We start from the raw sequence: 72,089 nt of genomic DNA, 5'->3' as shown, positions 1-72,089 counted from the left end.
GTTGATGCAGTGATATCAGCTGAAATCAAACACATGATACATGGTCCCTGTGGAACTCTTAATCAAAATTCACCGTGTATGATGGATGGTAAATGTTCAAAACGATATCCACGGACATTAATATCGGAAACAATTACTGGTAATGACGGTTATCCATTGTATCGTCGCAGGTCGACAGCAGACAATGGAAAATCAACAATTGTCAAATTAAATCAACAAGATATTGAAATAGATAATCGTTGGATTGTTCCATATTCACCCATTTTATCAAAGACATTCAAAGCACACATCAACGTTGAATCTTGCCATTCAGTGAAATCAATTAAATACATTTGCAAATATGTAACCAAAGGGAGTGATATGGCTGTGATTGGAATTGGTGCAGAGAATTCCAATGATGAAGTTACCCTATACCAAATGGGCCGCTATGTCAGTAGTAATGAAGCAGTTTGGCGAATATTTTCTTTTCCTATTCATGAGAGACACCCTTCTGTTGTTCACTTAGCTGTGCATTTAGAAAATGGACAAAGATTGTATTTTACAACACAGAACGCAGTACAAAGAGCTGCTCAGCCACCATCTACTACATTAACCAGTTTTTTTGAGACATGCCAAAACGATGATTTCGCACAAACATTGCTATATTCTGAAATGCCAAAATATTATACCTGGAATCAATCCTCAAGGAGATTTATACGACGGAAACAAGGAAAACCAGTTCCAGGATATACAGATGTATATTCCACCGATGCGATTGGCCGGATTTATTCAGTACATCCAAGCAATGATGAATGTTTTTATTTACGACTGCTATTAGTCAATGTACGTGGCGCAACATCATTCCAACAGTTACGAACTGTTGATGGTGAATTGTGTGGATCCTACAGAGAAGCCTGTCAACGTTTGCAATTACTTGAAAATGACGCTCATTGGGATCAAACTCTCAATGATGCTGTAATATCATCACACGCTCATCAAATACGAACATTGTTTTCTATAATCATATCTACATGCTTCCCATCAAACCCAATTGATTTGTGGATCAAGTACAAAGATTATATGTGTGATGATATTTTGTATCAAATACGGAATAGAATGGGAAATCCAAATATACAAATCAGTGAAGAAATTTACAATGAAGCATTGATTTCAATTGAGGACATGTGCTTGATAATGTCAAACAAACTATTAATTCAATTAGGCCTGACCGCGCCCAATCGTCCAATGCATGACGCTTTTAACCACGAGTTGCATCGAGAAAGACTGTATGATCTCAACGCTTTGAAAGAATTAATTCAAACAAATCTTCCACTGTTAAATGAACAAATGAACAACAGAAGTATGTATTTGAAACTCTTATGAAAGTAACAAATGATGAAACTGGAGGGATTTACTTTTTAGATGCACCTGGTGGTACAGGAAAAACATTTTTGATTTCATTAATATTAGCAACAATTCGCTCACAAAATAAAATTGCACTTGCACTCGCTTCGTCGGGAATCGCAGCAACTTTGCTTGAAGGTAGTCGAACAGCCCATTCAGCACTAAAATTGCCATTAAATATGCAAAGCAATAAAACTCCAACCTGTAACGTTTCGAAGAACTTTGCAATGGCAAAGGTTTTGCAGCAATGTAAATTGATTGTTTGGGATGAATGCACGATGGCACATAAAAAATCTTTGGAGGCTTCAGACAGAACCTTAAAAGATCTACGGAGCAATAATAACCGATTTGGTGGTGCAATGATTTTATTAGCAGGAGATTTTCGTCAAACATTGCCAGTGATTCCACGATCAACGCCAGCTGATGAACTCAATGCATGTCTAAAGTCCTCCAATTTGTGGAAACATGTCAAAGTACTTCATTTAAGCAAGAATATGCGTGTCGAGTTGCAAAATGACCAATCTGGAAACATATTCTCTAAACAACTCATTGACATTGGTAATGGCAAATTACCTATAGACATGTTGACTGGCTGCATTAACTTTCCTCAAAGTTTTTGTCAGTTAACTCAAGCAAAAGATGAACTTATTCAGAAGGTGTTTCCAGATATTTCTCAAAATTACAGACTCAATTAAAGACAAGTTTTGACGTTTCGACTTTTCTTTAAGTCTTTATCAAAATATGATGCTGACACTGACAATTTGCTCATTTATATTGATCTATAGATCACCTTCATTATGAATATCAAAATAAGGGTAAAATCAACTTAGAACTTTATTATAATAAGAAAAATTAATTTTTCCTTGGTCCCTACATCTCAAATATATAGCAGTAATCGATTAATAGTTAGTAGTTTTATTAGAGTTTACAGAATAGAGCTATCTCTATCTATCTTTTTTATCATTTAAAGCTTTTTCGTTCTTATGAATGTGAACCATATCTAAAAATTCCGTTTCAAGAAGTTTTGAATCTTTATAATTCAATTCATGTTTTTTTGATATTTCATGATTTATTAATGCAGTTCTATTTTTTTATCGTATTGATGACCTCTTAGTCTATTTTCTAAATATTGAGATGTTTGCCCTATGTAGATGGCGTCACAATTAGAACAAAGCACTTGATATATAATTTTACTTCTTTTGTTTTTTGGTATTTTAGATTTTAATTTAGTGAAATTTTTGGATAATGTATTATGTCCTTTATGACTTATATTAATATCATATTTATTGAAATAATTCGATAATTGTTGGGAAAGTCCTTGTACATATGGCAAGGAGAAATGTTTTATGTTTTGATATTTCGTTTTTGTTTTGTTTCTAACTTGATTTTAGTATCTGTTTATCCTTTTCTTGAATATGTTATTTATCATTTTTTCCAGATAATCATTTTCTTGCAGTTTTTGCTTTTTGAATAGCAAAGCACCTAAATTCAGGATCTGATAGTTTGATAGATCTATCAGCCAAACTTATTATCACATGTTTTTTGTGTCATAGGATGACACGAATTGAAGTTTAAATATCTTGAGGACCAAGTTGGTTTCGTATACCATTGCTATATTATGAGTAGTTTTTTTATTGGGAACGTGGCAAGGAAACACCAAAGTGGATTTTGAATTCTATGAATTTAAAAATTTTTAATATCAAAAATCACCGGCAATATTTCATATAGTTCACGACAATTTGGACATGAGAAAAATTGCTGTAAAATGGATCTCCAAATGTTTGAATGTTGACCAAAAGCGTGCAAGAGTAGAAGCATCGCGTTCGATCTGTGCTCGATTTGTATACTTATTAAACCGAATTGTTCATATGGATGAGACTTGGGTACACTTCTACGATCTAGAAATAAAGCAACAATCGTAGTATGGCGACATTATGGTTCTCCAAGACCTAAGAAGTTCCGTGTCCAAAAATCTGCTGGAAAAGTTCTTGCTTCAGTTTTTTGGGATTGCCATGGAGTAATCATGATTGATTTTTTTGGTTAGGGTAGAACAATAACTGAAGATCACTATTCGACATTACTGACCACTCTACGGGAAAAATTTAAAGAGAAAAGACGCGGAAAGCTATCCAAAGTTGTGTCGATTTTGCAGGACAACGCCCCTACACACAAATCTCATGTTGTCATGCAAAAAATTCATGATTTAGGGTTTGAACTACTAGAACACCCCCCTTATTCACCAGATTTGGGCCGTTCGACTATCATCTCTTTCCTCAACTGAAAAAAGTATAAAAGGTCGTAAATATTCTTCCAACGAGGAGGTAATAAAAGCTGTGGAGGTCTGGTTTGCTGAGCAGGAAGAAACATTTTTTTTAAAGGTCTAGTGACGTTGCAGGTTGGTTGTAATAAATGTATCCAATTAAGAGGAGAATATGCTGATAATAAAGTATTTTGACATTGAAATTTTGTTTGTTTATATAGTAGACTAAGAATTTTTCAATATATCCGCGTAAAATAAAATTTTTGAATAAAATCCAGCGTGTGCAAAAATAATTAATTTTGTCGTCATCGTTGCCGTTCGAAGTGTACGGGTAAAGTCTGTATCAGCTGAATAAGGGCCGATCACTATAATGCTGTTCACAGATTGTTCTTGGTCCAATTTCGGTCTGGTAAAGTCGTATCATGTTCACATTACACAATCTGATTCAGTTCACGATTCAGTCTTGAATAATCAGAGTTTGATGTATTTGAATCGTAGATGATTAAAAATATTAGAAAATTATTGTAATATTTGCAGAAAAAATATCAAACTTTTCGATTGAAGAATTAGCGATTATAGCTCTTGATGAAGATGATAATATTATCAAGACAAGAAGAAAATATAAACGAATGAGAAGAATGTGGGTGCATCCAAGCTTATTGCAACGAAAAAAAAAGAAGAATATTACACTCTCTATCCCCATTTAATTAATGATGAGGAAAAATTCTTACAGTACTCTCGAATGCATTGGACTATGTTTGAAAGGATTTCGAAGGAAATCACAGTAAAAAATCTCAAAATTTCAAGAGGCGATTTCTCCACGAGAAAAACTTATTGCATGTTTGATGTAAGTGTCATTTATTAAAATTAGAGTGAAATAAATAATACTTAAGAACTATTAATTATTTATTCATTGTTATATGTTATATTATCAACACAATAATCTGTTACATTTGTAAAGGTAAATTCTCAATATCGATTTCACTTATCGTTTTTTTAATTATTTTTTGTTTGATACGATTCTCCAACCCTCTGATATTGTCGTACTGTCGATGAATATTGTGCTTGCAAGTTATTTTCAGGACTTCATTGACTTACGTCTAAATAATGAGTTGTAGACGATGAATCTAATGATGGGCTAGGTAATTTGGCTGTGACGAATAGATGCTGGTGGTAAGAATATTTTTCCTCTATTTTATTTATAAGTGAGAATACTTGAGTTTTTGTGAGATGCTGGTCAAAAGGAGAGAAATTTTTTACAGTACTAGCCATTTATGTGAAAAACTGGAAGTTCTGATTTTTTATTTTCTAAAAGATAGTTGATCAAGATTAATGTTGCACTATCGGAATTTACATTATTACATTGAATTTTCTGTGTTTGAGCTGTGGATGAATTACTGGTAGGTTTACTTGATGATTGATGAACTAAATGGCTACTATCATGGACTGATACAGCTTCCTCATTATCATTGCTCTGTCTTAATGAAGTCGCCTGTACAATTACCTCCTCACTATTTTTGGAACCAATATTTTCCTTGTCAATTTCTTTATCCATAATAGAAGTCATTCGTGGTCTATTAACGGTAAGATAATCATTGAAAATTGCATTTGATCACAGTATCGCAATTTACAAATTTTTGTGGCAGCTTGGCCACTTTTTGTTTTCAATTTTGCAAGATACTTCTTGTATTGGGCTCGTAGAGATTCCCATCGTATCTTTGCTCCTGTAATGGAATATATTAAATTAATTAAAAAATTTGAAACATATGAAACATATGAAATATCTACATGATGAAAATGTCTGAATTTTACTATACTATACAACAATTATTATTATTTTTTTTTTCTTTCCAGATTTTTGGCTACAGGTGACTCTTATAAAACAATTGTTTTAGCTACCGTCTTGGACATTCGACAGTACAAAATATTGTTATCGAAGTATATACAACAATAAATAAAATTTTAATGACTTTCCTAATTGCTTAGGAGCTATCGACGGAAAATATGTCTTAATATAAGCTCCATCCCATAGCGATTCTTTATATTTTAATTATAAGAAAACATTCTCTATAGTACTGTAAGCATTGATAGACCCTAATTACAACTTTATTGCCGTGGATTTTGGGTCTTATGGGAAAAATAGCAATGGAGGTATTTTGGCCAATTCAGCTCTTGGAATAGGATTGGAAAATGGAACACTGAATATATCTGGAAGCTCTCCACTTCCAGGAACAAACATCTTGGCTCCATATGTAATTTTGTGAGATGAAGCTTTTCCTCTAAAAATATATATAATGCAGCCTCACCCAAGATCAAATATTGAAGACAATGAAACAAAAATATTCAATTATCGGTTATGTCGAGTACGACGAGTGGTTGAATATGCATATAGAATTTCATCACCAACTTTCAGAATATATTGTAGAAGACTCAAAGCTGATCCTAAAAATTCAACTTGTATAATATTAACAACATGTATTTCACATAATATTATCAGAAATACTATCAACATAGGAAGTAATCCAGACTGTGCCAATAATAGCAATAACAATATGCAGAATCTGAGAAGACAAGGCGGAAATGCGCATATAGAGGCATTTTTTAATTCTGTGGAAGACTCAGTCCCATGACAGAGAAATATTATACGCTAATACAGATGGGAAAAAATTTTCAAAATTATCATTTTTAAGTAAACTTACCGTTTAGCTCTAATATTTGTTTTCAGCCCACATTGTCTTTTTATAATTATTATCACTATAATAAGGCGATTCCAAATCGTATAAACCCGGTTTGCTCTTAACTAGTTCAGTAAGTGAATCATCTGAAAAAATATATATGTTCTCGATAAAAAGAACAATAATTTATTTAATTTACGTCATTCCCAATTGTACTAGAGATTCAATTAATTAATATTCTGTTATTTCTTCCATAAAGTTGTAATAAGATACATAAATATGATTATTAGGAAATTTATATATAATTACCTTTTTTGAAAGTATATATTCATTTAGTCATTTTTATCTCTCAGAAATTATTATTATTATTAAATTTTTATCTCTCAGAGATTACTTTAACTATATATAAATCAAATACAATTAAAATTTAATTAAAGGTAAATTATACTTGAATTATTGTTTCAGCGGGAATTATATTTTCGTTGCCAAAAATATGTTTTTTAAAAATTTTTATTATTATAATAATATTATATATATATATATATATATATATATATATATATATATATATATATATATATATATATATATTATACATATAATATTATAATTATACAATATTTTATTTTTTTAAAAATGATTATAATTGATCTCTAAAGCGAACTAACTATAAAACATTACCAAGGTGTTTACAATCTTTCGTTTATATAATAAAATTATTGCTGACAATGTGTTTACAATATATGATACTATTAAGTTGTAATAAAATGACCTAGAATTTTCTCTCCATAACTCCTCCATCGCTGAGAATGAAAAATGACGGAGGTATTTTTCATATCTTCTTTTGATCTTTCTTCTAATTGGATTTCTTCTTTATTCTTTTCTTCAATGTCTTGGAACTTCTTATAAATTTTCTTTCATATTAACGAATTAACCATAATATTATTAAAATTGTACAAAAGATCACAATTATTGTAAACAGTCCTATTGATACATGATTTTGTGAATTGTAAATTTCATGGAATGGCTTTATATTTCTGGCGATTCTATTTATTTCGTATAATTTCTCAAAGTCTATTTTAGTTAAGTTTGGTAATTTATAAATTTGATTGTTTAAAAATTTGAAGTTTAATTTCGGTAGTATTATTGACTCTCCTTTTCTAATTTATATGTTAAAGGAAAAGATTTTATTTTCTATTTGGATGCTACAGTTCTTTGGAAAAGGATAACTTATTTGTAAATAACGGTCCGTAACACATTTTGAAATCACTTCAATATCTGACTTTGGAATTACTAAAAGTTCATTATTTGTTACTTGTTCTAGTATAGTTTCTTGGAGGTTAATTTCACTAACAACACAATTTTCAGCAGAGCGTCCGTTTAACAGTTCAATAGTACAATTGTCTTTGAATTTAAATGTTTCTTTGCAATAATACTTTTCTTATAACACTGGTCATTCTTCTTTGGTGAAAATAACTTCTTGATTTCTGGCCAAGTAAGGTTGAGGAGGGATAAATAGTGTGTGGTTTTGGATAATAGGGTATAGGTGGAAAAATTCATAGGTTTTAGGATTGGAACATGGGTAGCAAAAATTATTTTGGATTTGGAAAATGTTACTTGTGAGCCCAGAAAGAGATAATACGTTAAAATGTTATTACATTTTGGAATTTGTTAGTTTCTATAAATAGTTGTTAAATATTAAATCATTTCTAAAATTTCTTGACTGGATATTACAGAACTATGATTCGTATTCAATTTAAAAAATGTTATTGCGTCTTCAATATTTCAAAATATGAGATTTTTCCAAATTATCTGAGAGTTTCCGCTGATTATTCCATAGAGTCGTAATTGATTTATTATAATGGTCAATTAATTTTTTATGTAACGATATTTCCAAATTTACTTCATGAATTGTTTGTTTTCAGTTTTGTTGTAAAACATTTATAGAATTATCATATCTTTCTACATCATCTGAGTCTAGAGTTTCGAAAAGCCATTTATCAATTTTATCTACTGCATTTATTAATCCTCTTTTTAATCTTAAATGCGGATAAATATTCTCTGATTTTTTATCTAAAGTATTAATTAAAATTTCTGTTCTGCTTAGGGATTGTTCAGCTAGGTTATGATATGAAATAGGATTTGTAGCATTCGCTTGAGATAAATTATTTTTGAAATTATAATAATATTGTTCCAAATTATTAATTTGTTTATGAATAAATTCTAAATCTATATAATATTTAAAAGTATGTTTGGTATATATAAGATTACTGGTTCCTAAATTAATAGGTAATAGTAAGTTATTTACTTTTGTAATTTCTATATCTTCTGTCTTAGTCGTCTTGTAAGTGAGTAGTATTATTAATACTGTCATCAGCTTCATTATTCTGTAACAATTTTTCTGTTTTAGTTTTAGTTTTAGTTTTTGGTTTTCTGGTTATGTTATTATGATAGATTCCTCTATCAGTCTCTAACAATATTCCAGAATCTTTTATAATTCCTGCTTTTTTGAATTTTGGTAGTTTTTTGTCTCTAAATTTTGTTTTTATATAAGCTATGTTTTGATTTTCATAGGAAGGGGGATCATTTCTATGTTCGTTTCGCTTATTTATTATTTTTTCTTTAATATTAGCATTTCTATCCTTAATTTTTTTATATAATAATTTGGAGGTTTGTTTGTGATTTTGTATATAATTGGATATTATTAGATGATCATCTAAATCAAATGGATCGGGATTATTTATATGACCTTTAATAATTTCAAAGGGTGTGAATTGTGTTACACAGTGAATTGAATTGTTATAAGCTAATATCGAATTTTTTATTAATTGGTTAGGTGTTAAATCTTTATTATTTTCTTTTAACATCTGAAATGTTCAATTAGACTAGAATGAAAATGTTCTACAGGTGAATTGGAGATACTGTTTTTTGATGTTGTATAATGTAATTCAATTCTATGTAGTTCGCAAAAAACTTGCAGTTCGTTATTCTTGAACTCTGAACCACAATCAGCTGTTATTATATAGGGCAAACCATGATGAGTAACGTAATTCAATATATTGTCAACAACTGAAGTTCCATTCACACTTGACCGTAGCGAGAAAATGCATGTATTATAGTTAATTTGACTGATTTGCTATTTTAAAAGTATCTATATGTATGTGTTCGAATGGTTTACTAGCTGTTGGGGTTAAATTAAATTTAATTACTGGAGGGTTTCTATCATATTTATTCTTTTGACAAGTTTCACAATTATTAATAAAATTTTCTATATCCTGTAGGCCAATAGTATTTTTCAGTTAATGATTTCTTTAATTCATTAATTCCTCTATGTCCTTTTTTATATACATGATAGTATTCTAATGTTTCTTTTTTTCTTCTTCAGTAAAAATATCTTTAACTACATTTGTACAATGGATAAATTTAAATGCTGCATTTTTAAAATATTTCTGTCCAGTAGCTATAAATCGTTCTGGTTTTAAAGGTTCTCTAAAATATTATGCATATAGCTATTTAGGGTCAATATATTCTTTAACAAATTGAATTATATTATTTTATAAATTTCTATTGTATGGCCGCTCATTACAGGGAGTAATCACGTGCATAGTGCGTGAGAGAGAAATTGTAAGCCTGAATCACACCATATACAACACTAAAAGGTATTTAGTGGCAAATTTGAATTGAATTTTAAATGCTTTTTTCAAACTAACATTTTTATTTGAATTTTAAATACTTTATTTTAATATCATATCATATAAATAATTTATCAATTGCATAGCATTCATACATTAAAATCTTTTTTCACTTAGTTAACTACTAAATGTTATACCTACATATTTCACACGTTGCCTTGATTTTTTTAAAAGTATCTATAAATATATATAATTATTATTTTAATGGTAATTTTGTTTTCTCTAACCTTAAATAGCTAGACGGTTTTTCAAATTTATGATATATTAAATAAAAATGTAAACTAATACTGTAAAGTAATATCTAAGAAAGAAATGTCGTGCTATATGTTTTATTCAAATACGTATCAAAGGTTATAAAGTAAATTCATACAAAACGATATAAATAATAATAATAATAATATAATAATTATAATAATAATAATAATAATAATAATAATAATAATAATAATAATAATAATAATAATAATAATAATAATAATCTTTATAAACAACACAAGGTCCTTTCCTGAATAAATTCTTTGTTTTCAAAAAAGGTGGTTGAGAGGGATATAAGGGCGGATGAATTTTTATTTTAATCTAAATCGGAATCTGATTCCGACGAGTCACCCGTTTTCTTGGATTGAAACATATCTAGACCATTCTCTACAAAAAGCTATTTTCGGAGCCAATATGTAAGATTATTAATCTTTGTCCTTTGCCCGTCGGGTTTTTTAAGCCCGTTGAAAAGCCACGGATAAATGCATCTCTTGCACTTAAGACTGTAGTATCAGTCCACACTTTGTTCACCATGTGAAGATTTGAAACTACCAAAATGTTTTGCAAAATAAGAACTAGTTCTTGCAGCTGTTATATGAACGACCTTGATAAATCAGAAGAATAATTTTCCCCGAAGGTAGTGCAAGATCGTGATGTGAAGGAACTTATCGGTATTTTTAGGGATGGAAATGACCTAACCGTAATTGTTGACCACCGGATGATCACATTCTATTGTCATTGTGACTCTTGTCGTCTTAGCGTTTTATTGGTGGAATTTAAAAACAGTGCCACTTTTATCCAATATGTAAACATTATAGTCTTGGAATATTTTTTTACTCACACTAACCAAAAGATTGCAAATTTTTATAAATAATAAATATTTATTATGCCTTGTATCCTCAGATGCATTTTGTCAAAATTCTAAAAGTATTAAAGCAATGACGCGTTTAGAAATGATTGTTCTTCAGATTGAATAACGTAAATAGACAGTTTAAATTTAGTTCCATGAATATCACAGCCACTTTTAACAATAAAATTTATTTTAAAATAGAGGATAGTCAATGTATAACATAACTATAAAACCACATATTAAAGAATAATAAAAATTAAAGTGCATGTTTAACATGCGCTATTATATATACAGTCACATAATTCTTACTGTAAAAGCGCATGTTAGAAATGTAGTTTAATTTTTATCAAAGTAAATAAATAACATAATAAAACAAAAGCTTAAAATAAATATTAATATAAAATTTTTAGAATATAATAAATTAATGTAACGTGCAGCTGTGTGAACTTGACTTTCTCAGACATTGCTTCAGCCAATACGAATCGTTATAAAAGGTACCACTAGCATCCCATGAGCCGATCACGCTCTCACGTGATTGCTCTCACTACCGACCGGCCAGATTATAGTTAAATAAACAAAGTTATGAATTATATTATTAAGTTTCTTATATATATTCCAATTAATAATAACTTTTTATTATTCTAGTTTCTAAAAGTTCACTAATTTTTTATATTTTACTTATTTTGATTTCTATTAATTCTAAATCTTATCTATTCTTATAACAAAATAATAAAATAGAAATAAAGGTCTTTGTATAAAAATCCATTTTATAATTTCTTGAATTGCATACCATTTTAATGAATGATAATATTTATTTTTCAAAAATAGTTCTTCTATTAACTTTTCATTTAGTATAGCCTTTTATTTCCTATTCAAATATTTTAGACTCAGTTCATTATTATTTTTATCAAATTATTTGTTAATTATTTAATAATTAATAACCATTTTCTCATTTTCATTATTCATGTCTCTGTTATTAATCATATTATTTTGATTTGGATATCCAATATATTTTATAACATAACATTCTTTCTGTAATATATCATTATCTATTTTTATAACATCATTTATATCTTTTACTTCCATTGTCATATCATTATTTATTTCATTTATTTTTCTATTTAATTCTATTACATTTTCTTTTACTTACAGTCTAAATCACGTCTGTCTGTAAAGCATTGTATCAAAGCTTCTTTTAGTTTGAACCAGGTATTGAATTCAATCCTATTTCCTACCATCATCTCAGCTTTGTCAATTAATTTTTCTTGGATACATTCCAAGACATGATTATTGATATCTTAATCGTTATAAATGGAGTACGTCTCTATTAATTTTTCACATCTATTGCCCAAGCAGCACAGTGTCGTTATAATGACGTCAATTATTGGACATTATTAGTCGGCGACGTCGTAGACCAATAAGCGACGTCCATATGACGTGACATTTCAGATGTCATTTTGACGTCGTCTAGAGACGTCTTTCGTACGTTTGTTTTCGGTCGTTTTAAGTGCTTTTTAATCAACTATAAAAAAAATTAGAACGAAAGTTTATTACAAAAACTAAGCCCTATACGTGCTTTATAAAAAATTGTACATTTTAAATTGTTGTTTACATAAAATTTGGATATAAATATAAATTCATTAATTAGCAAACACTCAAGATGATGTAATCACTTTATTGAAGACCATTAGAGAACAGAACAATCAAATTTTGCAGTGGATCCGAAAACAAGATCGCAGTGGCAATCACGCCAGTAATACAGATTTACCAGATGATATAGGCGTACAGTTTCCTTTGAATTCTCAAGAGGATATTACCAAATTGGAAACATACCTGAGTGAAAAAAATAATTGCCTGGCTTTGGTGGGTGTTCTGTACCACTTAATATGTATTTTACAATTTAAATTATGTGATTCCAGTCGGCATATCTATCGACTTTTGGAGGGAGAGATTTTACTGGACATACAAACCGCATTTTAAATTTTTTGTTCACTTATTCTCTTGCAACTAATTGGAATTTTTGTGGCAAACGAGGTGAGAAAAAGGCTTTTAAAAACTTAAACGTAAAGGATGTGATTATTGGTAAGTGTTTTCACTTGTAGGTGCATACTTATTATTAATCTGAAACAACATTTTTAGGTGCTGTAAGAAAAAGCTCCCCTCTAGTCAGTCAGAAAGAAATAGAAGATACCATCAAGGTGTGGTTGAAACATGCACCAGAGAAATTGAAAAAGCAGCAGCATGGCAACCCGTAAGAAAAAAAGTGTTGTTAGTCAAAGACAACTCTACAGAAGGGTGGCAGAAGCAAATTTAGCACCTGTGAGTCAGAATTGTTATAATACATCTTTAATAGTTAATAATGATTCCAATGAATCATCAAATTCCGTTTTTTTTTGCTGATTCAATGTGTGAAAGTGAAAATGACACCTGTTCCTCAAGAGATTTAGATTTTAATGTAAACTCGCCTAATGAAAATTTGCTCTTCAATGATGCGACGTTATACAACCATTTGACTTCCTATTCCAGTAACGTGCCCCCTAACGATTTATTTTCTAATGAACCGCCGCCTAGCGATTTGCATTCGAAATTGTCAAACTGGGCAGCTTCAAGGTACGTTCGACGTACAGTAGTTACTCATCTCTTGCATATCTTGCATCCATACCATAATGAGTTACCGTTAGACAGTCGAACGCTGCTGAAAACGCCCAGAGAAACGAAAACAAAATCGTTGTTAAATGGCGAATATTGTCATTTTGGACTTGTTAACGCTTTAAAATTAAAGTTATTGTCAGTGCCTAATATTTCTCAGTACAGCATTATCAACATTTCATTTAATGTAGATGGACTGCCCATTTATAGAAATGGTCAGAAACATGATCTCTGGCCCATTTTAGCACTTGTAAAAAATTTTAAGAGTGAGCCGTTTGTTGTTGGTTCTTTTTTAGGAAGTGGCAAACCAAATTTATTGTCAGCGTTTTTAGAAGATTTTTTAATTGAGTTATCGAACTTACTTACCACGGGCATTGAAATTAATAATAATATCCATGAAGTAAAGTTCACAGCTTTGTTTGCGATGCTCCTGCGCGCGCATATCTGAAATGTGTGAAGACCCATTCAGGGTATAGTTCCTGTGAAAGGTGCGACAACTCTGGAGAACACCTGGGACGTGTCATTTTCAAAAATTTACCTTTTAACAAGAGAGACAACGAATCTTTTCGGACTAAAATTGATGTATCTCATCATCATGGAGAATCTCCTCTAATAGCTCTTCCTATAGATTTGATCTATGTCTTTTCTTTAGACTATATGCACCTAGTTTGTCTAGGTGTAATGAAAAAACTTTTGCGTATTTGGACAGGACGTGCAAGCCGAGCCAAAATGAGCTCTACTGCATTTCAAAATGTATCTGAAAAAATTGTTTTTCTCAGTAAATGTATTCCAGTAGAATTCAATCGGAAAGGGCGCAGTTTGTCTCAGTTGGCAGATTGGAAAGCAACGGAATTTCGAACATTTTTACTGTATATTGGGCCAGTTGCTTTGTATGGGAATGTCGATTTGGCAATATATGAGCATTTTTTGCTATTTCATTGTTCAATTATGATACTTATTTCTAAACGCCATATTGAAAAATTCGGAGTTCCATTTGCGCGCCAACTTTTGCATTTATTCGTAACGCACAGTGAAAAGATCTACGGATTAGAGTTCTTAGTTTACAATGTACATTCCTTATTACATTTGGCAGATGACGTTGAAAATTTCGGGCCACTAGACAATTCGTCAGCATTTCCATTTGAAAATTATCTCCACCATTTAAAATCGTTAGTTCAGTCTCCGAATAAACCGTTACAACAGATTAATAGACGCTTAAAAGAAATTGAAATGACAGTGTACGAAAAACATGACTCTACTTCACCTGATGATGAACACTTCTGTAAATGTGAATTGTCCCATTTCTTAGGACCAACGCCAAATTTCTCTTGCAAGCAGTATAAAAAGCTTCATTATAAAGATTTTATTTTTTCTATTGCATCATATTCAGAAGCAAATTGTTTTTGTCTTACCTTAGAAGGACTGGTTTTCAAAATAGAAAATATAGTAGTGGATAATAATGGAGCAGTTTTTATATTAGGTAGGAGGTTTCAGGATTACCGTTCATTTTACAAATACCCTGTCGACTCAAAAGAATTCTATGTTTATCGCATCCAAAATTTATCAGAGTATATCGAGTTATTGCACTGCCACAAAGTTTTTTCGAAATGTATTGTTTTTCCTTTCAAGCAGGAATGGTTGTCATTTTCATTATTGCATCATTAGTAATTCCTTATTTCAACTTTTATGTTCTATAAGTGTAATAGTATGTAGTTTTTTAAGATTTTGTAATAAACTGGTATTAATTTGAACGCATTTTTTTATATTTTTGATCCTACTTATACGTCATTTGTCAAAAGTAAGTACGTCATTTTGACGTCTCACCAGCCGGACTAGGTACGTCATTAGTTGACGTCTGTAGGATGTGACATTAACCCGTCATAATCACGTCATTTTAGACGTCCCCATTGGTCGCCAATGGCCTATAATTGACGTCATAGTAACGACACTGTGCTGCTTGGGTGATAAATTTGTTTAAAGTATTTCTGTTACCGTCGTATGGTTTTCCAGTTTTAGTTTAAATAATTCCCAATTAAGGGTTTTTGAGTTAGCCGTTGCCATTTTTTCGTAATCTGAACTATTTATCAAGTTTAAATCATCAAATGTATCTAACAACATATCAAAATGGTTCATATGATTGATTAAAAAAAATTAATAAATTATCTCTTCCTTAATCAGAAGTTGATGAGGGTAGATAAAAAAAAGGAATAAAAATAAGGAAACTTGGCACTTACAATTATTCGAAGTCTCGAAGTTTCTCGTTGAGCTCGTGGATTTAGTGCTGAGGTACTGAAGTAAATAGTCCGAACTTTTATCGCACTTTGCGTAAAACTTGCGACCGCACTATCCTACTGACTGCACCAATTATATTTTCGTTGCCGAAAATATATTTTTTAAAAATTTTATTCGATATAAATTACAATTGATGAATGATTATAATTAATCTCTTAAGCGAACTAACTATAAAACATTACCAAGGTGTTTACAATCTTTTGTTTATATAATAAAATTATTGCTGAAAATGTGTTTACAATATTTGATATTATTACGTTTTAATAAAATGACCTCCTAGTATTTTCTCTCCATAACTCGGGTGATAGCTGACTGAACCCCAAACACACTATCGGTATATGTCGTAACAAGTTCGATCTCGCACAAATAAAATTTCTTCGAACCTGATCTTGATTGGACTGGGATTCGAGTGAAACTTGACTGTTACGGATAGTATGAATGCACACATACACACATGATTGGTAAAAGGATCTAAGGACTAATGTATTTCTCAATCTACGACTTTTCAGAAATTATAATCGAGTTAACTAGATCATTATCTGTAAGTTCTATAACTAACCTGGATCAAGTTCATTGTTTTTCTTAGTTGCATGGTGAAGTGTAGAAGTGATTTTTTTATTTCATTATTACTTATGAATGTTTTTAAATTCTTTGGATCAGCAGTCTTCAAGTATTTTAGTAGTAGGCTTATGGACTTATATGATGAGACTTCATTTGGATTTTTGCCCTCTTTAGGGATTACTATTATTTTTGCTGTTTTGAAGAGCTTTGGCCAGTAGTTTAAGCGAAGGATAGCATTGAAGATAAGAGTGATGAGCATAATGCCTTTCTCGGTTAGGTTTATTATCATTATAGGAGTTATTTTGTCTAGCCCAGGAGCTTTTCTAGTGTTTAAATATTGGATTTCTTGTTGAACTTCATTTTTGGTGAGCGGCTTAATTCCTGGTATATTCTCTGGAATGTTATTCGAATCTGTTTCTATTTCGATATCTGGATCGTTGTCATTGGGGGTAAATACTTGAGCTAGGTTTTCGTCAATTTTTCCCCGTTCGTTTCTGATAGGAGGTACCTGAGTCTTGAGTTTTTAATTAGTTTCCATATTGAATTTCATATCCATTTATATTCGTTATATAGTGTGTGACAAAGTTTCTTGTGCCTCTTTGAATTTAGATTTTAATTAATTGCTTAATCTGTTTAGAGTAATCTTGTCTGATGGGGCCTGAGTTCTGTGCCATTTTGCTCTAGCTTTTCTTTTTCGGATTACTAACTTTTCAATTTCAACTGGGATGTTGTAAGCTTTGTTACCTGGATTTGCTACTGGCGTCGGTTTTTGACAATGTATAGTTTAAAGCTGTTACTGTCTTTCTAGTTGATTTGAGACTTACTTGGAAGCTGATGTCCTCTTCTATTTTGGTGCGGTATTTATCCCATTTGGTTCTCTTGTTGTGTAGCCTCAGTTTTGTAGACTATGAAGCTATACTGATGGTTGCTATTTTTGGTGAGTGGATGTATGAGAAGTCATAACTTGGCGTGATATCTATGTAAGCAGGAGAGATAGCTCTAGTGATAAATAGGTTCAGCGGGTCAAGTATTTTGTTTCTATTATTATTATACTAGTTTATTATTATATTAGTATTACTAGTTATCTGCCTTTTGTAGTTGTAAGACCAGATCCAAATAAATTATGTTTGCTGTTGAGGTCTCCCCCTACGATAAATGTGTGTCTGTTGTTCACTACCATTTCTTACTACATTGGAATAGCTATTTTGTGGTTGGTTTGGATAATGGATTTGAAGCATTGGTTTTGTTGTATGCTTAATGGGTCTAGTTGTTTTATTGTTTTCTGTTGTTATTACGTGAAAATCAAACTATTCTTGTCTTGATGATATATTTATATTATATATTTTACATCGTAGCTCATACAATACATTCTACTACATACACGTGCATTTTTCTTCAACTTAACCTCTTACAATCTTCTTCTTCTTTTTCTTAAGTATAAGGGAAGCATTACATTTAAGTATCACAACACCCTCTCTTAATGCTGACCTTATTCTTAAACATTTATAAATATGTATTAAATGGTTGGAAATCGGCAAACTATCAGAAATGAATACTAAATCAATACCCTCTCTTTTCTAAAAGATTATACAAATAAAAATTTTATCCCACATTTACCAACAAAATAATCATCCTAAATCTACATACAAAACTTTGCAATTCCTATCTTAATTAACCAATCCTAATCTTAATTTATTCAAACAAAATTGGTCCTTGTTTTGGGCCTTTGTTAAAATATCTGCCAATTGGTTTTTGCTATTAATATACTCCAATGTCATATGCCTTTTATTAACAACATCACATACAAAATTGTATTTGAGATCTATATGTTTCAATCGCTTGTTGTTCTCAGGATTTTTTATTAATGATATACAACCCAAGTTGTCCTCGTATACCTTGAAACTGTCAGTAACTACATTAAAATCTATTAATAGTCTTTTAAAATATAAGCAATCCCGAACTGCATCACATAAAGCAATTAATTCTGCCTCAGAGCTGGAAAGTGAAACGCAGTTCTGTTTTCTAGTTACCCATGCAACTATATTCCCGAATACTTTAATAACAAACCCTGTGATTGACTTCCTATCCAAAATATCTCCTCCCCAATCTGAATCTACAAAACAAACCAATGGTGTTTGACTACATGTTCGTTCATATTTTAAATAAACACTCACAGTACCCTTTAGGTATCTCAACAATCTCTTCAGTCCAATCCAAGTTTCATTAATATTTTTATCTTGATATCTGCTAAAATAGTTGATTGAGAAACATATATCAGGGCGTGTGCCCAACATTAAGTACATTAGACATCCAATTAAAGGTTTTACAGGTTTAGTATCTAATTCATCATTTTCACATGTGCTAATTTTAAATTTTGCTTCCATTGGAGTTCCGCATGGTTTACAATTGTCAAAATTAAAACGCTTCAGAATTCCCTTCACATATTTTTCTTGACTCAACTTTAAAATGCCCTTTTCCATGTTGTAGTCAATTTCAAGCCCTAAAAAATATTTCAAGTCTCCTTTGTCTTTCATGTCAAATTCTTTCATAGACATATTTTTATATATTTCCAAGGTCTGCAAGTCCGGTCCTGCGAACATAATATCATCTACATATATTAATAGATATAATAAATTGTTACCATCCTCTTTTGTATAAAGGCAATAGTCAACTTCTGATCTTTTGAATCCCAAATTTATTAAATAATTATTGATTTTTTGATTCCAGCACTTGCTTGCCTGCCTTAAACCATAAAGTGCCTTGTTCAACTTGAAAACATTATTCTTCTCGCATTTTACGCCCTCGGGTGGTGTAATATAAATGTCTTCTTTTAACTCACCATTCAGAAATGCTGTTTTAACATCAAATTGCTTAATAAAGTAATGGTTTTGATTAGCAATGGATAATAGGGTCCTAATAGTAAACATCTTAGCAACTGGTGAATATATTTCATCATAAATAAATGTGTTCTTTTGTGCAAACCCACGCACAACTAACCTTGCCTTATATTTGTCTTGCATTTTCTCTTCTAGTGGCTTTTTTGTAAATACCCATTTTGTGTTCAATATTTCTTCATCTACTGGTGCTTTGACCATTTTCCATGTTTCATTCTTATTTATTGAGTCCAGTTCTCTCTGCATTGCCTCTATCCACATTTGTTTGTCATGTCTTTCGTTTATTTCTTCATCACTCTGCGGAGCGTTTTCTATGTACGATATAGCATCAAATGCCATGAACATTTCAAAGTCTGAATACTTCTCTGGCAATTTTATTCTCCTTTTTTCCTTTACATTACTATTATTTCCATCTACATCCAGATCTAGTTCTGCTTCTTCATTTTTCTTCATATTATATTCCTCATCGAAGTCTTCAACATCTTTTCTATTTTCTTCATCATCAATGCAGATACTTATATGTTTGGTTTTAAAATAGAACTCATTTTCATTAAACTCTACATTTCTTGATACAATGATTTTCTCTTTTTCTATGTTTCACAAACGATATCCAGTGTTGGTATATCCCATCATTATACACTTTTCTGCTTTGCCATCAAATTTATCTCTAAACTGTTCCGGAATATGGGAGAATGCTGTGCATCCAAATACTCTCATATTTTTAATGTTCGGTTTTATACCGTTCCAAACCTCAGCTGGAGTTTTATTGTTTAAATTACTGTGTGGACTCCGATTTAATACATAGGCTGCCACTCTAACTGCCTCATTCCAAAATCGTTTTGATAAACCAGCTTCTTCTAATAAAGCTCTAGCTTTTTCTACTAGACTTCTATTATATCTTTCACTTTTCCCGTTCTGTTGAGGAGAATATGGCATAGAATAATCTATCACTGTTCCATTTTCACGACAAAAATCATTAAATTCAACTGAAATATACTCACGACCATTATCGCATCTTAACACTGACAATTTTAAGTTAAACTTAGCCTGTACAGCATTAACAAATTCCTTAAAACATTTAAAAACTTCATGTTTACCTTTAATCATAAAAACTTGAACAAAATTAGAATAGTCATCTATAAATGTTACAAAATACTTTTCTCCCTCATGACTAATGGGTGTTATTGGACCTACCACATCTGAATGTACTATGCCTAATATCCTAGTTGCTCTGATCCTGATGTTATAAGTTAACCTCGTCATCTTACCCTGTATACAAGATTCACAAAAATTGATTTTATTGATTTTCAAATGTTCTAAGCCATTGACCATATTTCCTTTAATTAGTTTTTCCAAATTTCCATTACAGATATGTGCTAATCTCTTGTGCCATAGTTTTAATTCATTATTTTCTATTTCAGTGTTTAAGCATTCATTAAAATTTACCTCAAAACTAATTTCATATAATTTGTTTCGTTTTCCAATCCCTACTAATTCTTCATTACTATATAAAAATACTTTGCCCCTTTCAAAAACTACTTTGATATTGCCAAGTTCCAACTGTTTTACGGACATCAAATTTTGTCTAAGATTTGGTACATAAAATACATTTTTAATAGTACATTCAATTCTTTTATCATATACATTACTAAATACTTTAATATTTCCTACACCTATTACTTCAATAAAATTATTACTTTTGGCAACCGCTATCTTAATAGGGTTATTCAAAATCATATAATCAGAAAAATAGTCCTTGCTGTTCACTAAGTGATTTGTACAACCGCTATCGATATAAAATAAAATGTTTCTGTTACTTACAGATTTGTCTTCAGTATTATTTTGAGTCATGAAACATATACCTGTGTCAGTGTGTTTTTCATGTTCAGCTAAATTACCTCTAGGCTCTTCTGTTTCTCTTATATTGCCATATCCTGTTCTGTTACCTCTAGTACTTCTTGATCCATTTCCATAGTTGTTAAAATTTCCTCTTTGGTTATTAAAGCTTCCTCTATAATGTCCCCTTTTATTGATCGAAAACCCTCTGTATCTACCTCTTCCTCTGTATACATTACTTCCATTATTATTTCTTCCACAATCTCTTTTATAATGCCCTTTTTCTCCGCAGGTGTAACATACTCCTGTGTTTGCCATAAATGCTGCTGGCTTTACATATTCTTTTCCATTTTTGTTCAATTCTGTATCACTACTTGCTTTTCTTCTTTCTATTTCAGCACGTAATTTTGTTTTTACTAAATCTAATGTTAAGTCTTCAGGTGGTATATTTTCTAAAATGGTGATTACTGTTTCCAATGTATGGGGCATTGCCATTAATAGGGTACAAACTAAATCTTCTTCCTTCAAATCTGCTCCTGTAACTTTCAACTGACGCACTGTTTCATCAAATTCCGTTAGAAATATTTCTAGATTACTTGGTTCTTTTAATTTCATACCCATGAGTTTCCTTCTTAATACCATTTGGCCTGGTATACCTTTTTTCTCATATCTCATCTCTAAAGTGGCCCACATCTTATAAGCAGTATTCTGTTCTCGAATCAATTCAATTTGTGCATCGTTCATGCATTGTACAATATAAGATTTACATCTATTGTCTCGTTTTCTGGTTTCTTCCTTTTGTTGAACATCTGTGTAATTATTAGGGTTATATTCTGTAGTTATGCAATCTAAAACTTCTTTTTCCATAAATAATGTCTGCATCCTAAATTTCCACGTGTGAAAGTTATTGCTGTTCAGTGGTTCAATATTAAAACTATTCTTGAATGTTCCATTGTTTGCCATTTTTTACCCTTCTCCTTTTTTTTTTCTTACAAAATTTAGTATTAACTTACTGGATGCCTGGGCCCATAACCTGTTGTTATTACGTGAAAATCAAACTATTCTTGTCTTGATGATATATTTATATTATATATTTTACATCGTAGCTCATACAATACATTCTACTACATACACGTGCATTTTTCTTCAACTTAACCTCTTACAATCTTCTTCTTCTTTTTCTTAAGTATAAGGGAAGCATTACATTTAAGTATCACAACATTTTCTTATTATTTATTAACTTTCATTGTTCTAGGCGGTTCTACTTGTATAGCTGTTTTGTAGGTTTGTCAGCTTGTATTTAAGTTTTTATATCATATTCCCGTGGTTAATTACACCGTAGACATATATAGGAGGTGGTTTTGGAGTTTGGAGGAGTAAATTTGTTATCTGTAACTGTATGTTGGTTTATTGTTTGTATTAATTTTTCTTTTTTTGTGTGTTTGTCTTTATTACTTGCCAAGGATTTTCACTAAAACTTTAATTTTGCTCGTTTTCATCAAATCCTAGGAATTCTCCACTATTTGATGACATTCTATGGAGGTATTGGCTATTATTATTGTTTGATACATACTGTATGGTATTTGGCTAATCACAAATACTGAGGATGTGTGGTCTGCTGTCCGTTATCAAATATTGGTTGAGTGGAATATTGAAATTGTTGATGTGGTGTATTTGTGTTGTAAGAAGGGACACCCTGTATAGGATAACCATTTCTAGTAATAATCATTGGTTGGTTATAATTAATTTCTGGCCCGTTAGAAGCTGCTGATGGGTCTTAATTATTAATGTTGTATTGACCACTACACTGATAAGATAATGTTTTGTTTTTGTTTTTAATGATTCACTTTTTATCGTAGTGCTATTGATAGCAGGAGCAATATCCGTTTGTACACTACGAAGTTCAAATGAATACTATGGCGGGGTATTTCAGAACAGTTTTATAATATTTAAATCGTTAGTGACATCTTGGAGTATTTGCTTTTGTTTGAACTAAGGGGGAGCTTTGATATTCTGAGTGCTATGGAAACATCTTTTATGATAATTTAGGCTTGGTTGGAGGGAAGATGAGAGGTGAACGACTTGAAGGTACACGCAGGATCTAGATGGTAGATACCGCGAAAAACAGAGAAGATAGAAATTTGATGGGAGAGACATATGTCCAAAAATGAAATATAGAGGCTAATTATCTATATTCTCCTTGGAATCTGAAATTATAATTAAGAGCTGAATACATTGCATTCTCTTTTTCTAGATTTTGAAATGACGAACTATTTACGTTTATTTGAGTATTTAATGATTTAAAATAGTTTTATTTTTGTAAGAAGCAACCATAGTAATTAGCTACATATAATTCAAACATATTTGGATTAATATATCCAAATAAACAAATTCAAAAGTTTTCAAATAACGACGTGAATTCCTGCTTCATATTAATTTTAAATAGTTACAAGGAAGTTAGCGATTTCAAAATAATTTTAGTATTATTTTCAAGTGATAACTGTAACTGTAAATTGTTAGGAAGATATCAATTTTCAATTTTGTTTCATAGAAATAGAAAAAAATCTAATAAAGCTTCATACTTTTTAATAGTTTATAGTAAATATTTTTTGTATTAGGAGACTTGATAACTAGATCCTAGTAACGGTTTCACTTTTGAATAAGCTTCATCTAGAACATCTTCTACTGATAAACTAGCGTTTAGGAACGTCACTGCTGGTCTGTCCATGTTTTTATAAGCCAAAATTATGCTAAAACATTCAAAATTACATTGGCTAATTATAAAAAAGGAATCAGAAAACATTCAAAATTTGCATTCATTGCATTACAACTTTAGATATGTACGACGAAGTGCTTATTGAACTTCATTATCTAATTGTGTTAATCAAGTTCAGATCAAAACAATAGTACATCATGTTGCTAGGACTAGAAGGCTTTCATTATAGTTGAGCCCAGATTTTTGTACTGTCGATGAGTTATACGAGGCTGTACAAACTACTCTGACATATACTATGTTTCCTTCAAGTAGTAGAAACAATACATTGAAATTCGTCTTTTTGAGACATTTTTACAATACACTTTTCAAAACTGACAAAAATCAAATCAAATGAAAATTAAATGGGGGTTCTTGCCTACTTGGTTACAACGCCCATAATAAGACGTTTCTACCGTTTCTCATTATTTTGTTACTAGTACAATAATAAGCGTTTCTTTTATTTATTTTACTAGTAAAAGAATAGGTTACTTCTACGATCTGTAGTGCCGAAAATAATATAGACATTATTATACGCTTGAAGAAAAAGTAGTTTTAACGGAATAGCTGCTTATATGAGGGTCAGTGTAATTGGCAAATTGGCGAATATTACATTCATCATTTTTTTATTTCTTCTGTTCGACCACTCGGAAGAAGTTAACAATTCACATGCAATTAAACTTGGTCGAATAGTATGAATAATAATAATATAGTATAACATTCAAAAGAAATATTAATATTATAGGGTAAATAAATATAATAGTCTAATAATTCCATGACTGCACGAAAAACTATCTTTTTACATGTAGGGTAGTGCTGTGAAAATATTCACAGAATTCTCTATCTAACAGTAATATTATTTAATAAGATAAAAATATGAAAACTTTAGAAGATTCGTTTTGACAAGTATAAAAAGAGAATAAAAAATGGAACCGAGTGGCAACACGAGAAATATATATTGTGGTAGTTTTTAGAAGATGGGAACAATGTATACTGGTACCTTGCCAATTGTACCACCCGTCAATCTTCAGAAGTATTCAAAAATATTGAAAGAAAATAATATTATAATAACAAATTTTTATTGAATAATTTTGAAAGTACCACACTACACATTGTGATATTCATTTGAGGGAGAAAACATAATCTTTTTCTTTTGTAGGATTTATTTGAAAAACTTCATTTCATCAGGATCAACACGTACATGTTTCAAGTGTTCACCTTTTTCCCCATTTCTCAATGCTTGCACCATTTTTTGTAATAGAAAAAGGTAAAAGCAACTAGTTCATCTAATATATACCGCAAATCTCTCTGGAACTTTGCCATAGCACACAAAGAAATGTCTTTATTCACTTGCCGAACTCCGGATTCTTCAAACTGACCTGTGAGTAAGCAAATCTTGGGCGAGTATTTGGCTTTCGGCCGACCTAGCTGAACTCTTCTTTCTGGTACTCTTAGGAAAATGGTGACAAGCTCTAACAGTTCGTTGTTATGGTCCTTGGGTTCGGAATCAATAAGTTGTCTTTAAAAAACTTTATGGCTTCAGACGTATTGTCTACTTGAAACTTCAATTCAAAACATAACTTTGAGAATGTAATGACATCAAACCAACCAAAGCATTTATTTATTCACCTTTTGTTTTATAGAAGCACAAGCTCTTAATTCCGATCCGATATTAACAGTGTTTGTCCCGGTAAATTAACTCATAACAAAAATGCGAAAAATATTTGGAAACTATGGAAATTTGAGACCGGTTTGTTATAGAATGAAAATAAAAGAATGAACTATTTGTAAAAATTCATAGTACATAACGTTCGTTTATCTAGGTCCTATTAATATGACTGTCGTTTTAATTCAGGTGTCTACTGTGTCGGAATCATCAATTTGTTGTTGATTCTCTTCTATGTTTTAGGAAACTCAGCAACCGTTTATTAATATGCTCTAGTAAAAAGTGTTAACCCCACCGCATAATCTACCATCACGATTTTCGGAAGTTTTCTATGTTTTTTTGAATTACCTTATGATTAAGCATTATCGATGTTTGTATGGTTTCGTTTGAATTTCGCATACCACTCAATGATGGTTGATTTTTTTGAGAAAGAGTTACCCTGATATTTTTCAAACAAGTCATTGCCTCAATAGTTTATTTTCCGAACGTACTGATTACTTCTCACCATTCTAAGAAACAGTGTGTTCGAATTAAAATTTTAACAAACTATTGTAGGGAATGAGCTGAAAATTTGACAACTGTCACTTAAAAGAAAATGAAAGTAAAAAATAGACATAGCGACCTTCATTTATCAAACCAGCGACCAGTGTATAATAATCAGAAGAAAGACTGATAAAAAATATATATCATCAGAAATATTATTACACTCAAAGATACACAGTAGAGTTGTTCGTAATTAATTTGAGTAAGCGGATTATCCCATCCAATCATTTATGTACCTTGTAATTAACAATTCGATAATCACTCACTTATTTCTGTAGTCTGGACAAATTTGCAACAACAATTCATTTTTTCCCAAGATTAATTCCTCTTTCTCACTTCCTTTCTTCAGATTGTCTTGAAGTCTAAGATTAATTCTTTGTACTCGGCTAGTTTCATCCACGTCAAGAAAAAGCACCGCGTCAGGTTTGAGAAGATCATCTGGCCAGTTGTAGATTTTATCACCTCTTGGGGGTAAAGTGTATGTTGCTTGAGTATTATAAGCTGCTCGTGCGATAGAATAAGTAGAAGATGAATGCCAAAATCTAAAATCGAGACCAAAAAATTCATAGATTATTGAAAATAACACTTTGATACTAAGCACATTTGCTTTTTTATGTCAAAGTAAATTGGAATTTTAGGTGTAATATAATATTTTATTTTTTTCAAATTTTCATCGACAGATTAGCTAGTTTTCTAATAAAATGGTGTTCATAAAAATTCGTGTTGGAAATACCTTGAGTCGAATGGTCTATCATCTTCAATAAAGTAAAAGAAGGCTTTATAAAGCAATAATATTTTCGTTTTAAAGAAGCCAATTTTGACATTTTCATTCGTTTTCCATGCATTGATGTTATTGTTAACTGCAAGTTATAGAAATAATATACACGTGGTAAAGAACAAATGCTTCTCAAACACTGACATTGTTGATAAGTCAAGATATACCGTTCGAAATATTATCAAATGACATAAAACGACGGTTTCATGTATTCTAAAATAAACTTGAAAACGATAGTGAAATTCTCTTCAACAAGACTGAAAACGAGATAACCAGTAATGCCACAAAAACTCTGATGGTGTCCAAAAACTTCGCAGAAAAAAATTGGGGTTATAACCCAAAAATCCTGATGTGGATGTACACGGCGATAGTTAGACTAATCATCACGCATGAAGCAGTAGTCTAGGGTACTAGAACTGGTCTGAACACTACAAGAATTAATATCTCGAAGTTGAAGAGACTAACCTGTGTATGTACACTCGGGACCATGAGAACATGGCCAATGGCTATTCTAGAAGTGGTCCCATATATTTTACCTCTTCATGTATTTATGGAAAGTGAAATGTGGTCAGTTTAATTTAAAAAGGAATTATCGCAGTCAGGAGATTATTATCTTATTAGAAAATACTTTGTCAAATTAAATAGATGATCTAATAAACACACAAATGATAAATTTGACGAATTTGACCATTTTGTTACTTTTAACATAACTGGAAAAAATCGCATTATCCATGACAATTAATTTTAACTGTACCCAATAGCACATTTTTGTAACTACAGGGTGCGGCAGCATAACTTCCTTTTTTCAAAAGTTAATCAAACTTATTGTATGAATCAGAAAATTTTTATTCGTTTTTTATAATACAGGCACATACATAAAGTTTTGTTTTACTGAGTTTTGAAGATCAAATCAGTTAGGTGACGTCCCCCATTCTCCATACACTGAGTAAACCGATTTCTGGCGTTTGTCATGACTCTTGCCAGCATAGCAGGCGTTATGTTGGCAATTTCTTCCTGGATGTTCGTCTTTAAATCTTGTAGGGTCCTTGGACGGTTCACATACACACGGGATTTCAAAAAACCCCATAGGAAATAATCACAAGGGGTCAAATCGGGAGAGCGGGCTGGCCACTCCAAATCGCCCCTAATTGAGATAAGGCGCTCTGGGAAGTGTTCCCTCAAAACAGCCATCGATGTTCTTGAAGTGTGTGCCGTTGCTCCGTCTTGTTGGAACCAAGTGTCCCCTAATTCCAACTCATCTAGCCGTGGGAAAAAAAATTCCTGTAACATGTTTACATACCGGTGCGAATTCACTGTCACTGTGACTTCATTTTCCTCAAAGAACCAGGGACCAATAATTCCACGTGAGTAAATTGCACACCACACTGTGACTTTAGGTGAATGCAAAGGCCGTTGATGCAATTGTCGAGGATTGGTATCAGCCCAGTAGCGCATGTTTTGTTTGTTTACGGATCCACACAAATGAAAATGGGCTTCATCACTAAAAAAAACAATAGCGTCCTCAGGAACGACTTCCAGAAAAACCTCACACGCGTTCCTCCGAGAATTGAAGTCACGTTCAGAAAGTTCCTGCACAATTGCCATCTTGTATGGATGAAAATGAAGATCATCATGAAGTATTCTCCTCACAGAACGATCGGAAAGTCCAAGGGCAGACGCATGTTTGCGCGCAGAACGCCGTGGTGATCGCAACACTGAAGTTCTAACTAACTCAATGTTCTCCGGTGATCTAATGGGCCGAGGGACTCCAGTTCTTCGTCTTGTCACACTTGCAGTTTGTCTGAACGTAGTGACCCACGTAACAATTGATTTCCGGTCCGGGACAGGGGCCAAGGGGGCTAAATTAAAGCGATTCCGAAAGGCGCGCTGGGTTGCGATCACAGAACATCCGCTCGAAAAGTAAACCTCAACGGCAAACGCACGCTCCTCACTGTTCCAACGCATGATGGCGACTGAACTGTGCCGGGACAAAACTTTATAGTCCCTCCTCTCGAACGAGACCACTAGCACTCCGTTACGACATCTACCGACTAAATGGCGAACTTTTTAAAAAAGGAAGTTATGCTGCCGCACCCTGTATATGTTTGCAATATTCTTTCTCATCGTTGTCATTATCAGTATCTATTTAAAATCATTTCTGAGTACCATTGTTTTAAGATTTCCGTGATTTGCTGTTTATTTGTTTGTGCAAATTGAAGTGTAGTTTGAAAAGGTGTTCATATTTCTTATATAAGATTAATCAATTTTTTTTAATGACGTCCCTAATGGGATTAGATTTACTAACTATAGCCGCGTTCCCGACCCATTATATAACCTATTTTACATTTGGAACCTCATTTCACTAAAGGGTCACATGAATGTTTTTTTTACAAAAAAAATTATGTTCAATTGAAGGAGAATGCTATTATAGAATGACAAAAATGCAAAATTGCGAGTAATACTTGAGCCCACTCGACCACTCGACTGAAAAACGACTATCTAACCTCGCGACAAAATTCATATATTATATCATAGTTAAAGTAATTAATAATATTAAACAGCCAAATAGAATTCAAATCAGTCATTGCTATTAATAGAAATAATTTTTCTCCTCGGTTTTGTTTTCTAGATAAATATCCAGTAGTAAAGTAAGTTAAATAAAGTATGACAATGGAAAGTAAATTCTAAATAACTATAGAGAGATGGATAACAATATAATGCCTTTTTAAAATTTACCTGTCGAGTATTACTGGGGAATCTTTTAACCATAAGCTGACTTCTAGACCTGTTATATAATGAGAAAAGTAATGATATAAATTGTCCATTACAGTGTCATTCAAGAATAATCTCCTCAATTTTTGAGCTGAAGACGACGGAGAATGACTTTGAAGTCCATTGATTTTTTTTGCTAGGCCTCTCACCAGCGTAGATTTACCTACAAAAAAAAAACGAATACAAAAATTTTCTTATAATATATTATATGAATTACCCGTGAACTAATTTTATGTTGAACTTATTGGTTGCCAATAGAATGAATTTTCCTACCCAACTTTTCATTTCAATTACCTAGGGTTGTCTTGTTTATGTTTATTGAAAAGTGTTTAGAAGAATCTCTCTATAGCATAGAGACGGTACAGGAACTAGAAGAAGGCTTCCATGAAATAACGAAACATATCCAAAGACTCTAGAAAGGTGAAAAAAGTATCATACCAAAAACGGTCCATCAGAAGATGAACCAAATTCTCACCACCAGATCAGCATCACCTCCTTTTTCATTAAATGTATAAAAATAATCTGTAGAACAATACACCAGAAGCACGGCTATCTCAAAAAGGCCAATTATAACAAAACAGTTTGCTTATCAATAAGACAAGCCAACTACAAGTGCATTACATAGTCAAAGAGAGAGAGAGAGAAAGAGAGACAGAGAGATGCTGTATTGTCGAAATATTGTTACAATTTGTAGACATAAGCTTGTAAAAACTAAGAAACAATTATAAAAATAATTAAATAAAGATAAAACAAATAAAATAGTATTTCAATATACAGAAGAAAACCACAATGAGTAACAAAATAATTGTAGGTAATTGTAATAGTACTGAGCCTTGAGGCACTCCACATTCTATTGGCTTGCAAGAAGACATCGTTGTATCAACCCTTACAAGCTGATTTCTGTAAGTAAGCTATGACTTAAGCCATGCGAGGGGTGTTTGCCTTGCATTTTGTAATTAAAATATTATGATTAACACAATCAAAGGGAAGGAGTGTATCTGGGCGATAATTCGATGTTTGATTTTTATCTTCTTCTTTATGCAGGAGCTCATTTATAGTCGTCTTAAGGCAATTGAGAAAAAGTGCTATTTTGAAATGAAACGTTAATTAAAATGGTAAGGTGATTTAAAAGGTTAATGTTGTTCTAATAGGCTTCAATGAAATAGAAGGCGCTATTGACAACACTTCACATTAATCCAGAAAAAAGGCGTTAGAAGAGCGAGAGGTGGCAATCCTTGTTCTAAAATGGACAGCGCATAAATAAACGGTAGTTCTCTCCTCTAATCTTCAATTATTCGCTATTTCGACTCTATATCTAGATAGGTTATTAGTTCATCGCTTTAATAAAATCATTAGATTTATGGTATTCACAGTATCAACATTGATTTTGGCACCATTGCTATCGCTTCAAATACCCAAAACGCCAGGAAATCCGCTTATTCTATTTAAGATCACTTTTTCAGCATTTTGTAATAGTAGTTTGTAATAGTGCCGGCAATGAAGTGATAAAAACTACCATAATCTAGTAAAAACGCGCACTGTTGCGATATTTGTGAAGAAACTGTTCAAGTTTTTGAGTCGCGAATTGTCAAATATCACCTTCAGCCGATTGACATCACAGATGGCGACAATTGCAGATTCTGCAAACAAGCCATAGAGACAGTTGAGTATCTGCTTTGTAACTGCCTCACCTATTTCAACAGAAGGCTTAAATATTTCGAAGGAGTATTGCTACGCATTGGAAAGTCTTCTTTGGAAGGGTACATATTTTGGATGCAGAATAACAAGATGCATAGTAATGCACAAAATATCTTTTCATGAGTAAATGTAAAGCGGCTGGAAAGCCAAAACGACTCCATAAAAATCTATAACTTACAATATATATTTATCTATTGGATTTACACTTTGGAGGATTGCATATAATTCTCCTGTGTAGACAAATATGGTAGACGACGTTTATTATTATTATAATAAGTGGAATCAATAATATTTAGAAATAATTTTTATAATACGAGTATATCGCTTTATATTTCACTTAAGGGGACTATATTTATAGAGACTGGTATCAAACTCTCCTCTTAGGAGGACAGGATGAGAAATGGGGTCTGTCTGTCTGCCAGAATTACTGGTGTCTGATGGACGATGTGGACGATTTATTAGATTTATTAGAGGATAAACTGAATTATCAGGTTCTGAGACATTTGCATTGTATGACATGAGAAGTAATTGTCGATCTAGTCAGTTCACTATATATACTTCCAGCAGGAATGGATCTGAAATACCCAGGTAAATTCTTGGAGCTCTATTATAGACAAAATTGAGGATTTTTAAATTAGATTTGCTTGTCTACACGTATTTATATCAACCAAACTCTTAATTAGTGATCTTTTTGTGACATGAAAGTTTAAATATCTTCAGGACCAAGTTGGTTTATATATTATTCTATTCTTATGTTACAGTTAATTTTATATTATATGACATCAAGGAAATTGAGTTTTTATTATTTTGATTGTGTATTGTTTTTTATTATGAGAATTGAAATCGATTTATATTTTCAATTTCCATAACGGAAAAATCACGGGAAATTTATATTAATTTTGCTTAAGACAGTTTTGTGAAGATCTTCCATTACTTATTGTGCTATAACACTAAATAGAGATGCTCCCATGTCTCCCATATCACAACCATCAATTTGTTCAGTTTTCATTCTAAAGTGTATTGTAAATGTCGTTCTGTAGCTTGTGTTTGGAGGTATGTCCGTGTGATTTTATCCCATTTTGTATTCTCTTTTAATTTTTATTATTTATTCTTCCTTGATATTTATTTTGTTATATAGTAGACTCTAGATGTTCAATTATTGTTATCAATCAGTTATCAATTTACTCCCTCACAAGGAGTTTGTACTAAAGTACAATACTTATAAGCTATTTTTATGCAGTAGTAGCTATCAATGAAGCTGTCCATGAGAATTAATAGTAGAGAGCCATTTAAGAGGAATATATAAATTTTAAAATTCAAAAAACCAAAGACAAATGAAATAATCCGTCAACTGATCTTATTCATACACTGGTCTACCCGAGAAGTCTACTAAGATAGAAACGATCATTTCATATGATTATGGCCCAACTACTTCGATCAGATTCCTAACAACAATGAACGTGATCCAAGTAAGTTTACGAATATTCAGATCATGATAGAGTGATCGAAAACTAACTGATCGAGTTAATCGTGTCGTATCCATATAATAGGATCCTTTCTACCCTGATAGGGGAGGAAATAAATGCTATCAGCAGTCAGGTTGTGCCATTTGGCTATGGTTTTTTGAACATTATTTTTGGAAATTATTTATTCCTCTTAAATGGTTGTTTGCTGTTAATTCTCATAAGCAGCGTCTAAATAGATATCATGGAAGAATTAACGCACAAAAAAAAATAATACAAATCGAAAGTTCTTGTAGATCATGTTTTAAATTTGAAATATCCATCGAAAATTGAAAGCGACGTCCGAAACTGTGATCTGTATCTCGTTCTGGGTTAGGATTCGAAATCAGCTGATAGGTGACCTACCTGAACCCCGAGTTATATTTTCCAAAAAGTCTATGAGAAGTCAAATTTTCAACAATTTAAATTGGTAAATCATACATACCTGAACCCGCCAAACCTTCCAATACTATCAACGGATAATTCTTCTTTCCACCTGCTGCTTCAAATTCCCTTTTTTTCTCTTTTGCTATTTGAAAAACCTTCAAGATTTCCTTAGCTCCCACGTGTGTAATATACTAAAAAATTCAATTAAATTTCAAATAACTACAGAAAATGTACTAATAAAACATTGTAAACAAAAAATTTAGCACAAAAAACAGGAAAATAATTATTAGTTTTCAGTTCCAAATATGGTAGGAGTCAAGAAAATTTAATTCCTTTTTCCTCTAAGCAAAATAAGAAGACCTATTTTCACTCAAAGGAAACTCTTTTCTGGAAACGGTCCAATTTCTCCTTATTTTAAAATAAATACACACGTTCACATAATGTAGATTCCGAACGGCAGTATTTATGGGATGTCGCAATTGCGACTACTTATTGGGCAGCGCGTGGCTCGGACTGAAATCATATCGAGCATTTCTGAGATGAACTTAAAACAAAAGTTCGAACTAGAAATCTAGCACCAGCCACGAAATCGGATCTTAAAACGGCACTTACTGAAGAATGGAATAGTATCGAACAAGATCTAGTAAAGAAACTTATTCGATCCATGAGAAAGCGGTTATAAGCTGTTATTCGGGCCGGGGAAGGAAACACTAAAAATTGATAAGTAAATTTCAAATAATTTTTTTTGACGAATGTAAGCTTGTATTTTCTTCAACGTCAATTATAACCCTTCCTCAATGTTTAAGATTCTTTTTCGTTTGACATTTTTTCTTTAGCAAAAAAAAATAATCCAATAACAACATAGACCACTTATTATTAAGTTAAGACCAATGGCTTCAAGATGCTAAAATGAGAAAAAAATAGAAGCTACAGATGTTGTTGCTAGACACTTTTGACCGCTATCGTGAATCTTGAGTCGATATTTTTGCTCACGAGTGTAGTAGTTTGACGAAGCATGGTTCGTACTAATTGTTGGATGTAGGTGTTCTATACTACTGTTTTTTTTTTTATTTTTTTTATTTCAAATAAAATTCATCAACCGTATACTGGTTATTAGCGATTCAGTAAAAATTAAGTGTTTTATCTATAAATATTTGTTAAATCTAGTTGGTCTTCCTTCATTTAAGATGGAGAGATATGCGTCATCAAAGAATCTCCTAATAAGCGACCTCTGTGGTTTATTGATATGGATCCCCACATGAAGTTATGGGCATTGAAGTCCGCGACTATTATCCCAGGTTGTGGATTTTTTTCCAATTATTCAGTTAATTCTTCAACATCTACTTGATATGCTGGAGGAATATATACATTCAAGCTATTTACTTTTGCATTAGTGTGTAGTTAGATAGCTACGTCTTCTAGGTTTGCTTTTTGAAGCGTAGAGAGATTTTTCCACAAATATTACTACTCCGTTAGCTATTTCAGTATTTATTCGGTTCTTGCCGAAGCTGTTGAATGACCTAAGCGGTTCGTTGTTACTTTATTTGGTCTCTTGAAGACAAATAACTTCGTACTTCTGTTTGGATAGGATGGTTTGCAACATTGATATTCCACTGTAGAATAGATGTAATGTCCATGAGGATGCAGAGAGAAATAGAGAAAGAAAAAAATATCAAAGTAAATTATTAATTCAGTTGGTGAATGTTTGTTTGAGAAGATTCACTCTTTGTTTCTGAGAGGTCTGTTTCTGATATGTTTAATTGCAGATATGCTTGGGGAGTATTGGCTTCGGTATTTTGGGGTTTCCCGGAATGTTGGGTGGGGTTTTGTGGTAGTTCAATTAGTTGAGGTTCGCCATAAGTTTGTAATTAAGAGTTTGATGTAGTATGACCTGGTTTTTTGCTGCTTCTTCTTCTTCTTCTTACGTTAGGACTAGGTCCTGTATTTTCATTAAGGGTTTGCCAGGAGTAGTTGGGATGCTGAGGACCAGCTTTCATACCACCTTATAGGTGGTCGTCCAGGATGTCGAGTTGTGTCTGGTTTCTTTTCCTTTGCAATTTTTGCTAACCGTTCATTTGGCATTCTGTCAACATGGTCTCTCCATTCTCTTCTGCGGCTCCTTGCCCATCTTACTACATCCTGAATATCGCACATGTCCCTTATTTCTTCATTTCTCTTCCGATCGAGTAACGTAAGTCCTGTTATTCAGATCTCAGAGTTCGCATTTCTGTTGTTCTTAGGAGCCGTTTAGTGGTTGTGTTCTCCGTTCTAGTTTCTATTGCATATGTCATGACCGGCCTTACGCAAGTTTTATATATTTATTTTTGGTTTTTTGCATGTTAAACATAGTAGACGGTCTTGGGATAAATTCTGTAGCTGGTGTTCCCGTGTGTGATCATTAGACAATCTGCTATTTGGATTGTGGGTGGTGAAATGAAGATTTGTCTTCTGAAGCTGTAGATGTGATTATATTCCGGAATTGAGGAGCTAATAATTAGGAATTACATTGGTGAAAGTGTATTGAGACCTATTTTGTTAAATTCATCAATTAGAGCTGAGTATGGTATGGTGTGGCATACAATTGAGAGTATTAATCTTTCGGAAGGTGTTATAAGCTTTCGGGCTTGGATAGAAGTGTTAATAATTATCAGCCCTTTATGATAGGTCATGAAGCGTTCTACAATATCTTCTTTGCGAGGTAGATGCACATTCTATTGTTTGACAGCCTTGATGTGATTAGAATATTTTTTGGATCGATTAACTCTCCAAGTGATAACAGTTAATCTTGAATTTTCAGGTTATTAACAGCTGTATAAACGATTGCTTGATGTTTTGTAGGAGAGCTTCTGTAGTTAGAAGTCCCAACATTTAGCACAGGCTAAAACAAATTGATAAGAGCTGTTTTTTTTACGTTTTCTTCATCCAAACCGGTGTAAAAATTATAGCTCTGTGTATAACAAATTCACTGTTTAGGTAAGAATGTATGAGATTATACTTACAGCAATATGTCTCTGAGTTTAGAATTTCTAGAACTTTGATAACTATCGAAAGAGTTGTTTTTATAGGAGCTAACCAATTTTAACGTTACAGTTCCTAAAGCCGGATTCCCTACCACTAAGTTCTTCAATCTCATTTCCCGTAACTTTTGCATCTCGATTCATTCGTGTGGCACTATTTAAAAACTTATACATTCCTAAGGCCGTCAAAGGGAGTGAGATAATCGACGAGTGGTGTCACTATGTTGGTTTTCTACTATTTTCCTCAGTAATCTCAATATCCCATGTAGGTGGACAACCTGAGCACAAACGATCTTGAAGCGTCAAATCTCCACTATTAAAAAAATTAAACCAACGCTGTGCCATTCGCTCATTTACTGTGTCTTTCTTTCCAATTTCACATACTTTCCTTCTCTACACGACTGCCTCAAACTTTTGTTTCCAATAATATCTCAGGATACACGAATTTCATATTTATCGCACTCCATACCTGTTGTATTGAATGATGTGGACTGTATAATTTTATTTTATAATTAAATTTTCTATTTATTTTAAATGAAACAAAGTCCCATTTATTTTCTGGAAGCAAAGCTTCTTTTATTAGAACCACAAACGTTCTTACTTCGGTCTATATAATACACATACTCGTTCTCGTGTCGCTACATAAAAACGACAAGTAACGAAGAAAGAGAGACTGCCAGAGGCGTAGAGTAGAATGAATTTCTAAATAAAAATTAAACTAAAATTAAAACAAAAATCAAACAATACCGCTTATTATACAAACGTACTGGATCGTTAGAAACACCGAGAATGATTAAATGAGATAGAAGGAATTGTACTCATCATAGAATTATGACTAATTTTAAGTAATGACATGTATAATTTGAAAAGTAGGAATTTTCACATATGAAATATGGAATTGTGTAAATACAGAGACTTGATGTGTTTGATGCCATTTTTTACTAGGGAAGTATATTTCAAATCATTAAAATATGATCGAAAATGAAATATAGCTGAGCTTGGACATTCCTTGTTTGTCTTTGTTGCTTATAACATTCTTTATTATTGACTCACTTTAAATATTATTTGGTTTTCTTAATCTCAAAATTTTCGACTAATTGATAAGTTTTATGTAAACAACAAAATTATACTAAATATTGAACTTTTATCTGCATACTTTGAACCCAATAAAAATAAATAACTTCTAACTGCATTTTGTTTTGATTAAATTCATTGGAACACTTCCTTTTCTTTGCCTATACATATATATCTTTGGTTCTGTTTGCCGCTGACAGCGCACACTATACAAATGAAGTGCTGCAGTTGTTGACGGAAATTTGTTTAATTTCAAAGATTAGTTTGCAAACAAGACCTCATGTGAAAATATCAACAAATCAATTAAAAGTCATTTTACTCATTCCCTTGCGGCTGTGCTTTGATGTGGTAAAAAAGTTCACTCAATTTCAACGGCTCCAATATTTTTTGTCTTGGCCTGCAAACTCTGATGTACATCTAAGACAGAAAAAATATGCTATTAGCTAAAAGAGTTCGATGATATTTAGACCGAAACTCTTTGAAGGGTACAGGTACGTGATTTCTTATAAGACATTTTGGTTTCCATTGTTGTCATTTTTAATGCTGCATGAATAGTGATTCGGCATCTATTTCCGCTAGCTATCTTTTAAATGAAAAAGTTAGTTTCAATAATCTTATCAACAAGTTTTTTTAATAATGCTACCGTTTGACCAATATTCTTCACAAAAAAAAACTTATCAATTCCAACGCGGAACAACTTTCATATATTCATACACTTATTTATTATACTTTAAATATACCGGGTTTCTCAGATAACAATAGACTCAGAGTAGAGGAGTATAAGGGAGAACAGAATCTGACAATTGTGGGTAAAGCAAATAACCAAAGAACGATGCCGACAAAAAAATTAAGTTGTCCACGAGTTTACTATAGTTCTTTTGGTAATTGAATTACATATTATAATTTTGTAAAATTCACAATTAACGAACAATTGGATATTTTATTGGTCTTGGATTTTGTGGAGAAATTATAGAAGAAACATGGAAGCATATCGGAGGAGGTTTACTGATTGCGTAGTTCTTCACAGAGAAACATTTTCTAATTATGACACACGAAATCGAGAAACGGGAAAGTTTTATAGTATTGATCGGTAACTTCCTGTACAAGTGAGTGTTCGAGATGAAGAAAATATTTTGTATACCACTGACGATAAACCACATATTAGCACTACAATTTTATCTAGCTAGTGGCATATCAAGATCATCTGTACATCGAACTATAAGATGTAATTTACTCCATCCTTACCATGCCTGACAAGTGCAGGAATTTTGGGTCCTACTTTGAGGCCGGATAACTCCTCAGGGATGCAACTTAGGATAGAGGTGAATTGCCCCCAATCATTAGAACTTGCTTTTAAAAGAATTGACCGCAAAGCAAATTCACAGAGATTGTCGAACACAGACAAACGAACATGTGGAGGACTCCTAATCATTACCACAACTTAAAATGTCGTGGCTTAAGCTCGACGTGTGACTATGATACAAATAGTTGAAGATTTTGGAGTCTCACACCATCTGGTACATAATAGCTGCCGAACTTGAATTTGAAAAAAAAAATATCTGCAGTATGAGTAGAACGTTTGTGAGCACAACCAAACTCGAAAAGACATTTCCAGTCGTGTTTTAATTTTTTAATTAATTTAATCTACAATTCAAAATAACTCACCTGAGGTGACTGTAATATTCTCAACATAGGTGCTATGTTGTTGAACACCGAAGGAAAAGGTACTTCAATTGAGACTGAAAATGAAAAAAAAATAACTGACATCTCGTTTCAAATATATTATTAATCATTTTTTCAAAATAGCTATTCTCTCTTAATACTGTTCTAATTTTGTCACTGGCTAAGTTACTAAATTCAGAATCTAATATTTAATCATAGTACGAAAAAGTAAGGTTGAAAAAGCAATCTCACAAAATAAACACAATTTTTTCAGACACATAGATAATATTATGTACCTGATCAAAAGTATATCGACCCCTAATCATTTTCCTGAATTCTTTAGTAAATTCCACTGAAACTTGCAACGCAGCTTATAGTACTCAAAATTGCCTTTTAGACTGATTTCCCTTGCATGTTTGCTCGTACACAGAAATTGTTGGGAATTTTATGTCACATGACATGATAAAGTTGGTATTGTGAAAAAAAATCAATCGAATTTATATTAGAAAATATTAAGGAATCATAATTGATGAAATTGATTAATCATGAAAAATTCAGAACCGTTGGTTCGTCTATAGCATTTAAGTTATTGAAGACTTTATGTACGGTGCAATTACCATTCTGGTAATTTAGATATGAAAAGTTTTATATTGCATGACGAGGTCACAGTGAAAGTGATTCTACAAATTTCGTAAAAATTACTTGACACAAGAAGATTTAGAAGTCTCTATTTTTTTGATAAATCCTCTTCATTTTAGAATTTTTGATAGAAAATCAATTCAAAACAACACGTGAAAATCTACGTTTCGATCTATTTCGGTCTTTATCAAAATATGACTTACATTAACAAGTTGTATGATAATATTAATCAATAGATCACGTAAAACATGAATATTTCACTGAATTATAATCTAAAACACTAAAAAACATAAGAAATGTATCAAGTACCTTGTAACGACTGTGACGCTGTTTATATAGAACAGACAACTCAGTATTTAGAAAATATATTAAAAGGTCATCTATGCGATGAAAAACGAAATTGCATTAAGAAACTATAAAATATCGAAAAACATACATGTAGGATTGAAATTATTGCTCTACTCCATCCTACATCCACACACGAAATGCGAGTTCTCTTCAGCAGCCTAATGCCGACACAAACAGTCGAGTCAGCCGGGATTAAGTCGTAGACGGTAAAGGTAACGCAACTAAGATGACTGACTATCTATCGCTCATTTAACGTATAAACCACATCCACGAATATTTTTACTATCAACCTAAGTTCTCTTATTTACATTGTACATAAATAAAGTGTTTCCATTGCTTAAATTCTATAATAAAAGTGTTTTCTTTTTTTTTTCTTTTTTCTTTTCGGCGTTTTAAGAAGAAAAACCCTAGACAACCAAGAAATTCCTACAGACATTCAATTATAAAAATTCGAAACTTGAAACGGAATCAAGTACAAAAAAAATTCATTGGAATCCATTTGAATTCCCCATTAGAATATTATAAAGTTCTGATATATATCGAGCATTCAAATAATAGTAAAGTTTCTGGCAAAAAATTTCGTTGACATTCTTTCGCCAATTGAAATCAAATCAATATCATCTTTTCTCGTATTCCGCAATAATTTGAGGACATATTTACAGGAAAGTGCCTTCTACTCTATAAACGACTTCAATACTAATAATGATATTTAATTCAGAGCATGGACTTATATATTAATTATTATAGGAAATGAGAATTGATGAAATTTAATCATTACCTATAATTTTGTTACTCATTGTGGTTTCCTTCTGTATATTAAAATTTTATTTTATTTATTTATCTTTATTTAGTTATCTGTATGTTTGTTTTTTGTTTTTACAAGCTTTTGTCTACAAATTGTGACAATTTTTTAACAATAAAGCATTTCTCTCTATATATATAATTAATGGACTAAGAAGACCAAGTGGATTATATATTTGGGATATAATGGAAAGAATTACTCTCTTAGTAATAGAGATTCGAGAGCAAGAAAGGTTTATATTGTATTTTAAAATATCTTGTTTACTGTCCAATTGAACACCTAGGGTTTTAAAACTTTCAGATTCGTCTAAATTCAAAATATTTTTAGGAATATCTTCAAGATAAATATTTTGTATAATGTCAGGATAATTTGAAACCCATTTTCTTAGAATGAAATTTGCTGATGATAAAATAGATGAAATATCGATACATCTAGTTTGCAATTTATTGATCTTATTGGAACCTGTTAGTAAGACATCAACATAAGAGTCTGATAAAATCGTATTTGATGCAATAGGAAATCAGTTTTGGTTTTCGATAAATAATTGATCGATACATCTGATTGCTAGGTAAGACGCTGACGTGGTGCCATATGTCACTGTATTGAGTTAGTATGTTGAAAAGTCTTCATTCGAGTTACCATTCCAAATTACTATTGTTGTTGTTTATGATTAAAATTTGCCTATACATTTTTGACATTAGTTGAAACGACATATTTATAGAGTCTAGTTATCAAAGATGTTATTCTGGATTTTAGGGCCTACTAACTGTAAGTCATTGAGAGACCATCCTGATTTGGCCAAAATTTTTTCTCCAACGCCTTGATTCTTATAATAGCTGTTTTTTCAGAATTACCCAATATTTCAGGTAGTTTTTTAAATGGAGGTTTAACAATAAATTGACCGTTAGGATTACGTAAAGTGTTTTCTTTAAATAGAGTTTCACAAAGAAGGTCATCTTCAGACATTGAAATAGGTTCATTGAACTCATTAAGCTTCCAGAATTTTTGTAATTGATAATCATCAGATATGTTTTCAGAAAAATTGTGAATAGACATTTTTATTAAACTTGAAATTAATCCGGAAATGATCCAGCCTAATTTTGTGTTTTGTAAAATTGGACGGTTTTTACTTAGAGTGATTTCACCATCTAATAAAAGTTTTCAAAAGAGAGTGACCCCAATAATTATGTCGATTTGATTAGGCAAATTAAATTCGGGGTCGGTTAGATTAAGGTTATCTGAAATATTGGTTGAGGAAATATCAATTTGTTCTGTTGGTGTGGTTGATGATATTATTGGAACGACATATATTTTTTGTAAGAGCAGATTATTTGATTGATTTAGCAAATTGGCAAGGATCAATGTTAGGTTTAAACGCTTGCAACAGGATTCACTGATTAGATTTGATTGAGCTCCAGAGTCTAATAACGCTCTACATGCTTGAAAATTGCCTTAACAATCTTTTACTTTGAAAGTTGAAGTTGAGAGAAGAATAGATGAATTGTAATTATTTTGTTGATTATACGTTAAATTTGTTTGTAACAGAACTGCATGTAACTGTAACAGAATTGCATTGATAAACTTGTTTTATGTTTTCCATTGTATTGAGATCTTCGTAGTTTTCGTCTGCATTCCTTACATAAACCTAAATTGCACGTTTATTTTAAATGTCCTATTCTCAGACAGTTTGAACATAACTGTAGTTCTTTTACCTCGTCCCATCTTCCATTTATGTTTAATTTTGAAAAGTCATTGCATGTATAAATATAATGTTCACCTTTGCAAAAGTAAATGTTAATTTATTAACTGATAAATGGACTTAACTGCAACCCTCTATTTTTGGCGATTATTTTGCTTGATTATGATTTTTGTGTACTTTAGTTTTAGAATGAGGTTCTTCCAAAGATTCCAATACATCTTGTCTTTCTTTTAAAAAGTCTAGAAAAGTATATAGCGTAGGTAATTCACATGAAGATAAGATTCTTTTCATTTTTTTGAGTAATTTTATCAAGTTTATTGTAAATGATATGAATAATTCAAATAATTGCCATATCCCAAAGGACTCCTTTGGAAAGAAAGCTTCATTCCTTCAAGTGATATAATATGTTTTAAAATGTCATTTTCTAAATTTGTTAGTTGCGTAAATTTAATTATAAAAATTGTTTCAATTTGTAGACAAAAAATAACTAAATAAAGATACAAATAAAATAAAATTTTAATATACAGAAGAAAATCACAGTGAGTTAAAATAAAGGTATAGTAATGGGTAATATTTAGTATATAAGTCTATAGCAAAAATTAAATTAGTATGCAGCATGCCTGTGATTAAATATTATGATAAGAATAGAAATCGTTTACAGAGTAGAATGTACTTTCCTGTTAATATGCCCTCAAATTATTGCGAAATGCAAGAAAGGATGTTATCGATTTAAAATATCAACACTTACTAACTTAACTAATTCTAAACGTGGAGTGGGTAGGTAAAGGTTGCGCTCCGCGTTCGAAGTGGATAGCCGTGCAACGACCTTTCTGAAATTGAAGAAGCGTGCTTACAAATTAGTCAAACGGATTCAAAGATTAAAAAGAAAGGAATAGTCAGAATTTTTAATCTTTTAACCTAGTCCCTGCCATGAGCCCTACTGTTTAGTCCGAACAACTACCTAACAGCTTTCTTTTGTAGTTTGAAGAATCGCTCAATTTGAGTCGCACCACACGTACCCTAAAAGGAAAGGGCATATATAATTTGTTATTGTGATTAGGTCACTGGATATGGTCCGAAGGGCCGTGAGATAAGGGTTGCTCCAAGGGAAACTAGTGTCGTCTGCAAATAGACATATTTTACTACTGATGCCTAGATTGGCGGTGTCGTTTACAAACAGAAGAAACAAAATAGGGCCTAGTACTGAGCCTTGGGGCACTCCAAATTCTATTGGCTTGCAAAAAGACATCGTCGTATCAATCCTTACAAGCGGACTTCTGTTGGTAAGTATGACTTGAACCATACGAGAGGTGTTCACCTGAAACAGTAGTATTGCAATTTGTTAATTAAAATATGATGACCTAACCAAATTTTGTTTACGTTTATGTAATAAGAGCTAAGAGTGGAGTGTATGAATGTTTCCGAGAATATGTGAGAATGGTTCAGGCTAAGTTTAATTTAAAATTAGCTACATTGAGATGTGATAATGGAAGGGAATACATTACAAATGAAATAAAGCAATTTTGCAGGGAGAATGGGACATTTATTGACTATAGAACACCTTACAGTCCTGAACAAAATGGTAAGGCAGAACGCTTTAATAGAAGCTTGGTGGACAAAGCAAGGACCATGATGCAAGACGCTAATATTCCTAAAGAATTTTGGAGCGAAGCAGTTCGAGTAGAATTTACTATTGTTGCAGGAACTGTTCTTTTTGAAATGTAATCTTTAGAAATGATAAATTATGTACTAATTTATTTTTTTTCAAAAGCCTCATCAAACTGTCGCTCAAGTTCAATTTCTTTCTATAAACCCTTGTATATTTTCAAATTCATGAATTGGATTAATATTATTATCAAGCCGTAATTGAATATCTATTAAATCATGTGAGATGGCACCGTCCTTGAGTAAATTGATATACATTTCAAAAGTCGTTAAACGTTTTTTAATAGGTAGATTCCTCATTTTTAGTAAGTTATTTAATATCTACATCAGTCATTATAATATTATTAATTCTACCTAATTTGGTTTGTGTTTGTGCAAATAATACTTGAATGAATTGTCAGAAAACCATTCCTAATTAAGGATTCTCTGTTTTTTCCTTAAATCTATTTATTACATTTATTTATAAGTTATTTAATATGTTAGAGAAATTCAAGTGAAAAAGTCATATAACACAATGTTATACAACATTTTTCTTGCTATATAGCAAATTTTATGTTATCCGTTGGGTGTCGGTAAAGATCAAAGAAAGTTATATAACTTTGTTATATAACACGCCGCTACTTGTCCACACTTGTGTTATTAAACATTTACTGCTGCGCCAGCCAGCCAGCGCATTGGAGAATCGGCGATTGAATTTAGTTTTGCCATACTTTTTTCACGCGATGGAATAGTCGAAAGAACTCACCACTCATTTAATCGAGTTATTTCGCGAGCAACGTGTTTTATGGCATCCTACCTTCTTAGATTTCAAAAACAGGAATAAAAAACACGACGCGTGGACTGAACTAGGGGCAGAATTGAAAACAAATTCAATTGAAGTTGAAAGAAAAATGCGTATGCTTATTTGGCAGTTCCAGCGGGAGCTGAAAAAAGGGAGGAGTGGCGATGGAGCTGATGCTCCGTATGAAATAAAATGGATTTTTTTCAAAATGCTTTTATTCTTAAAAGACAAAAATCTCCCGAACAAAGTGACAACAAAACTGCAGAGGTAAGTACTCCACATTTCAAATTAATTATCAATTTGAAGTCAGTAATCATTCTGCCACGACACTTTTCCCTCCTCGCTGGTAAAATTGTTTTCGTATTTCCTTGCCTAGCACACTGGGTTTTCTAGGAATTCTAATGAGTCTTAGCAAAGTCCCATTTGGCTGACCTTCGACTTTCCATGTACCTGGTCTTAGTTGCCCGATAAACGTGTCTTCTGAATATAAAGTATCTGTTGGACAGTAGGATGAAGATGACTGACCTTTCCTAAGAAAATTGTGGATATAACAGCATCTTAAAACTATCTTTTCTGCTCTTTCGGGCACAGGAAGTATTGGTTTTCGTAACAACCTGATTACGACACATAAAATTCAAAATGGATTTTCGACTACAACGCCTAGCTCTACTATGTCTGTAATTGTAAATTTGCCCCTGTGAACCTTCCTGTTGAGTGCCTGTGGAGGGGGTCATAATATGCGGTTGCAAAGCAAATGCCTCAACACCTAGAAATAGGAACGGTGATGGTGATGTTCTTTCCGGTAATACTATCATTGGTGGGAGATTCAAGGAAGATGTTTTAAGTAGCTATTTAAATGTTGTGTTAGCATATACTCCACCATCAGACAAACGTCCTTGGCAACCCACATTTACCTAAGTAAAACTATAGTTAGCGTCAACTATAGCACTATGCTGAAAAATCCCTTGTAGTTGAAATAGTCGCTTCCAGTGTTCATTGTTAACATATGTGTTTTCCATCCATACTACCACAACAGTGAGGGTAATTCAACATCTGGTTGAAATCGTCTGCAATCTTTAGCCATTCTTCTTGATATTTAGGCACCTAAAAAAATGCTTCACAGTTTTTTTCATCTTTTGGAAGAACTGCAACCAGAATCACATCCAGAAGTGCAAAGTGCTTCAGAAAAATGTCAAAAAAAACTGTGGAAAAAACCATTGCTACCACAAAAGGTAACAAGAGAAGAATTTTAGATGCGAAATCTGAAGAAGCTTACGCGGAAATGAAACAACTATCCAGTATCGTGAAAAAACGAGATGACTTCGCGAAATATGAAATATGAAATAAATAATGCTCTCTACCGAGCGTAGATAGTAGACATACCTTCGAATACACCTCAGCCATCTACTACTCCGGCGTTCGATACACCTGCAACTACTCCAATTCCACCAATTACAATAGAAAGTGACACCCAGTCATACAATAGACCTGGGTGATCTACCTTGACGTCCGCTACAAATATATCCGCTACTTCACCAATTCAAACTGATAATGTTATGTGCACTTTGTATTTGAAAATCTTTGCCTGGGTTGATTGGAAAATGGTTGTCTTTGAGTTTGAAAGTTATTATAGTTCCTCGACTGGAGTTGTGAATTTTGTATGAAAGGACGATTGAAATTACTAAAATTCTGTGGGGGTTGCGAGAATTGATTATTAGCTACACCTGGATATGAATTCCTATTAAATGAAATAGTGGGTTCAGAAGGTGGCGAATGGAAATTTGGGTAATTAGCGTTGCTACTATTGAAGAAATTGGGATCATAATTGTTTTGTTTGGATGGATTAATTCTCGGTGTTGGCTTGTAAGGTTGATTATTTAGAGTATTTTTTTCTATTCTGACTATACATAAAATTCTCTTCTTCTATAACTAGACATAGCTACTTCTGAACTGTCTGTGTTTCGCAAACGTATATTATTTTGCAATTGACCAGTTAAACCTCCAAAAATTTCAAGTGCTAAATCGTTATAATTTTAAATTTTAATTGCTTCATCATTTGAGGAATTTAATTTCGAAATTACTAAGCTACGTGCTTCCTGACATCGCATACCGAAATTGTATGGTGTTTCTTTGGTCTCAAAACAATTAAATCTTGCACTAAGCAATCTATATTGAATTGAAGAGCTTGTTTTATTTCAGCCCATGTTCGTAATTCCGTTCTTGAAGCTATAAGTATTAAAGCCCTACCTACTAATTTACTCAATAATGCGGGTAATGGAAAACTATTCAATTGTGGATTTGTTGCATCGTAAAATTGAGAAAGTAATGTGTCATAGTTATCTAGAAAAATATTCAAAGTATGAGGATTACCCTCGTATTGTGGAATAGTATCAATATATAATTTTAATAATTGATAGATTGGATTAGCCATTGTTTTAATTTCTGGTATATTATTTTTTTCTTCTAATGTTATAGTAGAATTAAATAAATCTGCTAACTCTTCTACAATTGAGTCATTCATCAACTAATTTAAATTATGTTACTATAAATGTTTTATTTTCATAAAAGTATATAAAAGTGAATAAAAAGCGAAAATTTATTTTGGAAAAGGAAAAATGGAATGTTTTTCGACTTACAGTACTATGAAGAATATGTTCTTTCTTCTCCAAAAGGATCTGGACGATGTGGTCCCTCTTCCCTGGACTGGATTCTTGAAGTTTCTTGCAAACCACAAAATAACACAAGGTTCGAGATTGCAAACAAACCGTAGATATGGACCGATTTGCAGTCCTACTGACTGCGCCAATCAAATTTGTAGTTTATTAAAACTACTTTTTAAAAATGATTTTTATTTCTACGAACTAAAAGTGAAACCTTGCAACTAGAAAGCTAAAGAATTATGACATTAAAATATGTTATCATGGGGATTGCAATTCGACAGTCTAACGGTGTCGGGATAATAGAAGCGTTCCCATAACTTGTATAACACATTTTGTAAATACGTGTGTGTGATTGATGTGATTCATGGTTTTAGAAAACAAAATACTTTATTTAAGTTGACATGAATTATATGTAATAAACAATAAAATATGCAATACGGTTATGTATAGATACAAGAAAAACATAATAATGTCTCTTCACATGCGTGTTCGTTCACGACGCATTCTTCACTCCTGCCATCTTACGCGTGTCTACAGAGATTCTTCGATGGTATTGAAATCATAGATCGCATACTATTAGGCAACCCAAAAGTGGACTGTATTTGTATAAAATACGAGGGCGAATCACTAAGTACGGACACATTTGTTGTATAACTTTGTTAATACAACATGTTTTGTTACATAGTCTGGACTCGACTTTACAATATTGAATGAATTAATCTAATTTATTAACTGAACTAAATGATTTCATTGAAATGGTATTTCGAAACCATTTCTATTTATATTAAAATAATTGCTGAAGCAGTAATTAGAAAATATGATTTTTCTACGTTTCAATTCTAAGGATGTCTGGATTTTTCTAGATGTAACTCCCCCAATGTATTTGAATAATTAATAATCATCAATACAATACAATAAGTTTAATATCAAAATCGCAAACTAAATTAACCAAATAAAATAATTTTTTTATCTAAACGTTTCCGTTGGCTAATTTTTTACTGGTGGAATGAGAATATATAAACTAGGTACTGAAATTCTCTACTTTTCTTGTGCAAATTTATATTGATACTTTCATACTTTTTATAGTCCTTCAAGTAAGAATAAACACTATAGCAACGTTATGTGTTATTAGTATTGCAAAAAAATTTGTTATTTGTTATTCTGGTTGAGACTGTATATTACCAGTAAGAAAGAAGTATTTTTTGTTGAGCATATTTAACGATAAACAGCGGAAGGTAAATTTAAAGCTAGTGAACAATTTCATTGACACTATCAACGCAATTATGTTGCGAAATTTCATCGTTCTGGCTGTTTATTGTGTTAACGAAACGGAAGGTACATTAAGTGTGGTAATAATGAGAAATATCTAATTAATTTGTTATTTTGTTTTGTGAGAAAAATAATGAAATCAACATCTAAATTAGAGGAAACAATATCATTGTTTCAACTTTCTTACACCTTTTTAAATGTTTTTCGTGAGTAATCATCTAAATTTCAGGTCTCTTTTTATAGAAAATCCGTTGAAAATAAGAGGTAAAAATTGAAGAGAAAACAAAATTATTTTTTTCTACGACCGTGCGTTTTAACCCACTTTCCCGCACGCATTTTAGTTTTGTTTGTTTGTTTTAGTTTACCTTATTAGATAGTTTTTGAGATTATAACTATTGTTACTACAGGTAAATAAATATTTACGAAATAGTCCATCAAATAAAAATTAAACCTTTTCTAGCTTTTGTAGCATTTTTAATTTTTTGGAAATATAAAATAATACAGATATTTTTTATACAACCATGTAATTGTTACTAAAACGTCAAAGTTGTTCAAAACGTCATGGAAGTGACCGAAGTGACCAAAGTGCAATCTTCTTCTAAATTAAACCACATTAAACCGAATCCGATACAATAATATTAATGGATTTATCCGACGAAGAACTTCCCGAAGCCATTTTGAAGGCTGCAAATGAAACTAATTCCGAGCCAAATGACTTAAAACCATTGCCGTCACCGTCATCTTTATGCGACCTGCAACCGATGCCATCCTCATCGACGTCATCTACCTTCCAGTTGAAACCAAATAACTCCACTGGACCGGCAATTCTTACTAGTGTACAGAATGCAACAAATTGTGTTTTCAATATTAATATTTATAATAATTAGTAGTTTTTAGTTAAAGTTTTGTATATTATTATGTTTGTTGGAATAAAATAATTTTAGAAAAATGGGTTGGTATACTTTTTTGTATATACGGTCGTAGAAAAAATAATTTTCCTAACTCATGCGTAAAGTGTCTCTCCCGCACTTGACCGCTTGCCCGAACTCCGCTCCGCGTCGTTCGGGACAACTGCAGTCGCGTGCGGGAAAGTATCACTTTCCGCACTTGTTAGGAAAATAACTATTTCATACCTACGTCACAAAATAATTTTACTACAATCCATATTTATTGCTTCAAAGGATCAAAAATACACTTTTTCGAAAACAGGCACACGCTGCAAATTTTGTCTAAATACCAATCTACGAACGTTATCGATCACTCTACCAATTCAAATTTCTTAAATACTCACTCAAGAGTATAACGAAGTTATTATTTTTCCAAATCGAAAAAGCAACGATAAAATCGATTTTAAATGTAAATTTAAATCTCCGTTATTTTTCAACGCAAAAATGTAATTCAAAATTCAAAGAACCCACAAAAAATTATCAGTTGGGAAACCTAGAAATACTTCTCTTTCCAGAACAACTAGAGGAGTCATTAGTTGATAGAAGCTTGAGTCTTTAGGCCTATATCATAAATGAGAACATAGCGACAACAACGAAGAGGATATTTTAAATGCAACTCTAATTAAAGAAGGTTTGGACTTTGTGCAGATTTGGTTATTTTACTGAAGAATATGATCATGATCAAAATAGAGTTGTGAAATTCCCACGTGAATTGAATTTGTTAATATTATCTCACAAAAAACTTTTTAATGGATTATCACGGTTGAAGATAAGTTCCAATAATTACTATCACACAAGTACCAGCAAATCAGAGAAATTAAGCCAAGCACTTCTTTCCATTCAGAACCAATTGGATATCCAACAATAATTAGATAATTTTATTAAAAGACTCGTCCCAATAAAAAAGAAAGAAACTATATATGCAGATGAATTGTATCCAAAGAATCTCAAACATCATACTTAATAATTGATTTAGTTTTCAAAACTGCTGAATTATCAAACATGGTAAATACAAATGAACAAATCATTAAAAGGATGGACAAAATAATTCTAGTGATAACAATAATATTAATTATTTAAATAAATTTTTTCATATGAGCTTTACTTTTTTAAAACATTCATTGCCGACACCGGCACCAAATTGAAAAAATCACTTTGATACGCTGAAAACTCACTGAAACATCTTCATTTATAACAGAGCGTTCGATTTGAAGCAGGTTTCTCCGTTTTTGGCGCATCGCGCCGCCGCCGTCGCTGGCCTCTCATCTCGGAAACGCGGACGTAGTGCGACTATTCAATTTGCTCGTATGAAGCTAATAAGTATCGATTTAAATACTGCTTTATAATAACCTATCGTTATAAAATGCAATTTTCTCAATCACATTATTCCTTCACTTTCATAATTGACAACATTGTTATTTCAATGAAAAAGAATATCACGTTCTTGATTTTGGAAAAAAAATATATGTCTAGCCGCCTGCCTATTGTTCTCTGTCTGCACATGCGCATCCTTTTTAATTTTCAGTTTCACTTTTTATCTGTACTCGCTAAAAGTTATAATTTTTATATTACCAATAGGACTTGTGATTAAAAATCTTCATGACAAGAGCTTGGTAAACTTAATAAATGTATTCCGTACTTTGATATTGTACTAAGAAAATTTTTAATATTTGAACTCGTGAATAGCCATCTGCTCAGCATGGTGCCAGTCAAGTAGCAGCCTTTGACAATACCAGCCCCATAAACTTTCTCTCTCTCTCTCCCTCTCTCTCTGTCTCTCGCACACTATACGATCCACTCTGAAAGTTTGTGCCAGAGCAGGTCAAATTTTTTAGCATGGGCCTTACAATCTGACATCGAAGGAGAAGCAGATGCTGTTCCTTTTCGATGCTGTCAGTCAGCGACCAACGGTCGAAGGAATATATTAGTATTTCAATAGTTTCTTATGATTTTTGCCGTCAATGTTTTCTGTTAGATCAGTGCGACTGTAAAAATTTAAGCGAAAAACCTAACATTCTAAATTTTACTGTTGAATCATTGGAACAATGCTGTAAAGCATTGCACGTTCGAAACGTGCTGCAAATACAGTATGGGAATGTACGTTTAACTTCGACCCGCGCAGACGTGTACGGTTACCACAGTGTTTGTAACAAAAACGTTACCGCTTTGAAAAAATCTCAGATAGAAAACAGTGAAAAGTTGAAGCCGTTTCGCCGAAGAAGCCAAGCCAGTTCCCGCTCGACTTCTCGCTCAAACTCTCCCTTGGTGGATGATAGTCAACATAAAGCAGGACCCAATAATCCTACTGCCTCAACAACTAACAGGTAAATTACAGATTTTTTTCTTCGCATTTGAAAAAAAAATTTATTGCAAAAAAGATTCATCTCGTGTTCTTTATGAGTACTAATCTTCAATCTTCAATTGCTCCGGTTTATTTGTATAAAATTAATTCCACTAATATTTAATAGAAAGTCGTTTTTATTTTTATCATGTATTTCTTAAAAAATTATGAAAAGTGCGGGTCGTGGTAGGAAGTTCAAGAGTATTGTCTAATGGTTAACAACGAATATAAATGAAGCGGGTGCATTTTCCCTATCTGTTGGCATTATTTTCTTTCTATGCATCGGATAGCCGAGCCAGCGAAAAGTGAAAGTGCGCCGTAGAAAAAAGGGGAGGGCAGGACGAGGGCTGGCTAGCTCTTATATCTGAAGCTGAAAAGAGGCTAATGCTGAAATACTAGCCAATCCTGCGTTATTAGAACGGTTTGTTATATTTGCATATTAATTGTTATTTTATTTTTTTCTGTAAAGTATTATACTCAAGCTAGTTGCCATTTAGATGTATAATTTTTATGAAATTAATTTCTTTAATACCATTTTTCATTGAATTTTTAATGGGGCGTCTGAATACTAATTTTACTTTTCAGAGATCAACACGCACTTGAACATGATGTTGAAGTAGACGACGATGAATCAGAAAAAAGGTTAGTTTGTACATTATAGCTTATTTGCATATTTAAAGGTTCATAAATAAATAAATCGACAATGCATGTATTTTATTGTCTGGCGCGTAGTGATGATAAAATTGCTCCTCAAATTTATCGATCACACTTGAGTTATATGTGATAAACGACGAGACTTTATCTCAATTTTTAATCATAAGTATAAAGAATCCAGTAAACTCCCCGCGAGTAGGCTTTTCAAAATTAAAACCTCGTGATTTTTATAAAATCAATTGCACGCAGTCGAGTATTGTACTCTTTGACTGCAACTGTTCGGCTTTGAATAAGCTATGTGTGTCTACTTGTTGGGCCCTTGTTTGAAGTATTTAAATCGTTTTTATAAAATGCAGTTGCATAATTGATTTCAAACAAGGGCCCAACAAGTAGACTCACGTAGCTTATACGAAGCCGAACACTCAAAGAGTACAATACTCGGCTGCGTGCAATTGATTTTATTAAAGTCACCAGGTTTTAATTTTAAAATGCCTACTCGTAGGCATGACACTATCGCGGCACTTGATACCTTTCTCATGCACTTTTTTCATTTGTATTTTAGTGATAATGAGATCTATAATGAGCCTGAAGGTAATGTTCTTATTGGCAATGGTGAACAAGTTGAAGAATTTAATTGTATATTTTGCGGTACATCGCGTAAACAAAAGGGTGGTAAAACAGTTGAGATTAGTGTTTCTAATACCGTTAAGTTCAAAGAAACAATCACAGTAAATGCCCAAAAAAAACAAGATGAGATCATGGTTGATTATATTAATGGTCTAAATAATGATGATCCCGTGTACTATCACATACCGTGTAGAACAAAATATTATAAAAGTCATACTCATGCGTGGAAAAAGGCTGAGCACGGTGTATGGCATATTTCTCGTGAAATTTATAGTCGAGTTTTCGGGGAAATTGTTTTAATAGTTTCAGAAACTGTTATTAAAAATAGAAAATTTATTTTATTGCAATATTTACTGGCTTGTGGTCGGACAATGCTTGAACAAGAGTATAAAGCAGCTTTTGGATCGTTTGACAATATTTTGACAGCTAACAGATTGCAAAGTAAATTAGTTGCACATTTCGCAGCTGAAATACAAATATTAACAACTGTAAAGGAAAAATTGAAAGTAGTAGCAAGTGCAGATAGGCTAGAACTCCCGTATAAACAAATGGAAAAATTAGTAAAATCTGAACGTATTTTCGAACTAAGTTATTCCACCTGATCTGCATCAGCTTGTACAAGGAATTATATGTGGTAGTGATCCCCGAACTATTAAAAGCGAAAATTCTCAAAGGAAAGTCAAGTCAGTGTGTTATGACTTAATTCACAACGCAAGTCACGGAGGAATAAAGCCGTCGAAACATTTATGTTTGGGAGTGTCATTGAAAAGTATGACGAGCAGTCGACAAGTTGTGGATTTATTGAATGAATTTGGGCATTGTAGTAGTTACCACATAGTAGAGCAGTTAGAAACGGAGGCCACGTACGCCTCGACCAACAGATCGGTTCTTTGTCCGGATGATATTGAGCTTGCGCAAGAATGTTTCACTGGAGTGGCGTTTGATAATTTCTATAGATTTACGGAAACTAGTAGTAGAAAAGATACTTTGCACGATACAATGAGAATAATATACCAAACTATTTTCAATGACGATAATTACGAATTTAGAGAATTGTTGAGTGACGATATTTATGAATTAATGCGTGAACATTATCCCGATTTCAACACAGATACCCATAATTTATCTAATTGGCATATTAGCGAGGCTGACGAGGTTGTACTTGAAGAAGTCACATCACCTACTTTGAAAAGGCGTCGGTTTGAGGGCACAGATACTCCAATCGCGGATTATTTAGGAAAGCCAAAAATTAAAACGAATTTATTACCACTGAATCATCCGTTGAGAAAAATCAATGATTCATCTTACAAAGCTGCACGTATGTTAGATAAATGCTGGATGATATCTAAATTTTATCAAATACCAAGAACGCCAGTGTAGGTCAGCTTTAATAGTTTGGTTGTTATTGATAATAGTATGAAGCAACGAGTTTCTTATTTAACGCCAATTAACGAGTTGCCAACTAATCGAAAAGTCGTCGCAGCAACGCTTGAAATAAGTCAACGAATTGCCAAAGAGTGTAAACAGCCGGAAATCCAAGTTTCGTATGATTTAGCAATAGCCAAATTGGCTTATCAAATTCAAGCTCATGAAAAATTCAAGGCCACTTTGCTTGCAACGCAAATAATTCCCAAGTACCAAAATTTATTTATCCATCTAGGTGCCTTTCATATTCAATCTGCATATTTCAAGGCTGTTGGAAAATTTATCGATGATTGTGGCTTATCTCATATGATGGTGGAATGTAACTTGTTAGCTTCTGGATCAGTGAATGGTTTTTTGACTGGGAAACATTTCAATCGTTGTAGAAAGCTACATCCAATAGCAATTTTAGCGATTCAAATTTTACATTTTGGAAGTTTCATTAATACTTACAAACCAGATATAACAGAAAATCTTATGACATTATTCATCACCTTCAAATCCAAAAAAATAGACGAAAGCTTTTTCGAAAATGTTGCTCATGCTGAACTAAATTACTTGATACAGAAGTATGAAAAGTACGCAGAAGACACTCTAAACGAGCAATACGGCATAACTCCACAATATTATTTGATGTACGTTGAATTTATACAAATTTATGCTTAACTCTGATTTATTTTTCGTTTTCAATCTTGTTAATTATTGTGGATGGATCCTTTGCTATCTTGACCAGCTGCTAAATGTTTCTCAAATGGATCCTTACATCAATTATCAGCTGCAAAAAGGCTTTTTTGGTATTAAAAGAACGAATAAGTCATTTTCGCCAATGCCTATCGATTTAACTTTGGAACAAATGTACAATGCTGATGCAGGTAGACGATTGACCGGAATAAATTGCTTCACAAATTAAATAAGCGCTCGACAGAAATGGTCGAAATCGCATTGCTTCCGCTCTACATGCACTACGCACATACATACGGAAGCCGGATTAAAAAAATCAAGAAACAACGGCAGATTTGGAACCTCACAACATAATTAAAAGCAACGTTAGGGTGCAGAGTTTAGTTGAAACAATAAAAAAGAACTTGAATCCGTTTGATCCCACCATCGATAAGTCTTTATTGTATAATATTAGTACAGGTAAACTAGCCTCGCCCGAGATTGCAAATTTTCTTTTAAACGTAAATAGTTTTGGCAATCAATTAAAAAATAATTTCATCAAGGAATGTTCAGAGTCGCCGGATCGATTTGAAAAGTCAATCAAATTGAATATAATTTTGAATTTTGCGTCGGGAAATAAAGAACAAACCATTAAGGTGAATAATAAAGAAAAATCTATACAAATGCAAAGAGATTTATTTGGTAGGATATTGGTGATTTCTTTGAAACATGAGGCTGACGTACTTAAAATTTTTTCGTATCCGTTAACTCCACTGCCTAATTGCTTTTGTCACTTGGACGGAACATTTTACTCGACACCAAAAAGTAAGCTCTTAAATCAGATTGTTGGACCAGTGGATTCGAGTACTACAACTGATTTGACATGTGATGTCATGATAATTGGCTTTTTTTTCCTCTACTCTTTATAAAACAATCAAACGACATATTCAAAAATATCCACAAGTATACTCAAACGAATCATTGCTTTCCCAGCGCGGAAAATTCATCTGATATTCGATCAATATTTCTCGCCGTCGATTAAAGATTACGAAAGAAACAAACGAAGTATCCCAGAAGACCGTCAGTATATCATAGCAGGAGATCTAAGATTGACGTCTGCTTTATCGACCGAATTGCGTCAAACAAATTTCAAAAAAGTATTTGTACCATTCTCAATTCAGCATTGGCAACTACCCGAAATGGCAGTCTTTTTCGAAAACAAAACAGTTTTCCTTAATTATGATGAATGTCATGAGTTCAAGCAAGTCACTGCAAGTACTGGTGAAAAATCAGTTGAACACTCAATAAATGTTTTGTTTACGGCACCTAGGCATGAAGAAGCTGATACAAAAATAATTAATACTGCTTGTAGTCTAGAGGAAAATGGGAAGGTTATAATCAAATGCGATGATACTGACATTTCCTTTATTTTAATGGGAAATATGCATAAAATAAAGAAGAAATCGCAAATTAATTTATTATGCGGTGTTCCTGATATCAGACTTATCGATGTAATTCGCATATATGCTGAATTAGGAGGACAGTTATGTAAAGCACTTCCGGCATTCCATGCTTTTACTGGCAGTGATTATAATCCGTCGTTCTATGGAAAAGCGAAAAAAGGCCGTACTCTCTATTATTTAAGTCAGAATAATTTCAAATCGTATTTGCTAACATGGCTGACATGAAAATGAACCACGAGAATGAATTTGCCGAAGTTCAAAAGTTTGTTTGTTGCCTTTATTCCCTGGGCAAGTGTATAATGACCGTTGATTCAGCACGTTATTCTTTATTCATGAAAAATTTGATTTTAAAAATACAGAAGAAAGTTTCGCAAAATTAAATTAAAAAAATATTGATCCTACAATGATGCCACCTTGCCAAAAAGAACTCTACCAACACTTTTTAAGAGCTCATTATATTGCTACCGTGTGGGGAAATGCTGATCAGAAAATTCCAACGGAATTGAAACCTGCTGAATGTGGTTGGAAAAAAGACGCTTCCAGCTACGAGTTGGTTTCAAGGTGAACAATGGCCTGCCCAAATTGAAGACGTTATTGTAAACGAAATCGCAGAGAATTGTGGTACGCAATATTTTTCTTAATTTAATTTATCAGCTGTTCAAGTTTGTTCGCTTCTTAATGCACATTTCTTTTCTAGACCAAATCACGGAAAGTGAAAATGATAACACAGTACCACAACATAACGATTTGATGGATGAAGATATAAATAATGTATTCGATGCAGAAAGTGATACGGATGATAGCGAAAATGATGTGGAGAGCGAGATCGATGAAGATGATAATGAGTGAACTCATATAATATATTTTCTCGACTGAATAAATTAAATGTAGTTGAAGTTGAAAGAGACAAAGCGAGAAAAACTACTCATTCACTTTTTCTGTGTAATTTGACCATTATTACAATAAAGCATTTAATGATTTGCGTTTAAATGTTAATACTTATTTTAATAAATCTTATTTAAGTATACGTTTCTGTTGTTGTTCATGTAGCAATACACTTGATTCTCTTCTTTTCACGTTCTGTAATATACGTATATTTTATTTTATTTACATAAATAAATGTGCAATTCATAATTTCATTTTAAACTATAACAATCAATTTATTATTGTTTTCTTTGGCAAACGATCGAGTTGGAAATAATTGAAAATTGGATAAGCGCGCTACGTTCGCGTTTCCGAGATGAAAGGCCAGCGACGGCGGCGGCGCAATGCGCCAGAAACGAAGAAACCTGCTTCAAATCGAACGCTCTGTTATAAATGATGATGTTTCAGCGGGTTTTCAGCGTATCAAGGTGATTTTTTTTTCAATTTAGGGTAGAACAAAAAGATATTTGGAATGGCATCATAAAAAACAGGTTTTGAATGCAACATCTGCGAATGTATATAATTTTACATGTACATCGACATTTTTTGAATTTTTCCGAAGGTTTTCCGGCTGGCTAAATTTCTGCCATTATCATATAAACCTTAGTTGAGATCCCTAAAAGCACGTAAAAAATTTTGGCATGTGTACCATATCGGTTTTTTCGCACGAGTTTTCCAACACTATTAATCGCTTCTGCCGGAGATTTTTCGACCGGCCACATTTCTGCTACTGCTTTACCGCTCTTAGTTGAACTCTCTAAAAACCTATAAAAAAATTTTCACGCGTGTACGCCATCGGTTTTTCACATGAGTTTTCCGACAGTCTTTATCGCTTCTGCCGGAGGTTTTCTGGACGGCTACATTTCTGCCACTGCTTTACCGCTCTTACTTGAACTCTATAAAAACCTATAAAAAATTTTCACGCTTGTACCCCATCGGTTTTTTAGGCACATTTGTTCGACGTGGAAACTCGACTGGCATTTTCATATGCGGCCTGTCCGAACAGGCAGAACAGCCATTTGGTAACGTCACAACTATTTTCTGGGGGTTTACGAACTCAAACGTCGTGTACTTTATCGGTACAGTTTTATGTAGCCAGCTCTGGGACTAAGAGGCGTTTGCCTACCTGCATAATATAACGTCAGATAATTTAGTACATTTTGCAGTAGCACGGCGCGTAAAAAAATGTTTAGCTAATGTTTCGTTTGTCACATTTCGAGTTTGGTTTAAAAAAGTGGTAATAGAGTTACATGGAGAAAATTCCAGAAGATTCTTTAAATAAAACGCAATAGGATCCAATGTTATAAACACTTTGTCAGCATTTATTTTATTATAAATATGAATGAAATTTTTAATGAATAAAAGTTAATTCGCTTGTAAAATTAATTTTGTTCATTCAACTCTATAAAATTATTGTAATTTTGAATCTAATAAATTTTTTAAAAACATATTTTCTGCCATCGAAAATATAATTGGCGCAGTCATTCGGATTAGTGCGGTCGCGAATTCCACGCATAGTGCGAAAAAGTTCCGACTAAGTACTCCAGTACAGAAGCACTAAATCTACGTGTTCAACGAGGAACTTCAGGACTTCAAATCCTTATCAAACTCTGAGTAAGGAAGAGATAATTTATTGATTATGATTTGATTGATTTTTTATTAACGGTTTAGATAATTTACTAAGTATATTCTATAAATTTAACTTGAAAGACAATTCAGATTGCGAAAAAAGGGCAACAGCAAATCCAAAAACCCTAAACTTAGGGAATTATTTATATTAAAATTAGAGAATTACACAGAAACATAACTGGAATAAATAATGATACGACAATAACAGAAAAGGATATAAATGATGTAATAAAAATAGATAATGAAATATTAGGAAATGAAAATTATATTATAAAACCTGAATTAAGTACAAATATATTGCGTATACAAAATCAAAATAATAACGAAACAAGAATAAACAATGAAAATGGGAGGAGAATTTGATAGGAATAATAATTAAACACGTCTAAAATATTTCAATAGGAATTTAAATGCAATATTAAATGAAAAAATTTTAAAAGAACTTTTTGGAGAAATAAATATTATCATTCATTAAAATGGTACGCAATTCAAGAAATTATAAAATGGATTTTTATACCAAGACTTTCTTTCTTTATTATTATGTTCTAGGAATAGATAGATTTAGAATTAATGAAAATTAAAATAAGTATAATATAAAAAATACTCAATACTAAAACTTAATAATACAATTCATAACTTTGTTTATTTAAATAATGGAAAAAGAAAATAATATAAAAATTTAAATTATAATCAGTGTGACACAAATGAAACATTTAAAACAATTTCTATAACTTTAAATGAACCTCTTAAAGTTTATCCTTTTGAAACCTGTCAATTTGAAATTCATAATTTTAATTACTTAACGGAAAACGAAAATATAAGTGGCGCAGAAATCGAAAAATGTAATCAGCAAAAATATAATTGAAACAGATATAAGTAAATTAATTCGAACCAATCATATGAATGATGAAGAAAAGAACAAAACGTGAAAAATGCTTTGATAATACACATATATTTGGAATTTTATCTAAGAGAGATTTAGAAAATAATATAGTTCAGTTTGTTAAAGCCCAAGCAACCTTATGCATTATACTTAAGAGAACCCTTAAAACCGGAACGATTTTTAGCTACAGTACAAAAATATTTTAAAAATGCAGCATTTGAATTTGTTCACTGCATAAATGTAGTTACGATAAACGATATTTTTAATAAAGAAGAACAAAAAGAAAAATTAGAATACTATCATGTATATAAAAAAGGACATAGAGGAATTAACGAATTAAAGAAGTCATTAACTGAAAAATATTATTGGCCTAAAATGTTACAAGATATAGAAAATTTTGTTAATAATTGTGAAGTATGTCAAAAGAACAATTATGATAGAAATCCCCCAGTAATTAAATTTAACCCCAACAGCTAGCAAACCATTCGAACGTATACACATAGATAATTTTAAAATAGCTAATCAGTCATATTTAACTATAATTGACGCATTCTTTCGTTACGGTCAGGCATATTCAATGTCAGGTGTGAATGGAACCTCAGTTGTTGATAATATATTAAATTATGTTACTCATCACGGTTTACCTTACAAAATTACAGCTGATTGTGGTTCAGAGTTTAAGAATAACGACTTTCAACATTTTTGGAAATTGCACAAAAATGGACTACATTATACGACATCTAAAAATAGTAATTCTAATTCACATGTGGAACGATTCCATTCTAGTCTAATTGAACATTTTAGATGTTTAAGAGAAACTAATAAATATTTGACGCCCGATCAATTAATTAAACATTCAACATTAGCTTATAATAATTCGATTCACTCTGTAACACAATTTACACCATTTGAAATTATTAAAGGTCATATAAATAATCCCGATCCGTTTTATTTAGACGATCATTTAATAATCTAATTATATACAAAATCATAAAGAAACTTCAAAATTATTATATGAAAAAATTAAAGATAGAAATGCTGATATTAAAGAAAAAATAATTAATAAGAGAAATGAGAATAGAAATGATCCCCCTTCTTATGCAAATCAAGATACAGCTTATATAAAGACAAAGTTTCGAGATAAAAAATTACTTAAATTTAAAAAGGCAGAAATCGTAAAAGACTCTGGTATATTATTAGAAACAAATGAAGGAACTTATCACAAAAACATAATCAGAAAACCTAAAACTAACACTAAAAATTTGTTACAGAAAAATGAAACTAACAACGATAATAATATTACTACTAATTTACAAGGAGATTGAAACAGAAGATAAAGAAATTACGAAAGTAAACAATTTATTATTAGCCATTAATTTAGGAACCAGTAACCTTATTTATACTAAGCATACTTTTATATATTATATAGACTTAGAACATTTTCATAAACAGATTAACAATTTAAAACAATATTATTATAGTTTAAGAAATAATTTATCTCAAGCGAACGCTAAAAATCCTATTTCACATCATAATTTAACTGAAAAATCACTAAGCAGAACAGAAATTTTGATTAATACTTTAGATAAAAAATCAGAAAATATTTATCCACATTAAGATTAAGAAGAGGTTTAATAAATGCAGTAGGCAAAATAGATAAATGGCTTTTTGGAACTTTATATTCAGATGATGAAGAAAGATATAACAATGCAATAAATGTTCTACAACAAAATCAAAAACAAATAATTCATGAAGTAAATTTGCAAATATCGCTACACAAAAAATTAATTGATTATTATAATAAATCGATTACGACTCTATGGATGAATCAACAGAAACTTTCTGATAATTTAGAGAAATTTCACATTTCGAAAGAAAATAAAATAACTTTGAATAATTTTATAACATTTCACAGTACAATTTCACAGATTAATCTGGACTGTCAAAGTTTAATTACATTAATTGATAATATTGAAAACGCTATAACATTTTCCAAATTAAATACAATTCACAGTTCAGTTATATCGTGTCAAGAAATTTTAGAAATGATTAAATATTTGACCACTATTTATAAAGAAGAACAAATCCCAAAATTGAATAATATTTTAACGTATTATCTCTTTCTGGGCTCACAAGTAACATTTTCCAAATCCAAAATAATTTTTGCTTCCCATGTTCCTATCTTGAAACTTAGAACCTATGCATTTTTCCATTTATATCCTATAATCCAAAATCATAGGATATTTATCCCCCCTCAACCTTACTTGGCCAGAAATCAAGAAGAAGTTATTTTCATCAAAGAAGAATGTCCAATTCCAAAGAACTGTAGTATTCAAATATAAAGTGAAATTTTCTCGTCCAACATACAAATTAAAAAAGGAAAATCAATAATATTACCGAAATTAAACTTCAAATTTTTAAATAATCAAACTTATAAAACTCCAAATTTAACCAACATAGACTTTGAAAAATTATATGAAATAAATAAATTTGCTACAAATATTAAGCCAATCCATGAAATTTACAATTCACAAAACCATGTATCAATAGGACTATTTACGATAATAATAATAATTTGTGTAATTCTAATAATATTATGGTTAATTCAAAAATATAAAATAAAATTTGTAAGAAAACAGAAGTTTGAAGAGAAGAAGAAAGAAGACATCGAATTAGAAGAAAAGGAGAAAACAAGATATGAAAAATACCTCTATCATTTTTCATTCTTAGTGATGGAGGAATTGCATGGAGATAATTCTAGGTTACTTTAATAGAACGCAATAGCATTAAATATTGTAAACACCCTGTCAGCATTTATTTTATTATAAATACGAACATTTGTGAACAACCTTTTAATGTATTATAGTTAGTTCGCTTAAGATATTAATTGTTTTTGTGTTAAATAAATTTTTAAAAATAATTTTCGACCACCGAAAATTATATTTATCGCTTCCTTTTTCAATGATTTATTTGTTTCATAGGTAAGTTTTTATGTAATAAATATTTATTAGTTTCAAAATATAGTTTTTTTGAATTTTTAAAATTATTTTTATAAGTTAGCTATATTAGGAGAATAAGATCAGTTCGATCAAATTCTGCCACACTAGCTGCTCATCGGCCTGCAACACCCCCTATTGGTGTATAGACCAATAATTGGAGTTACGCACAAATCCCTAATCAAAATATACCTCTCACGAAGACGACAGGTATATTTGTAAATATTAATTCCTCAGAGACAATCGATTATTTTGACCTGACAGCAACTCAAGATTTTTTTTATATGCTATGTACTCGTGCGAACAAACATGCAATTGATTCAATTGCAGTGGGATTAGGAGAGTCTTTTTCACATGGAATTATCAAACTTAATAGAATCAATGACTATTGGGAAAAGAACCATCTGTTCAACATGTTTCTGGTCTTTTATAAGTCGTAATGGGTTGTTGATAACTTTGAGAAGCTTGCAGATCCGATCGCACTGAACCAAGAAATCAGTTAAGCAAAATTATGCTCTTAATAAATTTTTATATTAAGAAGATGACTGATATTTATTACCCTACAAGGGATTTATCAATTGATGAATCCTTGGTTTTGTGATGGGGGCGCCCTAAATTTTGTCAATATATAAAAGGCAAAAAACATAAATTCGGTACCAAGCCTTATGTTCTGTGTGAACCTAACGGAACTGCTCTCAAGTTATTGGTATATGGTGATTCTTCATATCTTGAGTTATTCGGGGAAAGGCATACCGAAAAGATTGTTTTATATTATGTATTATGAATAGAATATTATGCATTATGATTAGATACTTGTTTGTTATTAGTTTATACGTATTACAATGTAGGGTAGAATCGTGTTCTTATAATATATTGTGTATGTATAATTTTATTTCGATTTGTCATCATAAAGAATTCGTATTTTTCTAGGGAATGAATCATCAATATAGGTATTTGTGTTTTTTCAAGAACTTGACTAATCGCTTATCACTGACAAATTAGAAAACGAAGAAACGATGTATGATTTTAGTTTTTTGTCATTATTATATGTTCCCAACAAACGTTTGGTGCGGGTGTTAGGGCGGATGTAATTTGGGCGCTAAAGGATTAATGTACTTTTTACAACATGTAAACTAGGCGCCAAGACCGAAGGGTCATTTTAATCCTATGTGTATTTTGGGCGCTAACCGACTGAAGTACATGATTTATGAAATACAGTTATTTATTAAATCACCGACATTTATAATAAGATATATTTTTGATTTTTAGATTTTCCTATAAGAGAAATGACCTATTATCACTTAAGGTCTGAAAAAATTTACTGTTGGAGGGGGCTACTTTGCACTTTTTTTAAATGAAAAATCTGCCCTTAATAAAGTTTCCTCACAACATTTTTGTAACACTCTACAGAATAAAGTAAATTTTATATTTCTTTATATTTTTATTTAGTACTTAAGTACATATTACATATAAAATAAGAGATTTACATAACCTAACCTAACCTAACCTAACCTACTTAAAAATCTATCAACTTTCCATCTATTGGGTTATTTTATGACTCGACCTACCTGCACTTCTTAGCGCCGAAAATACATGTCGGATTATCCACCCTTCTTGGTCAGACAGGTAAAGAAGGATGGTTAGCGCCCAAATTACACCCGCCGGGATGTTAAATAGTTGAATTTAGTGGCAATAAAACTGTGTTTTCCAAATAAATGCGTTTCCTTTCAACTTCGTGTAATAATTAGCACTAAAGGCAGAGAAAATGGATAAAAGTCATTCGCTTTCATAACAGCGTAAAACTGAGGAGTTGCTACGTAGGAAAACGTATGTTACAGGAACTTTGCGGTCAAACAGAAAAGGAAATCCTGGAAACTGAAAAAATTGAAAAAAAGGGAATTAGTGGTTCAGTTTAACCCACAAGGAATATGTGTGGTTAAATGGAAAGACTGTTGTGAAATTTTGGCAATTTCAAGCGAATACACAAGCTGTAACAACTCAACCTGGTCAGTTTATGTAAGGAGTCGATAATTGTAATCAGATGCTATCCAATTAATCCTGCGAACATAAAACCCTCATTTGGTACAAAAAATGAGGCATTCAGATATTCCTTATTATGCTGCTAACTTCGCATTATCTATACAGAAAAGGGAATCCTGACAATAAAAAAATTTACCTATGTACTCATATAGTTTAGTTCAACATTTTATTCTTTTAAAGGTTCCTCTATTACTGTTACTTTTTACGTTTTAAAAATGACAGCAGTAAGTTCATTTATTGTGCGTATTTTTTAGAAAACAGACTACTCAACTAGTTGCTGTGTGCCAGCGACCGCCTCTGTGGCGATCTTGTTTGGAAAACAAAAACTGAACGCCACAGAGGCGGTCCCCGGCACACACTACGGAATAAGCTTCCTGTGTTCTAAAAATTAAAAAATTTAACAATGAATGTCAATATATTAGAGCGCTCAGATATTATGAAAACTAAAAACTAATTTAACTTTTAAAAAAATAATGTCACAGTCAGTCGCCACTAATGGGTTCTGGCAGTGAATGTGGTAATTATACATTGCAGTTTATTTTTTTTTTATCCCACCCATATTTTTATATTCAATGCACTAAAATGTGAAAGCACGAAAAATAAATTTTCAAGTAAACTCTAGAATTTTTTATCATTGTTTTGCTTTTATGTTTTTATCTATATATCTATAAATAGAATTAGATGTTTATATACTAGTTGAAACGCATTTTACTATAAAACAATAATCGTTTGTATAGATACGTAACTGAAATGTAAGAACCACACTTTATTTAAATTTAAATAAAATATAATAAAATTTCTACAATTGATATGATATGAACATTTAAGTATTCAAATGTAGAAGAAACTTAGTTATATAGGAACTATTGTAATGTGTGAAAACATAGAGTGAATGAACATAGTGGAACATACCATTATAAAAAGTATGGATATTTCAAAATTTATAACCATTCTTTGAAACAATTTTGACTGTATCTTGTAACTTGTACATTAGTATCCACCACAATGAATTCCATTTCAATAATGGACTTTTCATATATATATATCATAATGTTCATACGTGACCAACTATCCTCTACATTATTGTATCTACATAATGTCACGATATACTTTTTCAAGTTTGTTTTGTCATCATCTGCATCTATTTTTTAAATCATTCTTAAACACCAATTAACTTAGATTTACGCCAAATTTTAATTGTTTACTACAATTTAAACTAAGTGTGATTTTTGAAAAAATTTTTATTCTATCTTTTTTATTGTTATCGGACTAAAAATAGTTTTTGGCTAAAAATTCGGAGTTTTCTTGAAAATTGATTTTTTTTAATCACGTCTCTAATAATATACCAGCTGTAGAATTGTAAACTCTGAAATTATTTCACATTTGAAAACTTATTTGGTACACAAAATAATCGTATTTGTAAAATGAATATAAAATCCATTTTGTTATAAATCATTCAAGTACAAAATTCAAATATAAAATCCCAGTTAATTTGATTAATAATATTTAACAATCAATAAAGTTCAAAGGAAGCCAATGCTGTCAATTTTTCAATCGTTTTCGTTTTTTAAAATTAGTAGTACCATTTCTAGTAAAATTTTAAGTTTGGTTCAGAAGTTTTTTTTCACGTTTTATATAAAAATTTAATTGCTTCACATGATATTACCGAATATTTCACCTCTTTATAATCGTCTAGAACAAGTTCCCGAAATGTCAAGTCAAAAAGTTGGAAAATTAGTGAAAATTTTATTATGAAAAGTCATCTAAACAGACAGACAAACTAACAGAGTACATAAAAAAATTAAGTGTAGTAATTAATAATGATAACTGACTGTTCTCTTAAGTTTATGTAAAAATAATTCAATCAGTTTTAATTCAATTATGCGAAAAAATATTCTGGTATAATTTTTTGTTATCCTTAATATTCAATTATCAACCATATTGTTCGAAAATATTTTCAAATACTCCAAGAATTAGTTAGTACCTATTTAAAAAATGCATAATATCAATAAATTACCATTATCTCGATTTTCCTGTACTTCCAGTGGGGCACACCCATTTTGGGTAGGCAAACTTGTTATCTTTAAAACACTTATAAATAATATCGTATATCGGAGGTAGTGTTCCATTCTGAGTTACGTAGCACAATCTACTTGTGGTGCAGTTATGTTATAAATGCTTAGCGTTTAAAGGTCAACAAAGTTATCATTATATACAAACTAAGGAATTTTTCATATTCTTGAATGTAGGAATATCAGGGGATATAAGAAAATACTTATGCTGTATTTATTCCAACTTCTTTTTCATACCCTCATGTGCTGAGAACAATTACAAACGTGACGTGACGTGACGTGACGTGAAATATGGATTTGACTGTTGTAAAAGAAGCTCAGAAAATATTGGAATCTCTCAAAACTTATACGTTGAAGATTGTTTACAATTGGTATGGGCGATTTAAAAGTGGAAATAATTCATTTAGAGACATGGATCTTGAAAAAAGATGAAAATGTGTGGAAAGTGGAGAAACTTGTTCAGTCATATTGAGGCGGGTACATAAAACTTAATGTAATTAAAACTATAATATGACGGGTACTTGACTGCACTCCATCTACTCCATCTAATGGCTCCGGTCATGATTCACTATAATGGAAACTATAAAAAAAGGCGAGTGGTTCCGTCTATTATTGGTTATTGCAAGATCATATATAAGAAAGGAGTTCACAGTATTAGGTAGTTAGAAATTGAAGAGATGTGACAAAAAATACAAGCAATCATTGTATAGCCCACAAAGGGAACTATACTAAATAATGAAATTCTATGAGAAATATTTCTTTCTTCGATAGCCTACGATTGTTTCTTTATTAGATTCAATTGAAATTGACAATTCAGGTTCCAATAGCTCCAAATAAAATTATATAATATTCATTGTAAGCCATTCTTGAATAACGTCTATTTTTTCCGCCGTTATTGGACATTTGATAATTCGTTTAATATAAGAGGTATTGTCCAAAAGCAAAACTTTGAAATCTTGTTTTGATACAAAGATCAACAAACCATCACAGACAAAACCATCTTCTGATTTTTTTATGTACGATAATTAAACGTTCATCCCACTATCGGAACTAGAACATAATGATACGAACGCAAAATTTTGTAAATCATAAAATATGATTGAATACAAAGTGCTGCTAATTTTCTTTCATGTGAAGCAATTCTATTACAAAGGAAGTAGTAATAACTATTGAAACACGAATACTATTTTGCTCTTTCCAACTACATCTACATGATTATGAGGAGGTAAAGGAAGTTGTGTTTGTTGGGCACAGATCATTCTTCCACCTTCGTGACGACGAATAACAGCCGATCAGTACCGAACCTCTCATAAAAGGAATTTTTGATGTGAACAATATTTTGATTATCAGCAGGGCCTGTGCACTGGAATAGAAGTTCAGGATGATTTTCAACGATATCTCTGTTACTGGCTCACATCTAAAAGCTTACTTTTTGGTGTTTTTATTTTTGAATGTTTGTCAATCTGGATTCTGAAACTAAGTTGCAATCATGCATCAAGAAACAACCACGATTATTGAATGAACAACGTCCATCTTGCAAACGTGTATAAAATCTTTGCAAAGGTGTTTGATATTGTTTGTTTATTAGCTATTTGCATTTTTGTGCATTTAAAAGTTATTATTTCTTACCAATTATGCTGTCGTGTTTACTTACTCAATATGAGGACACGAGTAAAGGCCTGCTGTGTACCAGGATGCACGTATAAGCAAACGATAAGGTGAGAGTAATATTTACTACTATTTATCAACATTTAAATTGCAATCAAGTTCATATCTATACGAGAATAACTGGTTAAATATGTTGAATGATTTTATCCTTATTTTACTTTTTTATAGACATTCCATTCCTACGAATGAAGACGTTTGCTGAATTTGGTTACAAAGAATAGATAACTCCAAGTTAATGCTTCATCACATAGAATATGTGATATTCATTTTGAACTAATTTTTAGAAACCCCAATGGCAGGTTGAAAAAACTTTCACTGCCAACTCTACATTTACCTGGTAAGTACTTATATTTACTGTGACAATAAACCTCTTATGAATCCTAGTGAAAAGTTATGCAGAGGAAAAGAATTGCTATTTCCTCCAATAGTCAATGTCCCAATTTATAAACCATTCAATAGAAGTTCAAAATATACAGGATTAGATCTTGTCACTCCTTCTGTGGTAGGTTCAGTAACGAAAAAATTATTTAATAGTCTCAAATGCCACTTATGTAAAAATATAATATTGTCAAATGAATTATTTAAGGCAAATTCATTAATATATTCTAGGGAACATAAAAAAAATGTTTTATGTGCGCCTTCAGCAAAATTCTGTGATATTTTTAAAAGTTTTTCTGAAAAAAATTTTCGATTGCCCCAGTTAATCAATTCGTTAGGCATAAAGAAACAAATATTTCGTTTGGAGGATTTGACAGACATATCCTCAATATTTTGTTCAGATCATAAGGATTATGTAAATATGTTTGTAAATACCAGTTTTTACGTATGCATCTTTCATTACATAGGTATTATTAATAAAATTTTGAAGGGCAAAGATCAATAATATGATGTTGTGATGAATATGGCATATGTTAAATATAGGGAAAGCTGCAAGAAAGATAATGGTAATAATGTATTAATCATGGTTATAAAATCAGTCACTGTTGATAGTCATAAGCCTATTAGAGTGTGCAGGAAAATTTTAATTTGTGGATATGGTTATAAAATGTCAAAAACAAAATAAAAATTATGATAATCATTCTGTGTTTCAATATTCCATCTACCTATATCTTATATAAATCAATTAATTGTGAAATTTAGATGGTAGGACCTGGTTGTCACATAAATTGTAAATTTAACCAAAATATTTTACAAAATACTTCATTTGAACAGCATTTTAATTTCAGGTATTCATATTTTCTTGTAAACAACAATATTTGAATTTGAAATGTTAGCAAAATGAAAGTATTTTGCGTAATACTTTTGTTTCATTCACAATTTGATGCGACAACTAGCTCGAGTTATTTTTTAATTTCCCGCGAAATTAGCATGGATATGAACCTTAGATCAAATCTTTGATTATAGAAATCTTTTTTCTAAACCAATTTGAGAGATGTCTCTAGGATGGAACTTTGTCATGAATTTTTTATACAGATTGGCAGATCTATCGAGTATATAATCTTTGGTTATCAGTTATGGGGTTTACATGGATTGAGAATTACTAAGTAGAGTTTCGTAAAATAAATACTGCGGACAAAAATTGATGGAGAGCAAATATTTGAGACAAGAAAAGTTCCGACAGAAAAACTCTGAAATATTACCACAAACCTCTTAAAGTAAATTTACTTCAACGAATGTACCTAGTTCAGAAATCAAGTGAAATACATTTAGATTTTTCCAAACAAGAAAAAACAAATAATGAATCTAACAAGGCGCCCATATCCATTGCCACTGAAAAAGAAAAATATAATAACACGATAGACGATTTTAAGGATCCGACGACTTGGTCGGTAGCACATAAAATATTTTTATTAACCATGGTGCAGATTCAAGAAGTTGCGTTAATATTTATCCACTTCGTGGAAATAGACATGTTGGGAAAAAATGGTTTGTAAAAATAATGACCAATGGCGAACACGTCAAAAAGAGGAAGACTGATTCATTGTATAAACTATAGAGCTCAATAGCAATTACAATAAATTTATAAGAGAGCCTATAGAATCTCATACCAAAAATGAAGTATCCTATTTTTCTCATAAGAACCAGAATGAATTTATGTTAATTGCAGACAATCATAGGAAATATTGTACGCAAATTTGTTGTTGAATAAAATTAGATATATTAAATACTACTCTATCCCTTGTGACAGTACTTTTGATATTCCATATAAAGAGTGAATGGCATTTTCATAGTTTTCCATTCACGAGGAGTATCCTATAACCTACTTTCGTTTATTTCGATCCATTTCAATATGCATTTTTCCTTGAGGTTTCTTAGATCACTTTTGTTTCTCAGTATCTTCACTTTATCTGTAAAATATTTTGTCTTAATAACACACACTGCATCCCTTATCTTTTTTAGGCTTTGTTTTTTTACATCTACTTCAACATATTCTACTTCCGTTCAGTTGAACTCTCATTCGTCCCTTCTTGTTCTTCCATCAATTTTCTTGATTCATCCTACATTTCCACGTTTTTTCCCCACAACTTTTTCAACAATATTTTTTCTGGGTGTTCTATTCACCTTTCTATTTTTCTTCGAACGATTGTCCAATTCTTCTATTTTCCTTGTATATTCTTCTTCTGTACCAGACATATTTTATAATATGGTGGTCAGCGATCAACCCTTTGGAAGTTTTATCTTGTCAGTTATAGTTTCGTTCAATG

At 31.7% G+C, this 72,089-nt stretch overlaps 2 protein-coding genes and 1 long non-coding RNA gene across 3 annotated transcripts in view; 1 reads left to right on the top strand and 2 right to left on the bottom strand.

The window, feature by feature from the left end:
• The window catches only part of LOC130892999 (uncharacterized), a 6,001-nt gene extending 486 nt beyond the window's left edge, over positions 1 to 5,515 (top strand). Inside the window, exons 1-2 of the mRNA XM_057798761.1 lie at positions 1 to 735; positions 5,498 to 5,515. The exon at positions 1 to 735 is cut by the window's left edge and continues 486 nt beyond it. Of these exons, the coding sequence (XP_057654744.1) occupies positions 1 to 735; positions 5,498 to 5,515 (753 nt within the window). The remainder of the gene's footprint in view (positions 736 to 5,497) is intronic.
• An 18,401-nt stretch (positions 5,516 to 23,916) lies between these two features.
• On the bottom strand, positions 23,917 to 67,832 carry LOC130892376 (UMP-CMP kinase 2, mitochondrial-like). The gene is made up of 6 exons (XM_057797780.1): positions 67,662 to 67,832; positions 39,199 to 39,272; positions 33,501 to 33,633; positions 29,820 to 30,018; positions 26,575 to 26,850; positions 23,917 to 24,097 (listed from the first exon to the last, which is right to left on the bottom strand). Exons 1-6 carry the CDS (start codon positions 67,771 to 67,773, stop codon positions 23,962 to 23,964), a joined length of 930 nt encoding a protein of 309 aa, XP_057653763.1. The 5' UTR covers positions 67,774 to 67,832; the 3' UTR covers positions 23,917 to 23,961.
• LOC130892377 (uncharacterized) lies at positions 40,541 to 45,296 on the bottom strand. The gene is made up of 2 exons (XR_009059029.1): positions 43,862 to 45,296; positions 40,541 to 43,805 (listed from the first exon to the last, which is right to left on the bottom strand). It is a non-coding gene; the product is annotated as an uncharacterized LOC130892377 (long non-coding RNA).
• Positions 67,833 to 72,089: the final 4,257 nt, after the last annotated feature.

This window comes from Diorhabda carinulata, chromosome 4, assembly GCF_026250575.1.
Source record: "Diorhabda carinulata isolate Delta chromosome 4, icDioCari1.1, whole genome shotgun sequence".
Taxonomy (NCBI): Eukaryota; Metazoa; Arthropoda; class Insecta; order Coleoptera; family Chrysomelidae; genus Diorhabda; species Diorhabda carinulata.
The sequence above is the reverse complement of the archived record's forward strand: the minus strand, read 5'-3'. Positions and strand labels throughout refer to the sequence as shown.

Excerpts from the sequence above, each read along its gene's own strand:
- LOC130892376 (XM_057797780.1), bottom strand. The coding sequence starts at position 67,773 with ATGGAACACTACCTCCGATATACGATATTATTTATAAGTGTTTTAAAG. Across the intron at positions 30,019-33,500 it reads GGAAGGTTTGGCGGGTTCAG|GTAAATCTACGCTGGTGAGA; the intron begins GTATGTATGATT and ends TTTTTTTTGTAG. Across the intron at positions 26,851-29,819 it reads TCCCCAGTAATACTCGACAG|ATTTTGGCATTCATCTTCTA; the intron begins GTAAATTTTAAA and ends TCTCGATTTTAG.